We start from the raw sequence: 60994 nt of genomic DNA on the forward strand, positions 1-60994 counted from the left end.
CATAACTTATTATTACCGTTCTCCTACGATAAGCTTATTGTAAACCAAAGGAAAAATTGCCGACTCTATAATAAGTCTTTTGTTCGACTCAGCTGGGAATCGAACCTAACACCTCCCGTTCGGTCGGGACATTTACCAATGAGCCACTACTCTCTAAGAGACAGTGTGAAAAATGTTAATTGTTCAAATCCACTTTGAGCTTGAATTTTCCATTGAGATGTACATCACACTTTAGTATCGGCCCGTATTTCTGTCATCGTATTATTTCTCGCCTTTACTCATCATCTTAACTTATTGTATTTTCTTACGCCTAAACGCATGTGAAAGACTCCCCAATTTTTTATTGTTTGATAATGTTAAGTTAGGGGATCCACACTCAATATACAAGCAATGCTTTTAGTGGATCCCAATATTTTGTCAAAGTTATTTTGCAAATATTTGGAATTTGTAGTTGATTTGTAATCATGGTAACCATATTTCATTTTTATTTGTTTATATATATATTATGATGTATGCCTGATTTGTATTTATTTGTAATGTTATTGGTGGAAATGAAAATAAAAACCTGAACTTCAACACACTCGTCGCAAAAAGTAATTCCCTAATAACTTATTTGAATTGCACGAAATAAGCCGTATATGGTCAGATGATCGATACAGGCATGGGTGAGTAATGTCTATACCATAATGACCAGCTAGTATCAATACTTACAAAAAGCATAAATTTAGAATTTTAAGTAGATTTCATAAACAATTGCATGCAATAAATTAATAAAAATTCATTCTTTTTATCAATGGCATTGATTCATCAAATAAGTATACATCGTACAAGTTTAGGTCTGTAAATTATTAATTTGTGATGCATACGGATCTGAGGATAAAATTAATCTTGACCATATTGCCTAAAACAAAGCAAGGTGGTTTTGAATTCAGAAGTGGTGTTTTTTTTAATAAATAATAACTCATTATCAAGTACTAGGTCGAGGAAATAAGGTTCACCCGTTTGTAGGGCAATGTCGATGAGAAACGTGTTTAGAAGCCTCTCAATAATCATTATCCATGGTAGAATGATTCCACCATCATGATAAAAACACGATGAAATAACTTCGACTATGATGAGTGTTTCTTCACTGATAGAAAAATGCAAGGCATTTGTTTCGCATCTGATTAAATTTTAATGCTTTACAAAAAAGTAAAGAAAACACCACCTTTTGACAAAAGAAAATGCAATCAGGAACTTATGAAAGCCTATAACCGGTAATTAAAAAAAAACATGCAGGAACAAAAATAAATATTTCAGTATAGTAACGTAAAATAACAAACTGTCTTCTTCATTAGAAAAAAGTACACCCCCTCTCTCCCTTCCTCTCTCTCCTTCTCATAGGGCCTACCGACCGCCATCTTTTAAAAAAAATGTACAAACACTATGGTATATTCAATTTTACTTTCATCTCTATTATAATTTGGTAATCATAAGCAAGATCCAATCGTCTATTTCACTGTTCACCTGTAAATGCAGATAAGGAAATGATGATTTGACCCCGTCCCAACTAACTGAGACATGTACCCACGTGAAAAAAGTCTTTCAAGCTCGTCGGGGGGGGGGGGGGGCAGGGGGCAGTCTGCCCCCCCCCCTGACGAGCTTGTAAGACCTTTTTTGCCCCCCTGACGAGCTTGAATATCTTTATTGCCCCCCTGACGAGCTTGAAGACCCTTTTTTTTTGCTTGTCACTTTTTTTTCTGGTACAATATCCTTTATTTGTGATTGAAGACCCCCCTTTTTTTTGGCTTGTCAAATTTTTGGGCGGACGGTTTTGATCCCCTGCGGAAAATCCTAGGCACGCCACTGCCCACGTAATATTAACCCAAAAAAAATTTGGTTTACCGCCTTTTTCAGTCGTCTGCTGTGTTTTGCTATCTACTGTAGATAGTGGTTATTGCGCAATACCGTTGGCCATTGCATGATTAATATCAAATGCTACATTAACCATTCATTCGTCACTATGGTATTTTAGGATGTTCTTGTAATCATCGGCGGACAAAGTACAGGTGTCCTGACCACAACTCAAAAACCAAAAAAAATATATATATGCAAAGATAAATCGAGAACAAATACGTTTTAAAAATATCAAGATTAAACAATAAAAAAATTGAATCAAACATTATGGGTTGTTTTCTTTTACAAAACCTGTTTCATGAGATTGATCCTTTAGAATTTAATACTACTTATGATATTAGTAATAATGATAATAATCATAATAACAAAAAAGTAATAAATAATAATAATGATTATAATAACGACAATAATTATGATAGGTATATAATAACACGTACAATACATTATGCGTATCTAAGCGCTCACATATTTAACTTCGCAAAATCATATTTTGTGAATTAATTTCGCAATTGGGATTAGGAATGGAGTTGTTCACGTTATTGAATAAAAGAGATTATGCATTCTTTAGAATCAACTAAATGATTTTCTTTAAATCATGCTTAGTGCACTAATTGTGGTCTTCAATTTATAGCCTACAGTGCCGGGAATAAATCACTTTCCGCCCTTTCCATAAATTAGCCACTTTTCATCGTTTGTAATCATCTAAAAGCCAACTGTATTTGCAATTGTTTATATTTTCACAATTGGTATAATCTCACCCGTATTTTGTGATTATCTTACCAATGAAGTAGTAATCCTATATGAGATACTTCTACAAAGAGCTCCAGTGGCCTTGGACAACAGTATAAATGATTAACAGGGATAGAACGACGGTCAAGCAGTTTTTTTATTGTTAAATCAGCAGAGGGGCTCATAAAAACGTGGATACGGGAAATCTATTTTTTTTAAATGATTAAGTAGCCCACTTTTATTCTCCCGGCCCCTCCAAAAATATTTCGACCGAAATAAGTATAAATGTTCTGACAAGTTTAACAAAGGAATAGAGAAAAAAATAAGATCATTCAATATGGAAGAACTTACTCCCCATACCATCCCGAGCGGGGGGGAGGGGCATTTCTAAAATTGTCAAACAGAGTATCTGTTTGACAATAACAGGGACCCTATGCTGTGGTCTCTCCCAGCTGCACATAAATCAGCCATCGATTAAACTTCAATTCAACAGCCGGGAAAAAGAAATATGAGATTTGAAACAATAGCAGTTGAGTATAGGCGTGTTCGAAATGATGGTGGATATTATAAGGGTGTTATAATCCCATTATGTAAATCAACAGTACGATATCGTTGAAGAGAATCATTCGCTATTACTATTGACCCAACTTTTAGCTGGCTACTGGGCGAAATGGCTTTAAGACGAAATGGCTATAAGTTGAGATAGCTATTGACGAAATGGCAGACGTGGCTGTTGGTCCAACTGCATGGTTATTGGTCCAACTGGCTATCGGGCGAAATGACATTACACATACTGAACACAAACCTTATTTTCGAATTCAAAGTCACTTTCACTGAAACTTATTTCAATCAATAAAAAAGGAAAATAAATATACGGATTTAGATAAAATATGGTATTAGGGATCCCAAGAATTTTTAAGAAAAAAGGGGTAGAGCAACAAATAAACAACATTAAAGCAAATATTTAACTCGGCAAGATTTTCGTATCGATTTTATCCATCAACAGTTTATTGAAATTTTACTTATAGCGTGATTCCCTATAAGCGTAATATTGCGCAATATAAAGCAGACCACACGAGACGTGTGGTGTTGTGGTTACAACATTGAACCCATAATTGTAAGGTTGTGAGTTCGAATCTCCGCTCTGACACTGTCTCCACTTTGATAAAAAAAAACACCCCATATTAATTTCTGTCGTATATAACGTCAGCCACTATGACTTATTAACCTATAGAGTGCGTATCAAAAAAAGTTTACACTTTGAAAAAAATCCTGTAAAATTACATATTTCTAATATCCTGGGGATTTTTCCTCATTTTAACATTGGTACAGTTCAATTTAAGCAAATAACGATATAACTGCCGAGAAATATTTCCGGTTGAGTGAGCACCACTTACTTTTGAAAAGTTAGTGAAAAATTATTTGCGCAGAACTTTGAAATATTTATGCGAATAGAAGTAAACCTTAATCAAGAAGAATACGTGGGATTGAGCAATTAAAATTGATTTGAAGATATCTTCTACCTTTTTTTTACTTGTTTCCTTGCCCAAAACACTTCGAAGAGTGCATTTTGCCCCACCCCACTCCCCCACACACCGAGGCCATCGTGACGATATTTGCTTTACACTGAGCTGTCATTTACATGGAATGGCTTAAGCTTGATTTTCATTTTGTTAATCATTGCCAAGCTAGGGAAAGTGTGGAGAAACAAGACAGTATTAAATGAAAAATGAAATGTAAACACACTTTCAATGATAAAAACCAAGTGAAAAAATGCTGGAGATGTCTGATATAAACTTTTGTTTAAATTCAGTTATGTCCTCAGATCCAGCTGGCACAAGAAGGGTAAAGGTTGTGCTTACTAAGTGTTGAAATTTCAAATTTGGGTGGCAATATTGTTACGAAATGCTTTAATGTTTTCGTTTTATTTCAATTAGCTAAAAGTGCAAGGGAAATGTATGAGAAATGTTTCGCTGGGTAAGTTTGATTTCGCCCTTTCCCCTTGACACAGCATGAAAACAAGCATTTCTGCGCAAACAGATATCTGCGAGCTTTACACAAATGGACAGTGCTCACTCAAGTGTAACATTCTGACAAAACTTTTACTTTCATTTGATAGATGAGACCCAAACCCAAGATTATATGTGAAAAAATTACCCACATGTTGTATATTTTTTAATTCCCAGGGATTTTTCAAAGTGTAAACTTTTTTTTGATACGCACTGTACAGAAGTAAAATGTTTCCTAGGTATATTGATTATATACCAACTTGGCGAAAAAATGTTGTCCTGTTGAGTTCCTACGGGAGTTATCACAACAGAAGCAGATATTTAAGCTATTTTAAAGTTGATTCATATTTTTTTCCTAAATTGAGTTGAATGCAGAATCGGAATGTTGTCAAGAGAGTAGTTGACATGAGGTGTTTTTTTTTCTTTAGAAATCCAAGTCTTTCAGCCTAATTATTGTTGCCTTATTATCATTATTTTAATTTTGCTCTTCTATGTCTCTGTTTATTTGTGTGCTATTGAACATTAAAGGGGGTACCCCAGGCTAAAAACAAATACATCTAAATAAAGAGAGTAAAATTTACCGAGCAATGTGATGAAAATATCATCAAAACCTGATAACAAATAAAAAAGTTATTCAATATTAAATGTTATTATCATTTTGTTAAAAAAAATATTTTCACGTCGTAATGAATATTCATCAGGTGGGCTGATGATGATGTAACATATCACCCCTTTCCCTTTTCCATATTACTTGAAATTATAATTATGTCACATCTCCATGCAATATGCATAGGATATGTCTCCCTTATGATAAAAAAGTAAGTTTTATAAAGTATGTTTTATTTTTTTAATACACTAAACAGTTGTCCTCATTTCAGTCCGTTGTTTGAGGACAAAATTGGAATAAACATAATTTTTGTAAAAGAATACAAAAGAACAAGTGGAGATATTTTGACATCATCAGATTTCTCACTGAATATTCACGAATAAATGAATTGCAACTGTTTCTCTGAAATGATGACGTCGACATTCCTTGTCCGATTTCGATGAAACTTTGCATTATTTCATGTATAACCGACTGATTCCTCGTGAACCTACTAGGTCTTCTCTTTCTCTTGTCAACTCCCATGCCTCTCGCTGATACACAATTTCTCATCTTTCAAAATCACTTGATTCGTTTTTTCTCAAAAATTATCCAATGCTTTCAATGTTTAATCATATCATGTGTTTTACTAATGTGTATTATGTACATACACTCTAAAAAAGGATTGGTCAAAATTACCAATCCGACCGATAAAATTGGTCAAAAGCAACCAAATCATTGGTTCAAATCGACCAAAATTTTGTTTGATATTGACCAATTTTATCAGTCGGACACATATTAACCAACAGATTGGTCATTTTGACCAATCCTTTTTTAGAGTGTGTGTGTGTATATATATATATATATATATATATATATATATTATTTAAACAAACAGTATATGAATAACTTGCAAAAGGGACTAAATCCATGTTTTATCGTTTGGGATTTTTTTTTTGGGGGGGGGGGCTCCCGAGACATACTTCTTTGTACTTGTCTAAATAGTATCAATTCAATTTAAAAACAATTTACTTCAAATTTTCAGTATTTTTTTTTGTCTGAATTTTCTCTGTCATTTTCAGCCTGGCGTTCTTTTTCTTTAATTCAAAGTGTCACATGTTACCATTTTAACCGAATATTCGCTGTTGATATTGTATGCATGAACTCCTGATCTGGAGCAATGGTAAGCTAATGACATCCAAATCTTGTCTCATGGGATGAGGTACTTGAGGTCCTCCGCCGGGGTATATCTGTAATAGGGTGAGTATACTAATCTCGATCTGTAGTATATAGTAGAAGCTATAAAAATACCGCACTTATCGCGGCGCCATTTATAGTCTCCTTCCAGCGCTCGTCTGCTCATTCATGATTGTAAGTTGGACTCTGAGACGGTCGGTGAAGGCTTTGTAACAGGAGCATATATGTTCGGTGTCGTGCCGATTTCAATTTCAATTCTATTCATTTCATTTCCATCAAACAAAAACAAATTGTATACCATATATAAACATAAGTATTTGTATCCGTTGCAAAGAAACAAAAATAATAATACATACGTTGTGAAAAAAATCACACAATTTGGGCAACACATTGGAGGTTTTAAATAAGTATAATATTTTTCAATAGAAATTAAATTAAGATGGAAATGGAGGACCCACTTAAAAGCAATGCTTGTACAATGTGGGCCCCTCAAAAATAGATAACACAACCAATAACAAAGTACAAATACAGATTATGTAATCAAATGAGAAAAAAAGTAAATGAGAAATAATACTCACAAAATAAATACAAAGTTATCAAAAAATGTAGTTTGTATAGGACAAAACAACCCGTCCTAAAATGAATTTACCCGCCCATGAATTTACCTATATGAATGAAATCATTACACTAAAAAAATATTCAGGGTACCGGGTCTATTGGTGCCACATCGCGAGTGTACAGATGGAGAGAGGGGAGGGGTGGGACCATGGCACCCAAAGTTCTACGACCAAGAAAAAAAAGGGAGAAAAGGAAAGAAAGTGAAAGTGTAAGATAAGGGTTGAATTATCAATGTGAATCTATCACAGAATTAGTTTTTGTCCTTAAAAGGTCAAATTTTCTGCTCGCTCAGCTCTTTTAAGAAATCATTTCCACACACGCCACGTTGTGCCATCGAGCGCGGCGGTCGAACAATTTGGTCTAGTTTGGGGATGCGGACCAATTTAGGATAATATTTATCGTTTAAACCTTGAATTAGGGATACAAAGCAAATTATGCAAGCCATTTATTTCGGAAGTATTGTTGGGAATTATTCGTTAGAGGTTGGACTGCCAATTATGATTTCTTTCGAGGATGTACTGATTTAAAATGTAATTTTTATTACTTTAGAGTGAGGAAAAAATGAAACGTAAAAAAGTATAGTGTGCGTGACCATACACCGAGTTGTCAAACACTACACCTAAATCTAACAATTAAATTTATTAGTCAATGAATGGCTTATTGCATACAACCAAGAGCGGGGTATTAAAGAAATCTTCCTCTTCCTTCTGCTTTATTTCAGTAGTGGGTGTCGCTGGACGATCTATTACAACTAATTATAGCTCTGATTATACTTCATCATTGACGTCACAGCATTCATAAGCAAAGAAAGAGAGGTTTTCATTTTGATGAAAGGAGAGACTGAAATGAAGCGATTTCAATTACTTATTTATAACACTGGAGTAATTCAAATTAAGAGGAACGAAAGTCGGCTAAAAAAACATGCACCATACATTATTTCAGGTATTTTAAATGTACTAAATCTCTTTTTAAGGTCTCAAACAACCCTATATGCTTCAATGAAAAATATTTCCCAGTAAATCACTGGAAGAGGATTAAACCGCAGTGTTAAAATCTTCTTAAAAAGGACATTAATCTTTTTTTTTCTTTTCAAATATCATGAAGAAAGTGTAGACTGCACTCAAAAGACGTTTGATTAAATAGTATTTGGCAGTGAATTCGACCTGAAAAGAAAGGATAAACTGAGAAAGAAGGAAAGATAGAAACAAATTAAAAAGAGAAAAAAGAAAGAAGCAAAGAATGTAAAAGAAATATAGAAATAAGGAAAGACGGATGGGAAAATAGAAGAAATATGAATAAAAGTAGAAAAAATAAAGAAAGAAAGAAATAAAGGAGGAAGGATGCATAAATTAATATAGAATAAATAAAAATATAGGAAGAAAGAAGTAAAAAAAATGAAAGAATATAAATCGGTAAAATAAAACAGGCAAAAAAAAGCATCTCATATGGGCTCCACTCATCTTCTTCTTCAAGATGAAACTGAGTTATATAGATCATTGCTCATTCTCATCCTCCAATGCCCCAATCACTGCTCATCGGATATGACGTAGATCACAATCACTTCCCAGAAGCCCCAAGGAGGATCTGATCACGTGGCACGCTAAGTGGACAACAATGCCTGGTGGTGGCGTCACATTATATCTTGATTGACCCCTCCATGGGATGACCGGTGTCGAATTCCATTTGTGTTAACCTATTAACATTATAAATGGAATAGTGCATTGTATATTCGGACAGCAGACCTTGTTTACTGTGTTTCGGATTTTTTTCCGAAGAGTAATATTTAAATAAACTTTCTAGATTTAGCTTGATTTGTATTTATGATACCTGAAGGAGAAATGTTTTTAATTAATAATTTTTTCAAATGTTTTTACTGTCTTGTTATCATAACTAGTATAAAAATGATTCATGCTGTGAAATAGAGTGACAACATTCCTAGGATATTTCTGTTTTGTTTTGTGATAATATTTATTAATCATTCAGTTCAAAATCAAAGTGTGTACGATACATTGTAAAATATATAACAATTCAATATTAACAAAACACTGTTCACAAAAGTTAAATAATTATCAATTTTTATAAAACAAATAATCGTACAAAATGTCATGTTTAAAATATTCACATTCATAAAAAAAATAACCATTTATAACCAATATAAATTCACAAAAATCATACAATAATTATGCAAAAAAATTATTGCTCAACATTGATTAAACTGAATGAAATTAACAATAAAAAAAGCGGGAATGGTTCGATAATGGCGTAATATTATACCAATTAATTGAAATTGATTGTGTAAAGTTGAGGTAGATCAAGTAGCAAAGAGTCCACTTTTTGAAAGAAAAGCAAGGGTATAGGTAGTAGAAGTAGTAGTATAAGAGTGGCAGTATTAGTAGTAGTATATAGAAGAAGAAGTAGTAGTAGAAGTAGTAGCATTGGAGGTGGTGGTGGTAGTAGAATTAGTAATAGTAGTGGTAGTGGTGGTGGCATTGGTGGTAGTGGTGGTGGTAGTAGTAGTAGTAGTAGTAGTAGTAGTAGTAGTAGTAGTATAGTAGTTGTTTTGGCAGCAGCAGTAGTCTTAGTTATTCATAACTGTACAATTGCCCTGAATGAAATGTCTATTTAAAGCTATTGTCTTTTATCATTGGCATCTTCTTCTCTGTGTAAAAGCCTCCTTGTACGGTATAGCCTATACGATTTCCCCTGAATACTAGCACTAGGTATACTTCGTATGAAGTTTTGCGATCATTCAATGTTGAATTACTTATATACTGGAAGTAAATACGTGTATCTTAAGTTTATTATTTTTGATCAATTATATACTTTACATGAATAATACGCTCTATATTATATCGAAGTTATGATTGTGGAATCATGGGGTGATCAAAAACGACAATAACAGTTCCCGGAATCTCCCTCAAGAGACATTCTGAGAAATGGATGTGAAAAACTGACAGTCAGTCGGGTGGATTTCTCAGAACTGTGTGTACACATTTCGCATTGCCAGCGGGGAGATTTTCTTGGAAAGCGCCATACCACGGCGTTATTTATACAGGATACGAATGTACATGTGCATAACAATGGCAAACTGCTGGAGTCCCAGCCGGTAAAAAGCACGAACGATGCTATCAGTGTTGGCGTGTGCATTAATTTGTAAAGACGCTTATAGGCCATTAGGTCGTAGTAGTATATTATATATATATATATATATATATATATATATATATATATATATATATCCACGATTTCTCTCTGAAAGGAAGGGATGGTGCGAGTATTTGAAGAGGGGGCCCCGGAGGGGGCATGATGGGTAAAAAAGGGTATTGTGATGCAATAGATAATTCGAAAAAAGAATGATCTCCCATGGTCTTATTTTGGTCTTTTTTTCCCTCTAATCAAGCTAATTATTTTCTTGTTTTCCTCCCCATCTCATTGCGATCCTTCGAAGTGCTTTATAAATATTACAAATCATAACTGAAATAATTTGAAAATTCTTAAACGTTTAAATCATATTTTTTAAATAACCATTTACTTTTTCAAAGTTTAATTATGAATAATTTTATCAATCAATCATATGCATTTTCCTGCTATTTAGTCATCTTTATCAATAATTTACTGTACAAATGTATGTGAATACTTTTGATTGTCTCTGTATTTTTCTTACATACCCTGCAAAGCATTTCACTATAGGTTTAGATTTCATTTGTAGATTTCATTTGTAGGGCTGTTACGTTTTCAAGCTTTGCTTTTGTGACGACCCTTGCAACCATCCTATTCATTGTGTAATAGAGAATACCACTTATATTTTTTTTTTCATTTATGTAAGATATATTTGATGATTTATATGCAAAACTATTGTTAATTTATATTGATGTCAAATTTCAGATAATATATTTTCTTGTCCAGAATTTTGTTGTGAAAAATGTAGTTGCGAAAACCAATAAATGAAATGAAACTATACAGGTTTATAAATGATCGCGTATCGAAACATGTTGATCATTCAAAGTTACACGTAATTCAAGAATAGCTGCAAAGTTGATTAAAATTGTTTTTGACGGGAACACTATGGTGAGAGCTAAAAGGTCGGCCGGTGTATGTGCATACGGTCCCATCACAGTCCTTGGCCAAACATTAGATTGTTTGTAAAGAACAAACTCTCAGAGACCTATACAAATACGACGTCACACAAGGACTACCAACAAACACCTCATACGTGATTAGTCTCGCATTTCGTGTCCTTCATTGGGAACGAGAGTTCAGAGATAATTATATCGGTTCCTTTTAAAACATTAATTATTCATGTAATTTTTTTCAGGGGTTTCTGCACTAAAATTAATAATAAATTAAAAAGCTCACATACTGACAATGATATAAAATAATGAATACATTTTAAATGAGACAATTGAAGAGATAAATAATAGGCCTATACTGACAAAGACTGAGTACAGGGGCCAGCTCTTTCGAAATAATAATAAAATAATTAAAAAAATATACCTATACATCGACATATAACCAAAGTAGCTGATTTATATTACCAACATCAGGAATTTATGATTTTACTCCATGTCTTATTATTTGTAATTATTTGTCGATTTTTTGCAGTAGATTTAACTTGTCTTTTAATTTACTTGATTTATTTGGTTCAATGTACATTGACGAAAATTCACGTATTTCTATAGCTTGCTTCAATTAGGCAAAGATAATTATCACTCATGAAATCATGTTGAATGTATTAATATTTTAAAATTAACGCCTTATTTAAATGATACCTGAATACTCATTAAGAGCAAGTAAATGTTAAGATTTTTAATAACTGTCAAATCTATTTGTGTCAAGTTGAAATTGTTTTGGATGAGGGTGTGCAAAATATTTTTTCTTTTGTTGAATCACAGAAAGAGCAAAATTAGATAGTCACTCATTAGAAAATTCTAAATTTCTTATCATAGGTTTTAGGAAAATGTTAATATTATTCTCACTGTTTTATTTCTAGGATGAACCGGTCGCGTTTAAATGATATAAATGTCAGCACCTATCATGTACAGGTAAGTGACAATGCATATCGTCTAATATTTGAATAAAAGATGTCTAAGATAAAAATGATGCCACTGAAAGTGGGACGATGGGGGGGGGGGGGTGGAGTTTCGTGATTCGAAAAATCACGAAAGTCCACTCCCCATTGTTTTTTTTTTTATATCCGTGATATCATCGTTTTACTTAATTGAATTAAGTTGTTGTACCTTAATTCACTTGAATAAAATGGATGCAAAGGAAATAAGTGAATTTTAATAAAAACTGCCAAACTTATAAATACTTGAAAAAGAAACTAAGGCAACCCTTTTGCCTCAATTTTATTGAGTAATTTAATTTTTTTTCAGAAGTGTAGATGTCTGAGCTTGAGCGTCCGATCTAATATTCTTCGGCAAATTCCTCAAATTTATCATGAAAATAATTCGTCAGCAATCGACAATATTCAATGGAATTGACTGGTGAGTTTTCTTGAAAATGTTCCAAAGTCTGAAGAGATATTTGGCAGTAATACAAAGCAATCATTGATTTTTTTTCCGTCATACTTAATGTTGACACACGTCGCACACGTTCTTGCCTGGATCTAATGATAAACCAACATTGACTACGTGACGTTAAACAGGCCGTCGTGCCGGTGACGGAATTTTTTATTTTTGCCTCGCCGGCCGGCTTTTCGATGGAAAAGAGGTTTACCAGCAAAAATAAATCTGTTTTCCAGACCGATTTTAGTCAAATAAGGAGATCAGTCAGATCATGGACCATGGTCAGATCAACACAAGAAAATTAATCATATTCCGTGATAGTGACATTTCGTGAATAACCCAATTCTCCACCCCCCCCCTGCTACTCCCCCTCATTAACCCACTATACCCTTTCCTTCCCGTTAAGTTTTAAGTTACTCAACAACAAAAGTGGTCATTGATTTTTATCAACAAAATATTTATTCAGCTGTGTTATCGAAATCATCTAGGCTTATAGAAATCAAATAGTTGGACGATGTGACTTTTGTTTGAGAGATAAAGATTCATGAATCAAATCACGCACGTACACGGGAAATGATAGAAACCAAGCCGTTTCCTCCGGCATGAATCATGTTTCGCAAAATTATTATTTACAATGTAGGCCTAGTACGTGGAAATAAGGTTTATACCTATATAATTTGCTATTCACGATTGACTCGTCACATAGTTGTATATCACACACAATAACCTCCACTGACTTTCCACAAAAGCTGTAACTCCTTAACTGGTCAGGAAATTATTACGATGGTTATAACTCAATACATAGTAATATTATTGTTAAGACGTGCCCACTCAACGAAATAATGGTAAAAGTGCCCCCCCCCCGTAAATCGTCAATTATCCTAGTGCCATCTCGTCCAGTCATCACATGGTCTACCTTCTCTCCATCCATTAACATTTCGTATAACAACTATTTGGTCCAATAAGCACTTCGGCCAGTGGGGTATATATAGGATTTTCCAGGGGGGGGGGGGGAATTCGTCCGCCCAAAAATTTGACAGGCAAAAAAAGGTCCTTAACCGCATATAAAGGACATTTCGCACCAGAAAAAAATGTCCCCCTGCCCCCCATAGGTACGCTAGTGACTTCGGCTAATCACCAGCTCATCTATGACCATTTTGTCTCATAACCAGTTGGTCTAATACTCACCCCCCCCCCATTCATTTTGCCCAGTTAACAATCAAACCAAAATGGACTACTATTTGACCAACTGGTTATTAGACGCGATCTTGACTGGACGAAACGGCAATTAGACCCTGTGGAGAGTGAATCAACTGGCATTATAGACCAATTGTAGCAGCCCCCCAACATCGTTTGAGCAAATGCACCCCTACCAATAACATTATGAAACCAGGATGAAACCAGGATAAATCCCATCCTACCAGCATGCATCTGACAAAAATGAAGGGGAGTTTGTTTGTTTTATTTCCGTCATTAAAAAAAAAAACAATATAATGTAAAGAGACACAAAGAGTAATATATATATACATACATAATGAAATAAGTTCTAAACACTGATTAGAAAAAAATATTGCTTTAAACATGCTAGGAAGTTAAAGGACAAGCCCACTCCAACAATAAGTTTATTTGAATACAAGAGAAAAATCCAACAATCATAACACTGAAAATTTCATCAAAATCGGATGTATAAGAAAGTTATGACAATTTAAAGTTTTGCTTAAGTTTACAAAACGGTTATACTCACATCCTGGTCGGTATGCAAACGAGGAGATTGATGACGTCATCCACTCACTATTTATTTTGGACTTTATTATATGAAATGTGAAATATTCTAACTTTCTTCTCATTGCCAAGTGTATCAGCAATTATATTTCTCCCTGAATATGTGAAATTAGCATTGGAATGATATTTTTTGTTTCAATTCAATTCAATTCAAATAAAACATTTATTTTCTTCCATGTCATTACATTTTTCGTAAACATCAATTCATACATAAATCAATCAGTCAAGTCGGTCCTTATTATCCAATTTGTAATGAAAATGTTTAATTCTAGCAATAAAAAAAAAGAAATAGTGAGGGACATCATCGACTATCTCATTTGCATATCACTCAGTTGTGCATAATTATCACTGTTTTGTGAAAAATAATCGAAACTTAAAAATGTCATAACTTTCTTATTTTACATCCGTGTTGGGGTGGGCTTGACCTTTAAAAGATAAATGACAAAAGACGGTTGAATAACCCATATTCAGCTCCACCGATATTGTAGCTGATCTTCCATGGGAACCAAATAAAGGAGAGAGAGAGCGTGAGTCACAAGGAGAGGAACGTGAGAACAGAAAAGAAAAGACACAAAAAGGAAAGAAAGAAAGAAAGAAAGAAAGAAAGAAAGAAAAGAAAAGGTGTAAGAGAAAGAAAGAAGATCAAGAACAAGGAAAAAAATGCAAAAAATCAGTTTGCTTATATACTCCCAACCAACTACCCCCTCCCCTAGAAAAAAAATCAAGGTCTCAAATATGAAAACGCTGATTTAAGGTCATACAATTACGAATATTATCTGGGATACTGTTAAACAACTTAGTCCCCCTATAGAAAAATGTGCGTTTGCAATAATTAGTTCTGGGTTTGGGGAGGCACAAATTATTATTTCGAAAATGGTAAGGTCTTGAGGTGTAATAATATGTATTTTGTTTGATAACGGTAAAGGGGAATGAGGGGTGGTGGAGATACAGTTGATATCGCTCTTCCAACTTTGGATACTGGTATATAGGCCTATATACATGATATACTTCGGTTGTTCATTAGCGTGATAATCGAGAGTAAAGGAACTTTGAAGTATTTTTTTTTTTACAATTTTCCCTTATGTTTACCTTTTCCCCACGATTTTCTAGTTTTGCTATTGCGCCCCTGATCACATATTTTCTAACTTCAATAACTTTTTTTTATTTGAATCTTCCCAAATAGCTGTAAACATTATCATATTACACTGCAAAAACTCCGGTGTTGATTTAACACCAGCCCGGAATCTATTATTATGTCCACGCCAGAGAAGTATTGAAACAACACCAGTTTGGAATCAAACCAATGCTGTTTAAAAACTAATTGGTGTTGTATAAACACCTATCTGGTGTTAGACAAATACCAAACCGGTGTTGTTTAACACTTCTCTGGTGTGGACATAATAGATTCCGGGCTGGTGTTAAATCAATACCGGAGTTTTTGCAGTGTATATGCCTGTGTACATGCCTGTTAATATGTATGCTTCCCGACCGGTGAGTTTTAAGTGCATGACGGTTGATGGAGAAGATGCCTGAATGAAGCGGAAAAGACCTAGTTCTAGAAATACGGAAATAACACTTCAAAATTATCAAAATAATCTTGAGAGGGTCTCATATGTATTGTTTAAAGGTCACTTGCGCACATTCCACAAATTCATGTGATAAAAAGTGTGGATTATTTAGGCCGCGATGGGATTCGAACTTACGACCCTCTGATGACAAGCCGAGAATCATGAGAACCGCTACTCACGACGCTTCCACTATAAATTTCGGCTGCCCCGTATCCACCTCAGATTTCGAATGTTGAAGCGAGCCGCAAAATATCACCTTTTTTGTAATGAAAATCTAATTTTGTGATTAATTTTGATATTGTATTTAGAAAATAGCATAATATTCATCGTACCCTCTTTCACTTCATTTTTTTTCTCTTTCTTCTTTTTCCCTTGGTCTCGCCCCCTCCCCTACGATTGGACCCCCAAAATTACGAAATAACCGCCAATGCTATACACTCCTATCATTTCTTGTAGTTCCACTCCGATATATCAGGTAACAGTTACCTGGATAAATGTTGGAATCACGGTATAAAACCAATCAATAGCAGAAGGGTATTGGCTGGTTGAGGGCCCTAGTAACGATTTTTTTATATAGGGGGTGTTCAGGGGGTTGTCGTAAAAAAACTGTGCCAGGCAATAAAAAAAATACAGGCAAACAAAAAGGTTATGGCTCAGAAATCTCAGTCCATCTCCATTTGGAAGCAACAACTTTTTATTTGTCTTGTCATCCCCATATACCCTCCGCTTCCCAGGCCCATGCTGGCCACGTTGTAAAGCTTTTTTGTACTGATTGGATCAATAAATATATTTTTTTTCAATTCATTTATTTATTCAACCAACCATCAAAAGGATAAAAACAATACAATATACAGTATTAACAAAGTATCAGAAAAAAATAGATGATTCGGAGACCCCGGAGAAGCGATGCTTATAAAAGGGGTCACCACGATACATTAATACATTACAAATAACAAAATTAAAAAGAGTAAAAATCTTGAATCAAAATTAAGTGAAACACTCCTGCAGCGAAAAGAAAGGATGGGGTGGGGGGGGGGGGGAAAGCAGATGTGAGATTATATGCATACGATCAATAAACGGAAAATAACCTTTTCCTGCATAAAAATCTAAATCTTGATAAGATAGAACTATTTTTTTTATATCATTTGGAATTTCATTCCATAGTTAACAACGGGATGAGCCTTTTTGGTCGAAACCTCGAAATCACCTTTAAGTGATTGGTTAACATTGGTTTGACTTTGCGCTGAGCAAGAAGGTCATACTTGTCACCTGTATCTGTGATATGTTACAAAAATGAAGCCCAGAAAAAATTGCGTTCAAAAATGATTATTTAGTGCTTCAAAAATTGAAATATAAAGTGACCGGAAACACCATCTTAATTTCATCCTATACACTATGTGTACTATTTAGGCGTCTGTAAGACGCCTATTTTAGTTTTAGCTTTTCATTCTCAATAATGGTTGTTTTCAGGGTTTATTAGTTCTAATACATGCACTTGTACACATGTTTCATCTTGGTTTGAGAATTTTTTTAATCGGCTGGTCACAAAGTTAAACAATACCTTTAATCATTCGAACTTGAAAGTAGTTTACCAAATTATTCTCGATCACATTTCGTTCCAGATAACACGCACTGAGGCTTCACCTCCTAAAGGCCCATAATACTTCTCGTTATCTATCCCGGATAAAACACCATTCTCTGTTTTTATGTAGATCTGCTTTAAACAGGCTTTAAACCAACTTCCAAGTCTATAAATAAAGGCTATGTACATTGGAAAAGGCTGTATATAATGCTACATTAATCTTACATGGTACCCGGTATAATGGCACTTCTACGAGGTACCATATTACACGGTTAAAAAGGAGGAAGGCGGTTTAATTATCTCTGCATCCTTTAAAGACCTAGTGCCTGCACTCTGCAACCAGGTACGCCACTTCAACAGCTGCCACACAATGGGACTACCCTGGGCAGTACTCATCCAGGGACCCGGCCGGCTTGACAAAGATAAAAACCGGCAAATTAAATATGATTGCGGCGGAAATTTCAGTGGAGGCAATGTAATGACAACTTTCTATTGCTCCGAATGTTCGAGCCAGTTCGAGCAAACAGAAAGGAACGCGGTACCTGTAGAAAAAAGTCAATATGTGCGTGCATGTTTGATTGATTTGCAATGAATAGGATATAGTTCAAGGATCATGGGTGATAATATCGCTTGAGTGTATCGTGGAGAATATTCATGTATTAATTAAAGTAAATAACTAATGTGAAATGTGGTACAGAGAAAAAAGAAAACAAACCTTCTCAGTTCTTCAGACAGATCTCCATACCCCAGCAGAAATTGTGCACTGTAAAAACTGACACCAATTGGTGTTAATAGAGGACCACACACTGAGGTGCTAAAATTACACCCTAGAGATTGAACATAAAGGTGTTGTAATAACACCTATAGGTGTAAAGTTAATACCACCAATTTAACACCGGTGTAAAATAACTGGCGTGGTCCTCTATGTACACCGGTTAACACCACAGTTTTTTTTCTGTGTGCAAATACATGTATAATAGGCATATTTTATGTCATATCCAATGAACACTGACGTATACCCCCTCAAATAAAATAAACACTGTATCCACCTTTAATTCAAACCCAATGGTATATAACCTCTGATATTAAAATATGTAGGCCTGCTGCCATTGAGTTATATTCCACAATATTACCTGACAACTTATAACACCATCCAATCAAACCGTGAAAGAAGCATGCACATATTATAGCTATGACCATTCAATGGATTTCAAGATTTATAGCTTACGGGGAGGATCACGGTTTCTTCAAGTTTATTGCGACATGGTTACAACGTTGCAATTTTGAGATTTGCTTATACAGAGAGGTAGTTTTTATGAATGAAATTCATTTATTTCCAACGACAATAGCATCAATATATTTCAAGAACTTGAATAAACAATAATGGAGAAGCAACTAAGAAAGCACAACCTGTGATGAGTGCACCGTGACATAAACAATAATACATGTATATGAGAAAAAAAACTTATCTAAACAGAGTATGTACAAAACAAGGGTAAAACAAAAGGGGAAATGGGGGAGGGCAAAAACAGGGCAAATTTATATAAAATACTAGTATATTATTTGAAACAGAAAATAAATCGTCAAACCAATCATTTCACAACTCAAAACTATAAAACAAAATCAAGGGACCAGACGTAAGTTTTTCCTTAAGTTTTGTCTTAAAGTTATTCTAAGTTATTATGTTCATAATACCAGCCAACTCTATCTCACTTCACCCATAAGTGTGTTACTGTTATTTCCCCAATAGCATAGGGTACATTACCCACCCCTATTATGAATATAACCTGCTAATTATACACCCTTTTCAAAGGGCTTTATACAGCATGAAAACCAACTGCTGAAAAGAGAGATTCCATCAAAACATCTATTGATAGTGATGTCGGGCAAATGGAACAATTCAGTAGCAAACAATAGCTTATATGAGGAATAACGGGACCAAATTCATTTCATATTCGAGTAAGTTTGCTTGAATAGTCAATCGTTATTATCACACCCCCACAAGTCTACGTGACATTTTACATGAAGCTTATAGCTCTAAATACAGATTTAAAGATAAATACTATTAGTGGTAATCCGATGAAGTTACACCAAAGTGTTTGTAATTATGTATAAATTAAAAAAATATATATGTGCCAGCACATAGCTCTGGAAGAAAATGCATAATTGCTGAGAAATTAGCAAAATAAGCATAGAATTCCATCAAAATGTCGGGTATTTTTCGAAACAATATAAGTACACTGTCCCACTCCCGCATTATGATTTCTGTGTTAATAATCATCAGAATTATTGAAAGACTTCAAGATTTTACAAAGAAAAGTTTACAGTACCAGATCTAGATGTATGATAAATATATTTTGCCAATAAACCATGATCTAAAAGACTTTCTCATGAAATAATAATTTTTGCTGCAGCTACTGTCTTACCTTTAAGGCGAATCCGCTTCAATTACTTTAAAGGGGTATAAGTCCGATTTCAGATAGGTAATATTTGATGTTTCATAATTATACTAATACATATGGTATTAAAACATAATGATGAAACTTTAACTTAACAGATAATTAATTTTATTTAGCGAGTTATATCGAGATAAACAAAATAAAGAAGGCTTAGATCTCTATAATGTTTTTATCAAGATATTCATGAAATTTTAGGACGTTTCTAGACAATTAGGTTCATTTCTTAAGGTTAATAATTTTCGATTCGTCATTCATTACAATTTTAGATCAATATTTCGTTTGTAAAACCAATTATCTGTTTTATTTTTCTAAAGTAATTTCACTTTAACTTTACCATGTTTACCATTCTTCTATTTTTTTATTGAGAAACGAAAACCCAATATTAATGTGACTGGGGAACGAAATAGAAAAGTTAATGATAAAGACAAAAATTATTTGAAGAAAATAGGAACGTAAGCTATTTATTTATTTAAATTCATAACGCAAATCATTTCATAAGGCCTCTAGTTTATACGTAGATCTCAACAAAATAATCGCTAACAGCTGTCGGCCATGACGCCGCCAGCGCCTCGCTCCATGTCTATACCGATCGTATAGATGGGGCGGCTAGGGGGCTTGCACCTTCAAAATGCCCTTAAAAATAGGTATGGGTTTGAGGTTTCAGCTGCAAACCCCTTCCGAACCAAATCTTATGATCCCGGAGGGGGGGAGCCTTGTGTCTTCTCACACACATTAAAAGGAAAGCTGAAGAAAATGTATCTTTGAACTTTATCGTTGGGCAGAAGAGGGGGAAAAATAGAATGTGCAAAAAAAGCAAAACAAAAACAAAAACGAAACAGTAGAGATGCTTTGATCGCGTTAATGAAATAACACCAGTTTTGCCTAACTTTATTTCGCAGATTAAAAAAAATTATACTTTGATTCGAATTTTTTACTAAAAATATCACACTTTGGATGGCATCCTCCAAGCCGTTCCATTATAATCATCTGCGGGTAAATTCAAACCTTTAAAATTGTCTAAAACAAATTTGGGATTAAAGTTATGTTATCATTCATTTAAGTAAATTATTCATAATGTAAAACACGGTTGAAGAAATGACACAAGTGGTGTGGCTTAGAAATTCCCTACATAAGATAATTAATTTTTTTAATGATTCAATAAAAATATAGGTTTAATTTTTTTTTTCATTATTGATGTAAATCCATCACTAATGATGACGTCATCATTCATTGTCCCAATCATTCATTGAGGATTTTCTAAATAACTATCTTCTACCTTGTCTGGGAAAGGGGCATCCTCGATATTACGTCATTTTCTATTTTGGAATGGAATGACTCACACGTACTCGTAGGGCGTTGTGATGCGCCCGGCTGACTCACTTGTTGAAATACGGTCATGGAATTGAAGGTCTTAAATTTGGGTTCATTAACATTGAATAGTTGTCCGTGGTCATATCCAGGCTTAATGAAACTCAGACATGTAAATTGAGAAATTAAACCATCGAGAGCATTTTTATCTGTTTCTTCATAAGTTTTACTCTGCACAATGAGGATGAATCTGTCGAGAAAAGTCAAGATTTCTTTTCCTTATCCTATCCTGCTTTGTCTCGAATATAACCCACCCCTACCCCATCTCTTATGATTGAGTCCATGCCCCATCCACTCTCTCCAAAAAATCTGAACATATCAAAGTGTCATTTCCTTAAAATGATTAATAAAACATGCCGTCTACAAAGTTTATTTTGAGTAAAAAAAGGTCGATTATTATACACATTTTTAGTCATGCTAGTAGGCTTTAACGGACGAATTCGATTGATGGTCGAGATTGAGTGAAAATTCAGAGTAAAATAAAAATTTCAATCTTGCACTAAATTCTCCGTTGAATTTATGTAGTGTAGTATGTTAATCCCCAACCCTTCCTAAATTTCATATATTTCTCTATATAGACAATCATAATTCTAGTCTTCTTGAATCGATATTCCAGACTTTTCTAGTGAGGGGAGGAATTATGATTTTAGACAAAGAAGGCCGGAACCGGGTATAACTGTCCGCTTTCCAAGGTGATGGTCAACGTCAGTCTGTCATATAGGGTTTGCATCAGGGTATTTGATGGAAAGGGGTGCAAGAATATACTATAATACAGGGGCGGATACAATATTTTCCGAAGGGGGGGCACATTTTCATACAAAAAATTGACGAGCCCCCCCCAAAAAAAAAGGGGGGGAGATCGTCACTAAAAAGAGGTTGTCTTTAAAAATTTGAGGTAGTTTTGTCCCGCTGACAAGCAAAATAAAAAAATGAATGAATGAAGGAATGAATGAATAAATAAACAAATAAAGGGAACGGTTGTCATTAAAAAATGAAGGTCGTTTTGTTCCACGTAAAATTGAAAAAAAAATGTTGTCATTAAAGGTCATTTTATCCCATATAAAATTTGACAAGCAAAAAAAAGGTCCTCACTTGTGTATGCACGACATTAATTTCCATTAAGAATATTTGTTGTGACTCTCAAACGGGAGGGCACACTTGTGTATGAACGACACATTTGAATTTAAAATACTGAAAATGACTCTCAAGGGGGGGGGGTGGTGGCAGACTGGAAATGGCCCCCCTTCCCCTTGACCCGCCACTGATCATAATTATCCTCATTCTACTTTCCCCTCCCCCTTTCTCCTCCTCAATTTTTTGGCTAATTACGCCACTGGCATAAACGATAATATATACAGCCATAGGCGGTGGAAGCGGGGGGGGGGGGGGGGCGGGGAGAATTTGAATTAAAAATACTGACTATGTCTCTCAAGGGGGGTGGTGGCAGACTAGAAATGCCCCACTTCCCCTGGACCCGCCACTGATCATAATTATCCTCATTCTACTTTCCCCTCCCCCTTTCTCCTCCTCAATTTTTTTGGCTAATTACGCCACTAGCATAAACGATAACATAATTATACAGCCATAGGCGGCGGAAGCGGGGGGGGGGGGGGAGACGTGTCCCCCCTAAATTTTAGGTGGGGGACGATCCCCCATAAGTTTTTGTTTGAACCCTTTTTTTTTGCTTGTCAATTTTTTTCATGCGTCCCCTATTTTGTGGTCGATAACCTTTTTTTTCTTGTCAAAAATTTTGTGGTGGTCCCCCCCTCAAAAGTAGTCATCCATTTTGTTTATAATTCTTTTTGTTTGTTTTGTTTGGTTCAACCTCCATCTTACCCATTCATGAATAATCCACATTGTGATAGGCCTATATTGCTCACTCACTGTGACGTGAGTGTTTACAAATTTATAGTGGTTAGAAACATGTAGTAACATGTTCCATTGAAATAATGGAATGGCCCATCCCTTTGAATGTGATTTTCTATTTTAAAGACACTGTCCTGACTAAATTGTAATTTAAAGAAGATAAAAAGGGATATTTAAAGGAGAAGAATGTACACCCAGTTGTTTTTCTTTGTTCAATAAAACGAGAACACAGCGAATTAACCCCCCCATAAAAAAGTATATTAGGGCGGGAATATACTAAAAGGTTTTTATTGTGTCATCATCATGATATTCAACAAGCCTAGATTTATTTAATATCCTTATTTGATATCTGACACCCCTTGTGTAATTATTTTTTGTTATTCATTATCATAGTCGATTACGAAGCACCAAAATTTTGGTATTTGTGAGATTAATACGTAACTAATTTACTTTCAGTGTGAAATTTCTCTTATTCTGACCTCTACACACGAATAATAATTGACCAACTGCTTTCAATACATGCACGAATACTTTTCAGTCTCCCTTTGAATTCGCATTTGTTTTTACAATAATATAGCAAATTCTTGACACGAATATTTAAAATGAGCCTACTTTATCAATAGGCATGTTTACCAAGTGATTTAATTCATGAATAGTTGTTTTTATTTCTATGGGTACAGCGCTGGCGTACAGGGGGGGGGGGGGGGGGCTTGGGCGCCCCCCACTTTTACATGACCAAGAAATAAAGAGAAAAGGAAAGGTGTAAGGATGGAATATGAAACCGTTTTATGAATACTATGTCAAAATCTGTCACAAACTTGGATTTATTTGATAAAATGTCGAAACTGCGAGCTAGCGAATTTCATCAATTTTTTAATGTGATACGTCATATCGGCACCTCAAAAATTTGCTCACTACGCCACTGGGGTGCATGCAGTAACGTGATATTCCATGTTTCAATTTGATTTCTCCGTATGTAAAGTGATTACCAATCATATGACTCTTATCATTATTATTTTGTCCGATGTATTTTCCTTCAAAGTCCTATCAACAATGGCCCTGAGAAGCGGAGGCTAAAAACCCAAGCAGTGGCGTACCTGGGATTCTCACAGGGGGGGGGGGAGGGCAAAACCGCCCGCCCAAAAATTTGACAAGCAAAAAAAAAGGGCTTCAATCACAAATAAAGGATATTGTAACAGAAAAAAAGATCTTCAAGCTCGACAGGGGGGGGGCAATAAAGGTATTCAAGCTCGTCAGGGGGGAGAGTGTTTCATGTTCGTCGGGGGGGGGGGGGGGGCAGGGATACGTCCTTTGCATGGGTTGTGACTCGTATATACACGCTAGTGACCCCAAGATATTTCAGGAGGTACGGCGTATGTTATCTATACCATAGGTAAAAAGGGTTTATTGCTCCGAAATGACGGAGATTTGAGAGCAATAACCCCCTCCTTCCTTTTTGGTTGTCATTTTTTGTGTTACTTACGCCAACCACCTGTACAAAAACCCAATGCAGGGCCCTGCTATCGACTTGTCTGATTTTTATTTTTCCTCTAAAAACAACAGCTTTTATTTGGGTAGGAATCCCCTTTAATAATATGCCCTTCACCATAATTTGACCAAATTCTTGACACGAATACTGTAAGTGTTGTGTTCCCTTATGGAATTTGTATTTTTAAGAGACTGAGCAATTTCTTGGTAAGAATACTTTGAATGTATAGTGGAATTTTATAATTGCATCTATATAGGCCCTGTAGTTTTTTTTTAAAGTTACAGGAATTAGCATCTTTTCAATTTAAACCGAATAGGCCTATATGGGACAATCATCTTTATGGCAAGGTATCGGTGAATAAATGGATCATTGAATACGGACAAGATACAGGCATTCATTCAGACTGCAACATTAACCTATTTATTGGCATGTATATAAAAGCTTATTACAAGATTAAGGGTTTTAATAACCAGAAAGTAGGCTAACTGCAAATGAAACTGGTTGTGTAATTTGGAACATTCAAGAAAAGTTGGGGATTCATTGCATATAACTACAGTTCACAACAGGGTTTTAGTTTTAACATTTCTCTTGTCCAACAAAAGGAGTAGGACTTACATCATTATCATTATCCGTACCAGTATCACGACGAGAATGCACGCATTATAAAATATCAGATCACATACATACTTCATTATTATAAAAAAGCACGGGAATAATAATATGATCAATTTCAGTTTGGTTGTAATTGTTGTTAGTCTGAGCATACATACTCAAATCCACCACCAAAGGCGAACAAGCATGCATGCACTACCGATTAACTAAAAAAAGAAAGAAAAATCAATCAACAACGGAGTTTGGTAAACTCATATACAACTATATAAAATCATTATATTTGACAATGTCATTGTCATCTCTTATTTTCTCACCCCCCCTCTCTCTCTCGTTTTTCTTAAATTGAAAGTTGCATACCGATATATTGCACAACTCATGCAGTTTGCTTTTGCGATTGCGACATAATGCCTTTTGCTTTCCTTCAAAATCCCCGATTCATGAACTTAATAATACATTGTCTGCATGACTTATGTGTATCAGGATCATGAATATCAACAAAGGAAATTCAACGTTGAAATCGATTGGATTCGTAAAAAAAGGGGGAAAGAAGAGAAAAGGAAACAAAGGAGTGGAAGTTGAGCGAAACTTGATAAAAACAAACAAACAAACAAACAAACAAACAAGAAGATGTTGTGAATTATGAAACAATCCCATGTTCCCACTGCAAAGTTGCTTTTTTCCCGTTATTTTTTGGGAAATAGTCATTTTGTAGGACCCCTGCATGCCGTGCACAACAACAAATGTGCTACAATGTCTTTAAAAACGGTGTTATAATATTACCAGTTCAATTTTGTTGTTTTTAAATAGAAATTTAAAACCAGAAGACTAATGTTTCCCTACTATGTTTCGCTGTATCCGGTGAAGGGCTATACTGCATGGGATGGAAGGGGGTGGGGGAGGAGTCCGCGGAGGGAAGCCAATGCCAATGGGAGACCGGCCCGTATATGAACTTCCAAAAGATTAAAAAAAAAAAGATGGGGGAGAAGGAAACGGAACAAATAAAGAAATAGAGCATGTGAAATACGATGAGTTTGTTGTATAACTAAAATTACCTTTTATGTCTTTGATAATTCATAATAAATAAATCAAGTCATTTTTACATCCCTCCTTTAAATAACCGGACTCCACATAGAAACATTTTATGAATGCAAAAGAAAAATTAAACAAACAACCCCAAATTTCACGTTATTTCATTCAGACCTAAATTATTTAGGAAAAAAAAAACATCATGTGGAAGTTTCCATCATGAAAAACTAATTGCTTATTGAGCTAAACATTCCACTTCGCCTTTGGCATTTCCGTTTTAACAATAAAACGCAAAACAATGAGTATGTAACAGTGAAATACGGGGATGCTTGCAATATTGAATTATTGATTTTAAAATGATAATTGTTCTTGAAGAGGCCGGCCGGCCGAGTACACACACTATTTTTCCTTAAGCGAAAATAAAAAATAAACAGATTTCATTTCGTCTGCTATTTTTTTTTCCAGTTAGAATTCATGGGATGTTAAATAACATAAACTTTCCATTCATGCATCAGTCAGCAATGACGTTTGGGGATTCCCCTCGATAATAGTGGGCGTGGCTGGCATGATATGAGAAAACTGCACAACATGAAAGGTAAACACTGCTCCACCACTTGTATTATGACGTCATATTAAACGCGAGTGTTTAAGATTTGAAGATTGATAGAGCTCTGCCTTTATATATACCAAGCCCCGTATAAAATCTTACGAATATCAGATTATCCGGAACATGCTGTTTGATTTGTGATCAAATTTGTGATAAAAAGGAATTTATGATACAGAAAAAAATCCAGCACGGAATGTTATAGGATATTTCAAAGTAAAGCTCATAGCTCATAGAATCGAGGTCCTCAGTATAGGCCTACTCCTATTTCTTGTTATTTGGTTAGAATTATCATTTTCGACTTTTTGTCACTTGCCGCATCTTATATCTTATTATGTCGCTTTCATTAAGGTAATTATCATTATTATATATCAAGTTTGAAAATGGCCAAAATATGCACGCGCCGTGTTTTCTTCTTTGTTCAGTGTATGCATGCGGTGTTCATTTTTTTTTAAATATCTTTTTAGGAATTAAATCCAAGTTTTTTACAGCCTTTACATGAGTTTCAAAACACCATTTATGATCTCCCACTTGAAGTATACATTTGGTAAATCAATTAAGGATCAAACATGATTATAATTCTGTTAATCATTATCGAATTTGCAAAATGTGTTTGTAATAGAGAACCGTGTTGGTGGTGCTTGGGCCGCTATATAATAAGGTAATTGTTGTAGATTTTTTCATTTTTTTTTGGGTGGGGGGGGGGGCAAGAATGCCAATACCATGCACTACGTAGCTTAAGCAAGTGAGCGAAGCAACTGAGCTGACGTGGAGATTTCATATATTTTCGGGGGGGGGGGGGGGGTAGCTGAAATTGAAAGTGGAGGATTCGGACTACACACACTACAGCTAGGGCCTACTTTGTGACAATAATTATGTAATTAATGTCAACAAAAGTGATTACATATAATTGTGAAGAGTTCTTCTCAAACACTGTGTGAGATCATGGAGGTAGAGTGATATTCCATGGAACAGACTGCAAGTAGTATCTTTTTTCCATCCAATAAATTTGCTATTGACAAGACAGATATAACCGTCTCTAAATACGGCTTGTAAATCCATTCGATCGCTTTGTATAAAATCAGTTCAGAGAAAAGATTATGTAATATTTTTTTATATACCTCGTTCGTTCTGCGGGGCCCCTCAGTTGATTTACGGCCATCATAACACATCGTTTGGTTGCAGAGCTCACTAAAAATAGTCTTTCATAATCATACATTCTTTTATAAATGAAAATAATTTGTATCTTTGCAGTTGCCGTATAACGGAGCCAATCTCTATCTTGATAAAAAAAAATTGAAAGTGATTTTTTCAGTTAGTTCTAAAAGTCCATTCGATGCTTTATTAAAGTTTTTATTGGTATTTTGTAATTACAGCTCAATGTGCGCCTGATGTTTAGACTACGGAAAGACATCGGTCATTTGCTTTTTGGCTCGACCCCAAGTTTCGACATAAACAAACCGCACTCACTACAGAGGGGTTTTTCTTCTTTCTGTTTGAGGAGTTACTATTACCGTGTATACTCCCTCTGATTTTAGCATTCGCGTCGCCCAGCATTCGTCTCTTTATTTTTTGAGGGCGCTTTACATTGACCCGGCGTTTCCACCGGCTACCAGAGGGAGCACGTTCAATACTTGCACCTCAACGCAAGAGAGAGGGACCTCGATTTTGCGTACGTGTGGCAGGTCATATTTTTATTCGCAAAATCAGGAACGTGTGGTCACAGTGGAAAAAATAACCAATAACCCATGTCCAGAATACAATTTATGAATTCTCTATTAATGTATTTACAAGAAGAAAACGACACATATAGGCCCTATAAAGCCTCTACTCAAATGTCCATCAGAAGAAATGTTCCATGTCCTTATGTTGTCATGGTCGTGAAGAAAAGAAACAAAAGTACAGTTTTTTAAACAATTTTAATGGTAAGGGGGGGGGGGTCGTCTTGGTGAAACTAAGTTTATTTTGATGGTGTGTATGTGCATGTGCTGAGGTGTTGGGGGTCCTTCGAGCATGCTTTGAGTAGTAATTTTCTGAAGGCATATTGAAATCTATTTCTTTTCATAAAGCAACGGAGCTGAGTTTCTGGCTGAGTTTCCACTGATGATATTGCCAACTACTACTAAAAGGATGGACTAAAAAGCTTATCAAAGTATTGACAAACAAATCATGTTCAATAATTCATTGGCATGTCAAACGCTGCAGCAACCCCTATCCCAGCCCAATATCGACTGTACAAAATTTCAGGACCACGTGCTTTCCAATATGGCTACCACCACACAGGTATTTTCCATCGAGGATTGGCATTTGTAACGATAAAAGATGCTGAAGAGAGGGCGAATAAGCCGGGCTCCGATTGTAAACAAAATACCCTGGCTTCACATGAGCTAATACACACACGTCACTCCAGCCACTCGCCAATCACATGAGGGGTGCGTCATCTTTAGCCAATCAGCGCGCGTTAGTGGAGCGGCTGCCGATTCACTAAACCGGTTAGAGTCACGCCCATCTCTTTCACCGCTCGAGATCAAAACAATCTCCGCATGTTCGCTTCCAAAACAATTCATTTATGTTGTGTACGTGCATGCCGTGCGTTAGACTTTTGCAGATAGTTATTACATTTCTCGGATGAGTTAGAACTGGAAGATTAATTTGTGAGATTTATTCCTTCAGAAGGAGTTTGCTGGTGTAATCATGCTCTCAAATCCTAAGCGAACACCGAAGCGATCCATTATCGGTACACTTGCCAGCGCCATGTATTCGGATGGAATCTTTTACCCCGTGTTGATACGAGGCATCAAGGCCCGAACACCGACCGGCGAATTCGTGTACGAGGTCGTTCGGGAAGACGGTGTCGCGATGGACTGCCAAGCGGACACGATGGTTGGCCCGGGATTCTTACCAGTTTCTCATACTCATCTCAAATTCAACCAGCCCGTGTACACAAACCTTGATGGCCGTGAAGTAAAAGCCATTGTCCAGAAGCATCGGAAGCAGACGAACGAGGTTTTGCTCAAAAGTGCCGATGCCTCCGAGACGAATTTCAAGAGGAAACTCGACGACGTCCGACTTTTGGAAAGTCGCAAGATTGTTAAACTCACCGACCATCACCATAATCATCACCTCACAGACTCTAACAGGCATGACAGGCTCGGTGAAATATGCCCAGAACCAAAGAAGCGACCCGTATCAACCACCATTGAAGTTCCAAGTCCAAGGTAAGATTTATTCTGTTCTTCCATCACTTCAGTCTTCATCATGATCATCCTTTTTTTTCGAACGCTTTCCAATAGGGCTTCCCAACGTCCAATCCCATCCAGATCAACATGGCTGCGCTATAAAGGGTCCAACTCTCACAAATTAATTACGTAAATGGGCCTATATGGTATACATCTAAATTTGTAGTGTGTTTAGTCCGGCAATTGGGATGAACAACATTCATTACTGATGCGCTCTCGCAAAGTCGCATGAATGTCTGCCCCCACCCCCCCCCCCCCCCCCACCATCCCATCGAATCATAATTATAAAAACAATCCAATGCATCATTTTCACATTCACATCAACTCATTAAGTTTTATCGATGACATTCTTCGTGCCGCTGCCATTTTCAGTCCCTGGATTGCCGAATGATATCATTATTGTTAATTGCCCGGTGGACACTTTAATCAGTGAAACGATAGAGTAAATGATGGAGAGCTACCAGTATCAACTTTGCACACGTCACTTTCAAACATCAAGGGTGCCGGGGATTTAAACTTCTAGTCTGGAACATCACACTTTATTTTTAGTAAATCAAAATATAACGTTGACGTGTAAAAGTGGGGGGATGTTGGCACTGCCTGGTATGTCTGTTCGTAGGTGCAGTAACAATGTCATAAATATTTATGTAAGCTCAGTTTTCCAACTACTTCCATGTTCGTACTCGATCAATGCTAGTTTATACCACGTACTATAAGTACCTTCCCCACCCCAGGTTATTTCGAGCCTATTTCACCAATGTAAAAAAAAAGTTTGAATTTCAAATTCGTTAGCGTATGGTGTAATTATTTTTTTTCAATCGGCAGTTGTATTTCATTACCTTCATTTAATCATGTTTGCATTTGTTAACTTACAGTCAGAGGATTAATTTTGCAGACTAATAAAGCCGGTACGCGTGGCGTTCTTACTTGGATAAATCCTTTTTCAAACAGGCTTCAAGGCCAATACAGAATTGAAAATCGGTTTTATTTGACCTCGTAAGTTGGAAAGGTAAATTAAATGGCATTGTTATCACAAGATGGGGGATAGTTAGTGCATAGAGCTAGTGTAGATGGTTTTCTTTAATATATTTCTGTCATTTCTGTTCTATATTTTCATGAAATATTGGTTGAAGTTCATGGACTTAAACCACTCACTCAGTGTCTGTATCTCGAGTTTGACCATGTTATGATCATGAACTGACTTTTCCAAAAACCATAAATATTTTGAAGCGTTGGTGATCTAGATATTCGTAACCTTGTCCATCTCTCAACAAAACCTGAACAGATCATTGTTTGCTCTTGTTATCCATCTCAGCCTCCTCAATGATCTGACGTCAGCGTCAAATGTAAATAATAAGTAACTTTGAAGGTAAAGAGTAAAGACCAGCTCTTTGGCAGCTAAAGATCGTATTTTGCGTAGGCGGCCATTTTCTTTGAACATTGGTAGGTTGAACCATGGAGCTATATAGCTCTATGGTTGAACCGTCGGATCGCTCTGAACGTGGAGTGAAGCGGTGTACAAAACTTGAAAACCTAAATGTTTGGAAGGGAGCGGGTGGGGTTTAGATACAGTAGTGAAGTGGTGCCCCCCTTTAGTTTACACTTTGAAGAAAACTGAAGTGAATGTCTTTTTGGCTTTTGGCTTTTTTCTTTTGTTGTAAGTGGTTCCTCCTATCCAACGGGTTGAATTGATGGCAAGGCCGTGGCCTTGTATATCCTACTCAGGCTTAGGCTATGCCTCTTCCTCCAACCCCTCCCCCATTTCACAAAAGTGCACCCTTTTAAAAAGGCGGCCTTGCCCACGAAAACATCAAAATGACCTGTTCAGATCTCAATATGTGAACAAGGTCGTATTCATAATCCGCCGAGTTCTTATCGTGTTTACCGGCGTGTATTGTTGATAAACATCGGAGGAGAGATTGGTAACTCCCAAAGAAAGGAAGCGAAATACGTCATAATTATGTGCGAGCTATTGTGCCTTTTTTCCTTCTGAAAACCCGACACCCTGTATCGGAACGGAAGAGAGAAATACCTGTATATACAAGATTTTTATTTTGCAGCAAAATTTATTGGAATCATGCCAAGTTGGTAAACTCCTTATTGCACACTTTTATTGGTGGTCATGATTGTTTGACAGGAACTTGGTAAATATGGGTTGATATCATAATTTAGTATTTGGTGAAGTAGAAGTTCCAGTGAATAGAACATTCTAGAGCTGGCAGTGATTGCGAGCACTTGTTGTTCCCACTAAATTCAGTTGTGCCTAGTATGTAGGTTATTTGTGAGAATGTTGCTATTTTGATTGTTGATGAAATGTTAATCACTGAATTTCCAAAGTTGTTTCGATATGAATTGTATGAGTATTATATTATGTTATATATATATTTCATTATCTTCTTGCCTTATTTATCATAGCATTCACTACATGGATAAATGAAGTGTCTTTTGTTTTGGTAAATTTGTAAACATTCTGAAATGCATTTAGGCCTACATCTATCTCCATGTCAACCTCAGTCTCTCAAGTCATGTTTAATTTTTTTTTTAAATTCACATGCCACAAAAGAGTTGAGGTGCTATCTTTGAAATGATTTTTTTTTAATGTCTTCATATGAATAAAGTAATTGTCAAATTGTGAGAAATGATTGTGTCGTATAGCCCCAAGAAATATATTTATAAGCCTACCCCTGCTATTTTGATGGGCAGCCATGATACAGCTTAATCACACCGGATTGTCACCCAGCCTCAACGAGGTCGCTGAACTGCTGATTGTGAGCAGAAGTGACATTGGGATGTTATTAACAATACCAACCTACACGCTGGTTGAACTTGGATGGTGGAAAGTTCTGCTATATCAATCATTGCAGATATAAAGACCTGGCCATGGCATCATTAAAAGAGACCTATCCCTTCTCTGTTCATCTTTCTCATGGTTTTTTCCCCTTTTGGTATTTTTCCTGTCCAGGGGGCCGTTTCATAAAGCTGTTCGTAAGATAAGAGCGACTTTAAGAACGACTCGAGATCCTTTCTTATGTGCTTAACCATCGCCAAGGAATATACCATTTACCACAAGAAAGGATCACCAGTCGTTCTTAAAGTCGCTCTTAACTTACGAACAGCTTTATGAAACACCCACCTGGTTCCCATCCCACCCCCTCGATCTGTTGATTTTTCCCTTCCCTCATCCCCATCCTAACTCCTTCCATTCCTACCCTTCCCACTACCCCTCCCCTCCCTTCTCTCTACCTATCCCTTTCTCCCAAAGTTTTCCTAAGTCACCCCTCACCCTTCCTTGCTCTAATAGCTCTATGCTTTAATAGCTCTATGCTCTTATCATTTCTTTCTCTTTATCCATCTTACCCTTTTACTCTTTTCATTCGAACCCTCCCCTTCCCACCAATTCTCCATCCCTCTCTCTACCCTCTCTCCTCCCCTCATCTCTATTTCTCTCCCATTGTATCTCACATTCCGGATGTGTCTGTCAAGAGTTCCCCCCACCACCCCAGTGACATACAAGATGAATGATGTGAAGGGGGACCAACAAGTTCATCCATGGGCTAGATATTTCAAACCAATTTGCTTGTTGATGACATTTCTTGGTATCTTTGGAATCTCTGAAACCCAAGTTCAAATGATCAGTGATGAAGGCATTTTAAGAATCACCAGACACATTTGATCTATCAGCGATCTTGGAAGAATGGAAGGGGGCAGGCATGTGTAAACCTAAGAATTGGATGATTCAATTAGAATAAAGGATTATGTGCAACATGATTACAAAACTCATTTGCTTTTGATAAAAGCAGCACAGAAAAGATTTTGTTGAGATGAGTTCATGAGTTCTTCATTTTCCTCTGTCTTTGGACTCTAATACCCTTTTCATACACCCATCCTCCTAAAAAAAAAAATTGCGTTTTCAAACTCTGAAAATAATCCGCACTATTTTTACGAGCGCAGATAATCGTCATGACAACTGCACACGGCCCCTCCGATGTGGTTGTGTTGGAAAAGGATGACCTTGTGACCGCACCATGGCAATTATCTGCATTATTTGGAAATGCGTTCATAAAGTCAAAATCTGGTCCTGATGCTGCTATAATAGCAGCATCAAAATAAATGTGGATAACTCTGGTCCTCCTCTGATTTTACGACCAAATTATGCTGCTATTAGCCGCATAATTGGGTTTATGAAAGGGGTATAAGATTTTAGAATTTGCTCCTGTTACATTCTGTTTGATCGTTGAGTGTTATTGAGTCTAATTTATCCCTATTTTGGTTTTTAACATTTGGTTTGTTTTGTTGTTCTCCACAACCGGTGGCAGCAGTGGGATGATGAACGAACAAATAAAGTCTTTACATGCTATTGCACATATGCACCAAATAATACAGGAATCCCATAAAACATGGAATTTTTCTGGCATGCTAAGAAAAGGAAACTAATGTTCGCAATGATACAATACATGTTTATGGGGTAAGGCAGATAGCCCCCCCCATATATAAAATATTTAAAAAATCGCTAAACAAAAAGAAAAAAATAGTTACCATTCCCTTGGCCTTTTGGTGAAGTTCGTTGATTGTGACTCCACATGCATGTATGCCTAGCCCAGAACTTTGTATAACTTTAAGAAAAAAGCCTTGATGACACAGATTTCTATTCTCATTTTTGATTAACCCGTGTAGTGCCAAAACGCAGAAGACCCATGAGGCTGAGCCACCGATGGATGACGTGATGGCAGCCATGGTGTTAACTAGTCTCTTTGGTAGTCCTAAAGTTGACAGAGAGAGGAATCCTTCAGGTGAGCATCTCTTAGTCTTCTCTTGATACTTGACAAACATTGGAATAACATCTGGGGAGCATTTCATGAAAGTTGACATTCTGAGAAGTTAGCTTTCTCCGACATTTACCATAGTCACAGTCAGAGGCAAGTGCCTCACAGCCAATCGAAACGAAGGATTTCAGTGAAATAGTCAGCACCGACAATTTAGTCAGTGCTGACAACTTTCATGAAACACCCCCAGATTATTGATCAGGGCAACAAGCCCTTAAATAAACATAAATTATATAAGAAATAATATCAAGTAATTATATTCCACTTATATGATTTCATGTTTGTACATAAAGTGTCATTTTTATTGTGAATTGTATACATGTTCTTATTCAGCCATTGGCTGTGAGGCATATTAAAAGACCATTTTTGCTTGATTTGAATGGAAAAACATACATAATTATATGGATAAATTAACGTGTTTGTATGTATGGAGATCACTAGTGTACCTACGGGGGGCAGACTGCCCCCCTGACGAGTCACAACCTATGCAAAGCACGTATCCCTGCCCCCCCCCCCCCCCGACGAGCTTGAAAACCTCTTTTTTTTTTTTGGCTTGTTGATTTTTATTCTTGTACGAAATCCTTTATTCATGATTGAAGACCTTTTTTTTGTGGCTTGTCCTATTTTTTCGCCGGACGGTTTTGCCTTCCCCCCGTGGAAAATCCTAGGTATGCCTCTGATGGAGATGATATTGTGTCTTAGTTCAGGGACGATAGTAGACTAAAGAAATCATTGGAAATTATTAATGTAAGATATTCATTTATCACAGCAAACATGAATTTCTGGTGTAACACTTAAATAAAACCTAAGCTAAATGGTGCAGGGATTTATCTCAAGCACAACCTTCTCAGCATTCATGTTGACCTTGCTCTTGATGCCCAGTCTTTATTTTCAGACTACTTGTAATGAAAAGATGTAAAGTTGTGAACATAATATAATGTTTACGAATTGCAATGTGCAATGATGACAGTAATCATGCTATTATAATCTGATGTATTGTGGAAAGGAAGTGCTGTGGCGAGAATGCAGCCGGTGATGAGGTTCATGTGTGAATTATGGATCATTTGCGGACAATTGTGGTGGCGAGGTCTGAATGCAAGTATGTCAAGCTCAAGGCAATTTATGTGTTCAGCAGTGGATGACCTCTGGTGGAATTGGGCCAGCTGCACAAATGCTGAGCAAAATGATGAAGAGACCTGGGTGAAAAACATCACATGACTTGGTATGAGTGGTGGGATATAGACTCGCACTACAGACCCGTTTGGGTTTCATGTGGATCGTTGTGGCCCAGTGGATTAGTCTTCTGACTTTGAAAGAGAAGTTTGTAGGTTCGAATCCCAGCCATGGCGTAATTTCCTTCAGCAAGAAATTTATCCACATTGTGCTGCACTCAACCCGGGTGAGGTGGTAATACTGGCAGGATTAATTCCTTGAATGCATGAGCACTGAAAGGCAGCTCGAGCTAAAGTGAGGGTAATAATAACAACGTGCCTCAGAATAGAATATTTCTAGATAGATGGCGCTATATAAATGCTTCTTACTTTTTAATGTGACAGGGAGGGGGGGGGGGCTAGTAGTACAACAGCAAGGGTTTTGTTGTAACATTATTAAGCCAAACAATACTATAATTAATATTATTAATGGAGTAGATCCTTAAAAAGAGATAGGACAACATGTCCCCCTTCCTTGGGACCACATCATATTCAAAACCTGTTGGTAAAAATAGTACCAAGTACATATGGAAACTTGGAACAAAACAAATGATGAAATAAAATAGAAGAAATATGGAATAAATACAGGTACCATGAAATTTAATTGATGATTCAATATGATAATATTGTAGTTTCTGTTTTGTTATAATGGATGGGCCTATGTTTATGTGCATGAAAGTAAGAGGATTGCCAAAATCACATGCAGTTACGGAAAGCAAGACCGACCCAGTGATGATTCTATTGCCTAAACATTAAACATATAGGCCTATAGGCTGGTCATCAGTAGTTCCTTGTAAGGGCTTTCCTATATAATAATAATAATTTGGGTCTATTTTGCAAAGACTATTAATGTTTGTCCTCCAAGCTTTCAGGAACAGATTGCAGCTATGATTATTGCCATATAAATGACCATCAAATGACCATTGACCTTGCAATTATTGACCACACACTCATTAAAGAGACACCCATTATGCTATCAGGAAGAAAATATTTTCTGGCATTGAAACACAATACAAATCAGGGACAGAATGTTTTGCAAGCCACATTTGGGTAAACATTAATATATAGACAAGTTTGTTATAACCAGGCATGGCAATTTTTCATATTTTTGGTGCATGGGGGGGGGGGCGAGACCACCCTCTGCAATTTGCGGCTTTGCACCCCCCCATCACCACCAATACACTATAGTAAGGAAATTTCAATGACGAGAAACTTGGTTATCTATTTAAAATGAGAAATATTATACTGTTTGGGGAATTGTGTCCCCCTCTCGTTAATCTTCTGCAAATGGTACAAATTCAGAAACATTTTCACCCCTCCCTTACCAAATCATTGACCTGTTGCAGTATGGTCTGTATGGTCCCCTTACCCCACCCCACCACCACCCTTTTATATATACCATAGGCGGTTTCAAACCGCCTCGATCACAAGAATCCCCGTTAAATTACGAGAACTTTTTAAGGCTAAAAAATACCCGTTAATTATTCCTGCATTCACACCGCCCCGAAACACATCCTTCGGGATAAGTTCCCGTAGTTACGAGCATGCGCAGTGTGGTCTGATAAGCAGGCAAGGCGGGAGATTCAAAATCACTAGCCCAGCAGCCACCCACGCCGCCGCGCCCAACGACACGCTGGGATAAAAGTTCCTGTAATTTGCTTTCACATCGCCAAAATACCTGCGACCTTGGAAAAATCCCCACGAAAGTTCTCGTAATTTCGCCAAGTACCTACTATTTAGCGGGTATTTTCTTTCGGGGAAATTACACGTAGTTTGCTTTCACATTACCAAAATACCTGGTATTTTCTGATCGAGGTAAATTTCCCGATCAGAGAATACCTGGAACTGGCGAACTTCGAGGCGGTCTGAAACCACCTAATGTTTACTTCAAGGTCTAAACTGACCTCATCTTTGCTTGTCCAGTTCCCCAGCTAGTTGACCTCATCGAATCTCTTTGTTTGATGGCCATGCCATGGTCATTGCTGCTTGACCAATGATGGTCGACCACGAAGCAAGCAATTGGCACTTCTACTAGATGCTTGAAGGCTGACCTTGTAATGGGTGCTTGATGATCCAAAACTGAAAGTTGTGTTGCTACGCAATGAAAGCTTATCAATATTGTCAAGTATTCTTCTCTACAAATAATTATGGTTTGCATGCTGCCACAGGGCTAGCTAAATATGCAATAAGCATTGTTGTATGTGTTTTTCCCCACCGATCAATTTCCACTCTTTCACATGGTAAAAATTGTAATTTGAATGATGATTCCAGTGAAAAATAAGGCTAGTGACAAATTTTTAGCATGTGTGAAACCAAACTAGAGTCACGAATGCTAATCACAATCACGAATTCTAACTCTACTTCAGAGGTGAGTTCCATTTACTCAAACTATGTTTTCTGTGAGAAAGGTCCGATGTTACTAAAGATGGATTGCAATCATCATTATAATGACGATTTCAGATACACATGTGAAAAGGCCCTTTATTGCATGTGAACTGAGGTAAATCACATGTATGTATGTCAATCTTTCAACAACAAAGGAATGATAATACATTAATTATTATAGGGGCTGATTCCTACATGACCTAAAATGTAAAATGCCCTGATAATGGAAAGACATTATTATGGTATCTTGCATTTCTTCATAAATTCTACCATGAAGCTTTTTGTTTGTACCATGGTAACCTTATGCTGAATAAGCCTAGATTTATTACATGTACATACATATATATGTATATATGTCTGATAATAAATGATACATTGTAGAAATAAATGGATTATTTACAGAATTGTATATTTGAAAGTGTTTCACTTTACATGAGCCTACTTCATTCCTTTTATTCCTTATAATGAATCGTTTTTCTCAAATTGTAGTTTTTTTTAATTTCCATTTTACATTCAAATTATAGTTATATGCCTATAATTATGTGCTTTAGGTAAATCAGGTTTCTAGGACTTTTATTTAGGCTTAGTACAAGTATGAATTCCAATGAATGTCCTGTACGTCAGTCAATTCACTTCATGCTAATTTTGAGGTTGTGCTCTTACTGCCTATTTTAAAACCAAGTCTATGCACTTCTTACTTAAAATAAAAAAAAGGGGCAACCCTTCTTTTTAAATGACTCTGTTATATTATCAATATTATTTAGGTTTTACAATATTTTAGGAGGTTATATATTCTTTTCACCATATTTCTTTAAGAAGTAGAAGTGGCAGTTTTGGAATGCAGGTTGGGGGTAACTGGATATTTCTGTGGAAGACTCCAGCTGTGTGGATTTAAATCGGTGCCCTGCACCATATCCAGAGGCTCCATCAACTTGGACGGAGCTAGTGTGGTTTACCTTGGGGTAGGGGAGGGGGCAGCGGAGTGGAGTTTGCAAGGTGACACACTCATCTAGCATTACAGTTGTATTTTGTTCATTGCCAAAACACAGAGAATGGTCGAAAGGTAGGGGAGACCAGGGTTAGTTGGAACATGGGGTAAGTTGAAACATTGTAATTTTCTTTAATGCCTGTAAAATAAATTTATGCAATACTGCCCTCAATTCATTGCTATTAATAATACAATAGTGTTGAATTTTTATTGCAATAAATTGAGGGCAGTATTGCATAAATCTATTTTACAGGCGTTTTAAAGAAACTTACAATGTTTCAACTTACCCCATGTTCCAACTAACCCCATGTTCCAACTAACCCCGGTCTCCCCTATGTTCCCTTGTCCTCAAAAAGGACATACATTAGAAGGCAGGTCTTATTCATTACTACTACTTTCTAGTATCTGAGGTCAGTTATACCATGGACCTACTAACACATGGTTATACTGATGTTTTCACTTATGATTGTTTCGTTTGGAAGTATTCTGTTAAATGGTCTGTGATAATCAGTGACCGAAATGTTGATGGCAGGAGTCGGGTGTATTAAAGCCTGCTACAAGACATCCACCAGATTATATGCTGCTTGCTTTGCATGCATACATGTATTATAGGCCTACTCGACTATTGCCAAGTTTTTAGTTGTTGAAAGCCGGCCGGTTGGTTGGTATTCCTACCGCTTCCCTGTGTTGTTTTCGTGTTTTCAAAGGCAGGAAACCAATCCCTTTTGAGCCAAATCTAGGCTATGTATTCAGACCCTTTTGGAATCTGGAAGATATTGTTTATGTCCGAGTATAAGGACATGGTGTTTGAAGGAGTGCTTTCCCATGATTTTAACTCTTCATGCAAGTATTGTATGCCCTTACCTTTTTTTTTTGGGGGGGGGCTCTAAACGTACAATGTCCATAACAGAGTGAATACATTCCATGACACAATATCCAATTGTTAAAGACCTCAAAGAACTGTTGATGAAAGATGTTTATAAGTGCATCATTATGGTTTTGGGCCCAGTGGTTCTGATTCGCCTGTTGGAGTTCAAAATCGTGAAAGCAAGACATCAATCTATGCTTGCCCCTCCCCACCCAGGGGTTGGTTGAATATGACCCGGTAGATGCAAATGGAATTGTTCGTGGTCTGCCAAGCAATGTACCTCTGGTGTAAAGTGTGGCTATGAACAGAAGCACAGCTTACCTACTGGTTCAACGGATTAATCATTACAAGAAAAAGTACTCGCATTGGGTGAAGGGGGGGGGGGTGAAGTGGCTGTTTGTGATCAGGGTCTATTTATTAAAACTAGCAGAATAGCGATGGGGGTCATGCATCAATTTGACCCCAGCAAGTTTCCATCTTGAAATGGGCTAAATATTCCTTCCAGGGACAGAAATAAGAGATGAAAAACTTTTTTTTCTTTCTCCCCAGGTGTATTTTTGGAATGATGTGAAGGGGTGGTAAGGTAGTTGTGACTTTCCAAAGATAGGGGGTGGGATCAATAAAATGGTGTCTGAATGATTATATAGGGGGGGGGGTAGAAACAGGTTAAAGGCTACATTTTTTATCAATCCACCCATAATGTAACATGAATGATGTTGTATGTACTGTATGTTCAGAAAAAAAAGTTGGGGGATTAAATGAACAAATTTAGGAAGTGTGGGGGATGGGGATTATTTCAATTGTGATACTCAGATGTTGATGAATTTTGTGTAGGCTATATTTTTACCAATTTTTTTCCAGCGGAGGAGAAATAAAAAGCATGCAGTCTGATGTCCAATCATCAATTTGCTTCAGGACTGCATGTAGAATCTTTTATTTCACCATATAACCCTATACTGCACATGTCAGATCTACCTTAAAATCTGTGTTCTGAGGCTGTGCCAGAAACCTCTTCGGTTACATATACCTAGATCTACGCAGGAGGTTTAGGGAGTGGTACCAAGTGGAGATCATGATATGATAATACACCTAAACACTATAAAAAGTGTTTTCACTTATTTCAAACTGCAACTCTGCAGAAAAAGTAGGCACCTTTGATTTTGTTTACAAAGATATTTTTTTCCAGTTTATTTTAAATTCTCGAATTGTAATGATTATTTGTTTGCAACGGTTGGGTATATACCCCTTTTTCTACTGAATTGCTGGTGTGGCCAGTGCGCCGTAACTTGCACAATTTTGGATTTTCAGAATGATTTTGATCAAAATAGTTGGGACGCTTGCCTTAGGATCACAAGGTGTTTGTTCTGTTGTGAATTAATAAAAGCAAATTTTACTGCCTTGTGGATCGATGGGTACTAAAAATGGAGGGTACCAAAAAAGGAAAGATTACTGATATATTAGGTGTATTCTGAATGCCTCTATCACCAGAATACCAGTTAAATCATGAGAACTTGTTCAGGCCTCATAATACCCGATTATGATTTTTATTTCATATTTACATCGACCCGAAGCAGACCCTTTCAGGGTGTATGTTTTTTAAGTTAAGAGCATTCGCCTAGTGTTAAGGCCAGAGGTATTTAATGACAATCATTTTATGACATCTTTACTATCCCCCATTTGCCTCAATACCATAATACCCACGAAGACAAACAAATAATTTGTCAAATTGAAAAATGAAGGTAGCAATTTTGTGAAAGGCAAGGGATATCAAATTTTGAAATCCATTATTTACCTACATGTAGACTTATTTTCCCCCATCATATCCATGATCTCTATAGTGTTGGAGATATTTCAGCTTGTAATGATAGCAGTGTGCCATGAATATATAGGCCTTACTCTTTGTATATCAATAACTGAAATTGAAAGTTACAGCTATTTGGCCTGAAGGATCATGCCATGGAATGATGAGATTCTAGTCACCTCAGATTATTTTTGAAGAGCGATAAATCAGAATGAACTTGTCAAAGTGATTATTTTTATTTCTTTACCACTGCATCCAGTCAAGGGAAATTTAGGGCATGTATATACCAGTATGTGACAGGTTAGAGAGAGGCGCTGAAATGCTGATACGGTTTCTGAAAACGGTAGATGATCATCTCTTTTCTCTTCCCTTAGGGGAAGAGAAAGAGTAGAAGATATGTACATAGAGGCCTGTGGGTCATTTATCGGATTCACATTTAATATGAAATGGGGGGGGGGGGGGGTAGGAGACAATCATGTTTTATCAAGCAGTCTATTGCTGATCGTTCACATCTGTCTCTGGGTTCCGGAAAAGACTCCAATCCTGAGAAATATATCCAAAAAGCATGCCAAAATGCCTAAGAATGGAATATATTTAGGCCTTTCAAATGCTATCAATGACAATCACATGATCAGACCTTTTGCAGTTATTGTTTTGTCAGTTTTCCTGTTCTGACCGGATCAGGTGATGATATTGCGGTGCTTCCCGATCAAGCTATCCCTTTTCTTTTGTCCCTCTATTGATGGTGTCTCGTGCTGACGTAATGGGGCTACGGATGAATACACCTCTTCACCATTCAACTTTCTCAGAACTTGAAAGCAAATAAACAAATACTTGCCACAGCATGAACAAAAACACACATCATATTTGCTTTATATGTGCCTATCGTTGTTGAGGAACCAAAAACATGTCCGGTCTCCAGACCCAAATATTAAAAAAAAGAAAATGTTGTTAGAATATTGAACAGAAAAGTTAGAAGATGAAATCCCCGGTTAAAAGATGAGTCATGATTAGATCAACAGTATAATATCAACAAAGGGCTATATATGTAATTTCAACTTTCTAGAGAGGATCATCTCCTTTCCAACTTGTCATTCAATGTAACTGATGGAGCAAAGTCATGGAAGTGGTATACTCTGCCTTGACAGGCTATATGAAAACCGCACACATCTATTTATTGCCCATGCAAGAATAACCGGACGAGCCCGATGAGGTCACGAACAAAAGCATCCTGAGAAATTGATTTCAAGCTACGTATTGATCCAATTCTCACTATAGGTTTCAGGCGTATTATCTGATTGTTCCTTGAAGCGATCAATATCCCACTCAGTCCCTTTTAACCTCATTTGCTTTAATTGCTTTCATTGTGACCATTCTTTTGGACAGTGATTATTGAAAGGAAAGTTCTTCTGAATCAATCAATGCTGCGAAATCAATCAATGGCAGTTTATATTAGTCCTTTTTTAATCTTTTTTTCCATCCCGTCCCTCTACCTCTGCTTTATGTCCAAACTACTTCATGATGATGATTATTTAATTTTTTGTTCGAAACTATTTCTCAATCTGAATCTAAATTATACAGGACTTACATGTAACTGGGGAGTGTTGCATTAGAAGACTTGTTGGATGTTTTATCTGACAGCATAATATTGATGATTTTACCCAGGAAAAATCAATGAAAGTTGTCTTATCTGACTACTTGTTAGACAAGAAATGTTTATGAAATACCCCTCTGGCGTAAGAGGGTGTTATGATGAATATCAGCAATTTTTTTTCAAATAAAAAACACATTTTAAGGATATTTCTGCAGCTAAGATTTTTTTAAAGATATTATTGAAAAAAAATGCTGTTTATAATTTGTATCACATCAAGAGATAAAATGAAAGTGTGAAAAATGTTCTTGTGAATATGCTGTCTTGAAGAAGTAAAGGCCTGGTCACACCGCCCGAGCGTTGTTGGAGCGGTCGTGGAGCGGTAGGGAGAGAGGGTCGAATTTTGCTCACAAAATTGGGGAATAAATTGAAAACATGAATCGAAAACAAAATAAAAACAATCGAAATCGAAAATGGTTAACGGTAGCGAGCAGTGATGATTTTTTTCTATCCGCTCCACAACCGCTCCAACAACGCTCGGGCGGTGTGACCAGGCCTTAAAGTGGAATATTTTGTTTGCAAATGTACTGATTCGAGACTGCGAGTATATATTCATTATATGGTTTCTACTGTGGAAATCATAACCCATCTATCACAGCATCCTCACAAATGGAGGGATTTTGTTCATGCAGTAACACTAGAGAACAAGATTTGCTGTGATATATTATATATACATATATTCTCCAGTTCTTTTTCGAATGATACTAAAATTACACTTTCACCATAATGTGATTACAACTACAAGCTGCAGTGATCAAAATATCAATTACTTTTCAGTGATTCATGTCTTGATGATTGCCGTTTGTTGAGTGGAGGAAATACATTTTAAATGTGTGTTTCAGGAAAGGTATTCAGAGAGCTTCTTCTTTACCATAATTACATATTGAATGATAATTGAAGTGTTTTTAATGACGGTTGTAATGACATTTCCTTGTCTTTCAAAACTTTTAATATCTTCAGTTTAATAAACTATGATTCATTATCATACACTTGATTGTGTTCTTCCTGCCGTTAAAATGACGTTTGCCAATTTTTTTTATTCAATTCGAATCTAAGGTTGGAAGTGGTTAACATCTGAATGTCTTTTTTATTTGTTAGTGTACTAGAATTTGGAAAACTAGTTTCATCAAGATGGATCAATGAAATTACAATGAATTTTATTTGGTTATTTTTTAAAGCATAGAATTATGCTGAATATCTCGGATTTATTAGCATTCCAGATGCAATACGGTATTACATAATTTAGAATAGGTACATAAAATTTTTCTTGTTTGTTTAATTTAATTTAATTAATTTAATTTTTTTTTTGGGGGGGGTTGAATCAAATGCGATTGGATTATTCTTTCATCAGCTTTACAAATTTGTATAGTTTTATACAATTGAGAATATGTGCATATAAAATGATATCTAATTTTTTTTCTTCAAATCTTTGTTTCTTTCTGAAATTAGGTGACAGTGTATTGAGTGGAGGAGGTCCAATGTCCCCAGCTAGTTCCTTCAGCTCCGGTATATCACCGAGTCCATCCCCGTCAATCAATGCTCACTTCACGTGGGACCTATCGAGAAGTACGCCAAGCCCTTCATCCTCAAATAATAGTAAGTAGTAATTATTTTATGATTTTCAAGATTGATCCCCCAACTTTGAGCTACCACTTAATTTGTCCCTGATGTCTTTTTATTTCTTACACATTGTCTTGAATTTAGTCTGAAACAATATTCATTCTTGATTATATTTATTTCATTTATCTGTTTTTTCTTGTGATAATTCAGAAGGGTAAAAAAAAGCATCAGGAAATTGAAATGATTTTTTCTTTAGATTCATATAATTTTAGTACAAATATGAATTTGTATTTATAACTTAATTTATCCATGATTTGTAAAACAATTCTTAAATATAATTTTGAATAACCATGAATGTCTATGGCTTGACTAAGTACTTACTTATACCCTACATGCTTAAATATTAGTAGATTTTCGTCATATATGACAAAAAATACTTCAAGGGTATGAAATATAGTGAAGTAACAGTAAAAAGCTGAATGTTGTTATTAAAAAAATGATTGATTAAACGTTTTGATGTAATCTTTTAGGTGATATGGAAAGCATGCCGTGCCCTCCTTTCAATACCGCCCAGGGTTCTATCCCATCATCCTCGGCTCTGTTCAGCTCGTCGGTTGACGAAGGAATTGACATCAGTGGCGGGGGATTGCCCTTCTCAATGGAAGACAATCTCCACAGTGACAGTCCTACCAAAAAATTCAAGGTAAGTTAGGATCGAAGCATTATTCTATTACATCAAGGGGCCGTTTTGGTAATGCATGGCTTAATCCATGACTGGTGACCATTTGTGTGCTATATCTATATGACCCAATCAAATTTTGACGAATAACAAAGTTTGCATTTAAATGCTCGCTGTGAACAAAACATTTGAATCTACAGAGATCAGATTTCAACCGTAGCTGATTGGTAAACTAAATGCTTGAGAATTTGATTTAGCACAAATAGAGATCACAAATCTTGCACTAACTTATTGTGGAAAATGGCAGCTCGCGGCAAATTTGCCCCCCAAATGTTCCTAAAAGCCCTGAAAAATTTAGAAAAGAGCCCCAGGAATTCCCATAGGGTCGTCCAATGTAAATTGTAGTAGAGACTATACATTTCGAGCACTTTCCCTTAGTTTAAATGAAGCAAGAATCTATGTCAAATTGTCAATATGTTAGCTAATGATACTTTGGAGCTTACTTATAAAATTACTATCTGAATTTTCCCAGATTGATTATTTGCATGTTTGCATTATCAATGTCTTGATTCCCTGTAAAGTGTTTTATTTCAATGACATCCCCCCCATAATTGTTGCACCTCATCATAAATTTTCCATAACTTGTCCCATGAGTACGAGATCATTTAACAAAAAAACGGATTGCTCCATTTTTCATCTTTAGGGGTGCCAGGTTTTATTCTTCACAGGTTCAACAAACTCTGCATTCATGCTTTCAGCCAAAGAACTGGTTTTATCGTTGGCTGCAATGTACCCATTTGCCCTTGCCCTTCTCGAGTTTATAAAATCCCATTGGATTAGGGGAATGTATTTCATGTAATCCCATATTACTGGTGACTGGTCCTAAGTTTTATTTTTCTTTCAGCATATATCTGTTCAGAAAAGCAGGAATAGGGAGTTAGGATTTAAAGCAGGAATGGGGGAGACATGCATGTAACTATGAAATTGAATAAGTTCTAGTCTGCTAAATACCGGAACGGTATGGCTGTTAATTTTTTTTTACCATTTTAGAGCAAAACAGCACCATTCTGGTTTATTGGCCTTGTCTTAATTTTTTTTAAATTGTATGCCCCCCCTAAACTGATGAATTTCAAGCCTTCCCCTCATCAAACAGTATTATAGGCCTACATGTGTAGATGAAATTCCAGGGGATGAACAATTAATCATAGGTTTGTAAAAATTTGATTTTGAAACAGAATGTGCATTTTTTTTATCGAAAAGCAGTCGAAGCATGCTCCCACAAATGTAGTGGGGTCTTTTTTCATAATAAACATTCAGATTTGATTATGAGAGAGTACTATAGCTTAAATGGAAAGTAAAGAAGAGATACAACCCAGAAAGGCAGACACCGGGGTCTGTAGCAAAGGGGGGGGGGGTGCCACAACATTTACACTATGGTAGTCTGAAATAGTAGACTAAGGTTGATTACAATGACCCAGTAGAATGACCTTTGAACAGCACAGCCAATCAACATTCAGGAAACATAGGTTTAGCTGCCACACCCCTGCATTGCCCACAAGAGGCAGGTGTAGTAGTCTATTTCATCAGATGCATATAGATCAACAAATTGAATAGTGTTATAATTACCAATTTGTCATTTTTTTCTCAAAAATAAAGTGTTCAGGAAATGAAGGGAAACCCTTATATCTGTATCAAATTCATCTTGATATCTGTTGATTTAGTATTTCTGTCAAGAACAGAATAGATATATGTCTGATATCTGCAACTACTATTTCCCAGGCACTTGTTCAGTTGATCTTCTATTGAGTGTGTGTTGGTTGTGTGTGTGTTGCTGTGTACACTGCCAGCCTAAAAGAACAGTATTGTATGAAATCCCTGCCTACATATAGGTAATAGGACCATCTGGGCTTCGTCATATTTGAGAGGAGATCAAAGAAAGGGATTGGGAAAACAGATCCAGGTTTTCATTCTTCTTGAATTTGATGAGCCCAAATATAGACTTCTTTTTCTTTTCTTTTCTTCTTGGGACAATGAAGAAGTGACGATGGGTCATTATTTTTTGTTTTGTTGAGATGGTGGAGGTGACAATGATGAAGGTCGGGGGGGGGGGGGTTAACTCTCTTAGGCCCTATAATATGTAATACTACATGTATTTCATTTTGTGGAGTCTCTCCCATTAACTGATGTAGCCAAAATAGTCCCTTAATGCACATTTATTATGACACAAGCACTTTGTAAATCCTATTTCTTATATGCGATTAACCATGTGAGATTCAAGTACTAGGCCCATGATTACCAAGTAATGAATTTTTTCTGGTCTTAAGATGTAATAGAGAAGAAGGCATCATTAAAGTGCATAAATGTATTGTGATCAATGAAAGTTGAGTAGTTTTCTTTTTAATCAAATGTAAGGGGTTACTTTGTGCACTTAAGAAAAAAAACACTTTTCATTTGGGGCATAATCCATATCGGTGAAATGATATTGGACAGAATACAAAAAAAACCCCTCTCAACCCAATTTGTTCAGGATGCCGAATTCACAAACCAGTAGTTCATTTATTATGTTAAATAATGAAAACCTGAAGTTAAGGATCAGAGAAAATGAGAAGAAGAAGAATGACGATAAATTGATGGCAATGATTCAAGCTCATAACTCCAGGTGCGTTCTGGTCTACTGATGAGCAAATTAAAATGCATAGAGAAGAGTTTAGCGACTGGTAAACCAGGGTGCGATTATTTTCAAACATGGCGCTGAATACAAACAGACTTCCAAATCATAACTAGGTCCCCTTCTATTGCTTATCCAGGGTCTTATTTTCATTCTACAAAAATTTCTTCAGCATATGAAGCTAAATTTCTGTGACAAAATCAACGAAGCAGCTAGTCAAATGCAGAGATATAAAAAAATTCTGTATTTCAAGTTTCATTGTTCGTAAATATATTTCTTTCTCACATTGAATCATGGCATCTGCTATGTGATAGGGTAATAATATTTTCACTTCCCTAAATGCTTGATTCACAGTCAATGAAACATGGAGAAGACTTTCAATGACTGCTATAATATTGTAATAATCACATATGGAAATAAAAACGTGTCCTTCTCCATTATTCACAGTAAAAAATGCTTGATTACATACTTGCAGATTGAGCTGTTTTCTTCAATGTAAATTCAAGCAGATTGATTTTCTGTTTTCATTCAATTTACTTTATTTTTTAATTAAATATCCTTAAAGAGTGTTGAGAGAGGTTGTAACTTGTAAATGTAAAGGTAAAATCTGACAATACAGTTATGTTGTTATTTTACATGCACGTGTAAAATCCATTATAATGTTCCTCATTTTGTCTGTTTTTATTAAAACTGATATAATGTCAGGAACTCGGGATGGACTTCATCTTTAATTCAAACAACTGCATATTTTTTCACCTTCAATTTGAATAACTGTTTATTTCCTCCCTTTTTTCTCTCGCTCTCATCCTCTCGCACTCTTTCGATCCATGTCCTATTGGCAATCGAAAGTTCAGCAATCCGACCTACTTCTCTCTGAAACAATGAACTGTGCTTGGTTATCATGTATTAGTGCTCATCATGTCGCAGTTGTGTAGAAATCAATCACTATGTTTTGTTTAAATAGATGTTGTTTCAAATTGTGTCATAAGAAAAGAAATTTAATTTCTTCACCTTCACTTTCAATTCGAAATAAATGTAATCTTCCGTGGTTATTTTATCTCTTTCTCTCTCTCTCTGTGTGTATTGATCCATGTTCTATTGCCAAATGTTAGTTCATCAACTGACCTTCTTCCCTACGAAACAACTATTGTTCTCTGAATAAGGAATTAGTAAGGCTCTGCGTGTCACAGTCAAGTGTAATTTGATCACTATGTCTCTGTTCATTTGAACAGATGTGTTTTATTTTTTAATTGTCATTATAAAAGATCTCATATGTAGTATAGTATCCATAGTTGAATTATTCAATTCAATGCAGTATGTTAGGTAGGCCTATCGTAATGATGCGCTTTAGTAACCCAATGTTGAAAACTCAAACGACGTGCAAGATCAATGATGTAATACTTTCAATAGTGAGATAAGTAAATGCCTGGTTGAATTAAAACAAAAATAATAATCCCGAGATGAATTTTTCTTTCCTTTTGAACAGACAGATTTGTATCAAAGGCCTGTTAAAGAAAGGGAGTTTTAAAAACGTAACTTGAAAAATCAAGTGCAAATCCTGAATGCAGGCTTTTGATTGGTTGAATATGCAGTTGCAATTGATTCTTAGAGGTGCATTTAATTTCAACTCTTTGTGTGACGAATCCTTATTCCTCTGATTTCAAACAAAGTGATAAAATCTATAATTAGATGTTATAGGCAAATCGTTCTTGGTGATAAATTGTATGGATACCAGCAAATGATTTAAGTATTCATTATAGTCATGATCTGGGGCATGTTTCTTGGAGAATTACAATTATTTCAACTCTGTAGCATTATGCCAACTTCCATGGAAATTTGATCAACAGCCAATCACAATCAAGGTTTTCGTTGGATTTTACAGAATGGCAAGGTTACAGTAATTGTAAGTCTTTGTGAAACGGGCTCCAGTTCCTGAGCTGTGCAGAATACCAACATTGTATTTCCAAAGGGGTAAGAAGGATCGTTGGAATAGCCCGGTAAGGAGATACATTAGGGCACGCAGTGGGATGACATGGGGTCTTGACACATAAGTAGAACGTGGTTGCCAAAAATAGGAAGAAAACCTCAGCAAGTGGGGAAAATGGAAAGATGATCTCTCTCCCCAAGAACTGCGTTGTTTTTACAAGAAGATGTGGCAAGTTGCTTGTCCATATTTGTGTGATGATAGTAAAGTAAAATTTGATAGAATCCAGAAAGAGAAGGGGTACGTTTGGAAAAAGAGAAGATGGGAGGGGGGTTCTTGTTTTTTCACATATAATAAATACGGAAAAATTATCTTTACAAATTTCCCCTTCAAACTTTGAACCAGCACTTGACACCATCGAAACTTAAAAAGATATTGAATTAAGAATGTTTCTTAGCACAAACTTTGACTTAATTCTTCATTGAAAAAAGGGGAATTGCCTTATTTCAGCTAATATTTTCAAAGCTGGACTTTATTCAGTCTTGGTTTCCAATAGATATTGTTTTTGGGATCACAATGATAGATTTGTTATGATAACTGTGTTTGCGAGAATAGAAACCTAGAGATCACATGAATTAAAGCAATATTTCTTGAGTGGAATGTGAAAGAGACTGGTACCCAAACGCTATTGGCAAGTGGCCAGTGCGTGTATGGTGTATTAATTACAAGATCTTATACCACTCTCTCACCAAACCTGTCCTGCATTATATGAGATAAGTAGAAATGTCATGGGATGAATATTTATGTGATTGGCATGATGCCATTGAAGTGCATGCTTTGAGTTAGACACAGAAAGAGATATTTGTTGCGGATTCTGTTTTGTTTGAAAAAATTAAGAAGGTTTTGAGATGATACCTGGATCATTGGCATAATGCATATGATAGTGAATGGTTAATTTTTTAAGTAGCAGTCCACTACGTTTTCGCATTGAAATAGTGAATAATGATTTTATGTAACACTCTGTTTCGTTTTTTTGTTTTTCTGCAGCCATCTGTGAAGACGTCCTACAAATGTACCTGGCAGGGATGCGGAAAAACACTCTCTACTGTCCAAGGCATTGAGAGACACATCAGGACTATTCACCTCAGGTAATGACCTTTGACCTCGGAGATGGTAATGTGTGCACCATCTCTGCATCTTGGTTCTTTTTACACGGCTATCCTCATTCTACTGCCATTTTTACATGTAGGTAGCATGAGGAATAAATTCATGTTGTTTAGGATTGTCACCAAGGAACAAAAAAAAAACCCACTATAACCCCGCCCCCATTACATTTTGTATGCCAGATAAATGAGACATGAATAGAATTTAGAAATATGATTCAAAATACCTTTAGAAATGGTATGAACAGATATCTATTTTTGTCAGCATTTTAATTTTATGATATGCATGTTGATGTTTTGGACGATATACACACCATGCCAACTGCATATCAGAAAGCTATTTTTAGACTGACTTCTATTATTGCTCACTCCACTTTTATGCCAGATGAACATGGCATGAAAAGAAAATATTACACAAAAGAATTAGGATAAAGAGAAGGATCGGTTTCTTTTTATTGGAATTATAAAAGGACTCCAAATGTAAACACCGTGTCATGCTCCTTGAAAGAGCAGCACTCTGAATCAGTGCCAAGGAAAGCCGGTTGCCGGTGATTCAATTATCCCTCGGCCCGCAAACTTTTTCCCCACATGTGATTTAATTTGGAGTAGTCATAGCAATGATTTACATCATAACATCTCTTATACAGAAACATCTTACTAATTGCCGGTTGAGCGCTTAGGGCAATAATACTCTCTTCATTTTATGGGAGTTCCTGTGTGGTGGCTGTTAGCATTGTGCGCAAATTAAGAGGGAATTATGTTTGCCGAGTTCGCAATACTTTTCATGCGTAGTTACATTGTGCCCGCGATCAAGGAAATTGCTTTGCCCAACGTACCCACTCTTTGTTGTGGCCTCTGGTTTCAGATGAGGGCTTATCAGCCTAATTACTTATGAATGCAGATATTTCATGCACGTACAAGATCGCTGTGCACTTGCTAGAGGTATTAGATTAATTTATGGAAATGGGTGGTTGTGGCATACTGATTTTTCCGGGGATCGGGAGAGTATTAGCTCATCTTTCTTTGTTTTCTCCCTTTTTGCTTCATCCTTGGCCTTGATATTTTCAAAGCTTTTTTCCTGTTCATCCCAATCTCTCTATTTATTTAGCCCTCTTGATTATTTCTCTGTTACTCCATTAGATTTTCTCTCTTCACCTCTCTACAGAATTTCTTACCTTGTTTGTCTCTCTATTCTCTTACTTTATATTAGACCCTTTGTTGACATAAAAATGCATTACTTCTCTTTTTTTTCTTTTTCTTGAACAATTTCTTTAATTTGCCCTTCCCTATCATCTGAGATATTCCGGGGGGGGGGGGGGGGGGCAAAGCTGTTTGCTTCTAAGTCATTCCCTCATTCTCCATTATATGTTTTTTTTTCATTTCTTGGGTTTTTTTCTTTCGATTTTTGTGTATCTTTCTCCCTCCCCACCCCTCTTTCTTTCTCACTAAGCTTTGTTTCTCACTCTTATGTAATTTTTCATTACTCATTTCATTCTTTTCTCTCAATCATGCCCACTTTCTATTTTCCTTTTTAAAACCTGTCCATTTCCACCATTCTTTCCTCATCTTTGCACCACCATCCAGTGTCATTGAACTTCCCTCTAGTCTGTAATAACAGACCCTTGAAACTCCTGTAAAAAAATAGTAATGATGATGCTCCCAACCAAATCGATTCACTGTTGGCACAAGTACATAATACCTAAAATACTTGTCATCTTATTTGAAAAGGTAGTCCTATTTATATTTCTAAAGCCCTAATGGAAGCGAAAAATGAAATGCATGCACAGGAACAGAGAAAAGGGTTGGTTAAATCAACCTAGGTATCATGGTATCGGATCAATTTTCCCAGGGTCCTTTGCTGCATATATACAAGCACACACACTTGGTATAGGTTTCGGAAGAAGAAAAATGCTGATCAGTTTAGACTTTACCACAATGAATCAAGTCGGGGGATTCCTCAATATTATACGTGACCAAAAGTCTGACTATATACATATTATTTTGTCTACTTCCCTTCATTTTGATTCATATGATATAGACAAACATGCCCAGCAATATAACTTCTGGTGCTCTGTGTAGAAATATCTTTTGTTGAGGTTTTGTTGTACTCGAAACAAAACCGATTGGGTAATTGACCAATGCAGGTCTTGATGATTAGACTAAATTCAAAATTATGATGTCCATCCTGCATCAAGGTTTCTATCTATCATGTCGGACAGTGAACCTTTGCTAGCGCTCCAAATCCAGCAATCGGGTTTCGTTTGCAGCACCTGGGAGTACGTTAGGAAACATACCATATGGTATGGTTTTATACCACTACCTCAATACCTTCCATTCTTCTGATCAGGTGATTTAGATATGATTTTGTGTCACAGTTAATCATGTGCAGTTTGGTTTTCTCATGAAATCTGGAAAATACACTTATCCCCCGCCCCTCCGGCAGATAAAAATTATGTGAAAATTTTGCTGTCTCTCCATCTTATATTGTAACTACCATGATCTTTCTTGCTCTCTCTTCTGTTGGTCTCTTATCCTATCTCTTTATTCATCACTAGTTTTCTCTCTCTCTTCCTTTGGTTTATCATAAGTTTGCTTCAACTCTTTTTTTTCAATGCCTTCATTGTGTTCTTGTCCTCTATCACCCATTCTTAGTTCTACCCCCTTCTATCTCTCTCTCTCTCTCTCTCTCTGTTCTTTATCAAGGATTGCCTCCAACAGATATTCTGTCAATATTTTTTTCTTCCAATTATCAAACCTCTCAAAGAGCATGCACCCTTTGTTACCCAACCTTGCCTATCCAAATTGACTATCCACATTGAAAAATCTTGATCAATAGTTCATCGGTAAAAGCTGACAGAGATTCAAATCAGTTTATCCTTGGCAGTGTATGAATAATTTATCTGCCTATTTTCTGCTACTTGGTTTATATTTTGCGCAGTGTATGGTATCTTCCCCCGTTCGATAGGGCAAGGAGAAATGTTTCATATAATATAGCACCAACATACATTCTACAGATAAGGGGGGGGCAAGGTGAAATTTTTGGTTCACTTGCCTAGCTTTCTCGCAGCTTTTTAGAAAATTTGCCCAGTACACCATGTGTGACCCCCTCAATTTTTGTTTACTCATGCCACTGTTTCAAATTTTTTTTTGTAGTATATCTTATTTGTCAGATTTGCTTATACATCTGTCCCTGTATCGTTAACTACTCCATTGGAAAAGGGTGGAAATGTGGTTATCACAGAATTAATACAGTTTTCAGCCCTTTATGCTGTTCAAAATATTTGTATCTCCACAGGGATGAGATATATTCCACTCTATGGTTATAACAATCAACATGGTTGCTATGAAAGCAGATTAATGTTAGCATACATACTCCATCAAGGGGTCGTGGAAGGGATGAAGGGGGAAGTTCACATTGCTATTGATTTTAAATGATATATATATATTGGCCTAATGCAAGCAGAGCGGTATGCATAAAATGCTCTCTGCACCCGAGTCCCCATGTTGAGCTTGCATGCCAGACAAAGAAATTATTTTAAAATATATAGTTTTAAAGAAATGCAAGCAATGATGGGTGAAACTGAGTTATTTCGTTCATTCATATGGTGTAAATCTGTATTCAGAGTAGTACAATTTTTAAAATGATTTGCTGTATTAAATTGCCTAGTTGCATATTTTAATTTTGCCATCTTGATGAGTGCACTGTAGATAATGGAACACCCAGCTGTTTCCATGCATTTCTACCTGAAAAGTGATGGTAGTATAATAATTATTATTTGGATATCTTCCAAATGAATAAAACCTGTCTATTACTTTTGGATCTCTGATCTTTGTTTTTCTTTTAATTCCCTTTATGTGTATTCATTTAATTATTACTATCATTGCATTTACTGCAAAAAAAATAGTGCAAAACTATTGCTCAAAATATATTTGCAGTTAGAGCATGGCCTTTTATTATTTCATATATTCTCTCCTTCGTGTGATCATCAATGTTTTGGCCATTCCATGAAATGATAACTTTTTTACCCCCCCCCCCACTCTTATTTCTATATCCTCACCACACTTCATAAAATCAAGGAGAAATCATGAAAAGGTGTAATCAAGATTACACCTTTCATGTCAACTAGCTAGTAGAGACATATAATTTCAGGACTGCCCATATTTTTTGGTGTGTGGGGGTGGGGTGGGGGGGTTGTGACATAATTACATGAAATTGTAACAGGTATTTATCTTGTTTATGTTTCTGAAAAATTCAGAAAGATTTGTGTCCTTATTTTTTTTTATAGCGTAATTTTTAAGGTTCTCAAATATTTCATTAAACCATTTTCTCACATTTTTTTGCTGAATTCCTTCCATCTGCCTGTTATAGTGAAATAACTTCCAAGATGGCTCATCAAACTCGCCCCCAAAATTGGATTTGAAGAGATATTTTTAGTTTTATGTCATACCATAATAATTCATAGTTCTATCCCCTTAAGCTCTTACAAATAATTTTGTAAACGTTATGATATCTCACTTGATGCGATTCACAAATAACAACTTGTTACGTAATCCTTACATAATCAAATTGCTCCAGTCCACCTATGTAGATTGAGACTCTAATGTCCTTGGAAGATGGATTGAGAAGAAGCAATTATCATCCCTGTTTTTTGCAGGTTTTTTTCTGGTAAATGTACCTCAAGTGGCAGTTCCAGGATTTTGCAATAAGAGGGGTTGTTAATGACATCTTTCTGAGATTTGGCTCGATAAATGTCCATGTCCAATATGGGAATTTTCTAAACATAGATGGGGCATGTGCACCTTGTGCCCCCCCCTAGATCTACCACTGGTATCTTGTTACGTTGATTTGTATGACATCATTTTAGCTGCTGCATCCCTTGAAATATGTTTATTCCATTTATACAAAAGAGAAGAAGGTAATCATAAAAAGATAAAGATCATATGTTTGGGTTGTCTATCTTGTTGCTTTCACATAATCTGAAATTTGATCAAAATGTTATAATGTTATGAATGATGTTATGAATGATAATGTTTATGACATGGAGTTAATGTAACTTGATATCTGCTGAAATCTGAGTAGATGACAGTTGATATTCTTTTCCTTCCTTTGTTTCTCTCATTGTCTTCTGAAATTCAATTGGACATGGAGCTTTTACTTTGTGTATTTTCAGTTCTAGTACATACTGCTAAACAAAATTAAAGGCAACTAAGATAATAGATATCTTAACCTTATTTTTTTTATTTCTTTGCAGGAAAAAGGAAGGGGAGGAATACAGTGATCACGAAGAGGAATTTTACTACACCGAGATTGATACTACAGTTGAATCTGTTTCCGATACCCTTGCGAACATGTTCACGTCATCACCACCTCCATCCGCCGGTTTCGTCCTTGATCAGAGCCGCCTACCACACCCTCATTCTCAGAACGCCCACCCAAGTGTCCCTCAAGACATCTCTCAAAAACCAATGGAGGTGTCCTCTCCCTCTCCCATCGTCTCCAAGAGAGGGCGACATCTCTCAACGTCCAGTGACATCGTTTCTTCTAGCGTCATCGGTGACTCGACCAACCCACCTCTGGTTGGCTCGCTGCCCAACCAAGCAATCGCCATGGTAACTATATTTTTGTCATGTTGATATCTCAGCTCCCATCCTTCAGCCTATTGGCTAATCGCCTCATCGGCCTTGAATTTACAACACTGGAAACATATCCCGATTTGAAATCTCGATAAACCTTTTGTTTTCAGTTTCAATTGAATCGATTTGATTCTTTGAATTGCCTGACCTAAACAGATTGATTGATAAAATATTTGGTTTGTAAATACGTCCTCTCACGCCCCTGTATACACCCACACATTTTCATCTGTGTTATTAAGCTGGACACTGTTGACCTAGATATTGGAACCAATCTTCTAATAGATTGCTCTTTCTTTCTTAAAGAATGATTGAAAAGAGGATTGTCAAACAGTTAAGGTTACAAGTGAATCCTTAACTCTTTAAATCAAAATATTGTGTATTTTTAGTAAAGTTTGACGAAATGAGCATGCCATTTTCAAAGCTGACTGAAAAATAAGGACAGGAGATGGGGGGAAAAGTGTTGCAGAAATTTCTGCTTTAATGGGATCTAGGGGAATCGATGTAAAGGGTACCTTGGAAGCGACGTAGGAAGTTAGGTAGAGTTTGCCAAGCAGATTTCATCGTGTTTCCTGTTTCAAATGTCGTTCAGGAAGGAGAGGAAAACCCGCCTGTTCTTTTTAACCTTTGGGTCTGTTTTGGTTTAGAAAGCAGCTTGGCACTCAAAACTTCTACATCTATACAGTGTATTGTGTAGCTGCATCTTTTGAGTTTTAAAAGTGAACTGTGAATAGGCATGCAGTCTGTCAATAAAATACCCCAATATTGTTTTGGATGATTGAAGTCTGGATGTGGGCTGTACCTACCCACTTGAAAGATGTTGCTGATGTAATAGAAAAGAAAGTTCTGCATTAGAGTTTAAAATTACGTATTTCTAAAATAATCATTGTTGATGAAATGGAATCACAGGTTTTCAAAATTTCTCTGTAATGAGCAGGTCTTATGAGTAAAAACTGGAACATGTTTTCTTTTCTTTCTCTGCAACTCAAATTTGATTTGTATTATCTATTGCATTGGGCTAGAGTTCTCATTTGATGTTGTTTTGTCTGTCTCGGTGGACTTTTAACAGACATTACATCAATATTTATCTTCTCATGTCAATAGTAATTGTTTAAAGGTGTTATTTGTTTAATGTTGCTTTTATAAGCAGTCATGAAACGATAAACCTTGAGATTGCCTTACACTGCTTGCTGTTCTATGATTCTCTCTCTCTCAGCTGATTTGGTTAAAGAGATAAGGTAACAAAATACACATTATTTATTTTTGTATTCTGTTTCTATTTTTACCATTCCTTTCTATCATCCAACCCTCTATTTATCTTTCTTTCCCTTCTCTTGTCTCTCTTTCCCTTTTTCTCTCTCTCCATCTTTCTGTCTCCCACTCTGTCTTCCAGATTGCATCTCCAGTGAGTATTCCCAGCACCCAAGCTCCTTCGTTCTCTTGGTGCCCAGTCACGTCATCTCCGACATCATTTAGCTTTCCCTCCTCATGCTCCCCACCCTCCCAGGTAAGTCATCTATAATGTATGATGGGGGGGGGGGGTTAAGGGGGATAGTTGCCCCCCCAAGAAATATGTAAATAATTTAAGTAGATGAATAAAATGAATGGATGGAAGGATCATGGACCTAATAGTAGGTCCATGGATGGATAGATGAACATGAAATAAGAAATAAATTAGTAAATTAAAAATAAGTAATGAAAATAACAATTAAGAAGAATTTCAAAAAAAAATAAAAATGAATGAAACATAAATAAATAAATAAAAAATAATGAAGATGAACATGAAATAAATAAAAAAAAAATGAAATAAGAAATAAATTAGTAAATTAAAAATAAATAATGAAAATTACAATTAAGAAGAATTTCAAAAAATAAAAATGAATGAAACATGAATAAATCAATAAAAATGATAATGAAGTAAAGCAAATACCAAAAAAAATAGAATGATGATTAAGTTTAATGTGAAATATGAATAGAATGAATGTAATTTGGGTGAATAAATTTGTTCAATCATTGTATTGTATTTTCAACATGATTTTCATAAAGTTTCCTTCACAACCTTCAAACCAGACTTGTTAAACCAATAGGCCAACTTAATCACCATCCCTTTTTTTTCCTTCACAAACAGCCATCCACGGGGAACAGAGTCCGCCACAAGTCAGCCCCTCACAGCTCAGCTGGACAACCCAAGATCAGATCGGAGGGGAAGAAATGCCGCAAGGTTTACGGTATGGAGAACCGAGACATGTGGTGTACCCAGTGCAGGTGGAAGAAAGCGTGCGTCAGGTTCACCTAGATACAGTGTCCTCAAGACCCTTTCGAGTTCAAGTAGATACCATGTAATGGGATGTCCGGTTTTTCAAAGCATAGTATCTACTTCAGATACGCCATACTTACCTATTCCCTTAAAAGCCATTCGATCGCCACGCTCGAATACACCCGGCAAAAAATTTCTCCTATAAAAGGAGAAAAAGTCTGCAACGCAGACTAGAGCCCCGCACGACAAGGAGGGAAACCCCGCCCTATATACTATAAGTACCTTGCGTGCGTGGCTCACTTCCTCTTTCTTTTGCCGGCGCCCGAACCTAACGGTTGTGTGGCGCTTACGCTCAGTTAGAGTTTCTATACACCCAAACAGTAAAAGACTTTTCCCAAAGTAGACAGAGGTCTCAGAACCCACGTCTCAGGGCAAAAAGTAGACAGAGGTCTCAGAACCCACGTCTCATTACAAAAGTAGACAGAGGTCTCAGAACCCACGTCTCATTACAAAAGTAGACAGAGGTCTCAGAACCCACGTCTCATTCAAAAAGTAGACAGAGGTCTCAGAACCCACGTCTCATTACAAAAGTAGACAGAGGTCTCAGAACCCACGTCTCATCACAGAAGTAGGCAGAGGTCTCGGTACCCACGCCTCATCCGATCCCACAGCCATACCAGACGGAGGTACGTTTCAGGCCCCACGTCTATATTATCCACCATAATGAGCCAAACAACTGGATCGAAAGACTCCCCGTCAGGGCCCCAATCAAGCCAGTAATAACACTTCCCAGAACAATACGAAAGAGGATGGAGCTATGAAAGATGATGGAGGAAAGAAAACCCCCAATATAGCCAGGTCTAAACGAGGTACAGGGTTCAAAATCCCCCTCAAAGGAAAAGTCAAGACCCCTCCCAGGCCAAACCCAAGGGGAAGACGGCTAAAACCCCTACTCCGGACGAATTAACCCTCGGGACGTCCGTCACCTTACTGGGAAAGATACCGAAGGGGGCCGAGTTTTCTTTGGACGACTCGGATAAATTCGAGACGATTCCCGTCACCAAGAAAGCGAAGATGGGGGAATCAGGGAAGGACGTAAAAACGGGTTTTCATCCCCCTGACGACACGGACATTGCCTCGGCGGCATGGTTCATGAAGATGTTCCAGGCGGCGCAAAAATGTATGAACTTGTCGAATCAGCCGATTGCAGGCGACACCAGCGCCCCTACCAGATCAGCGGCGCAGACCAAA

General features: G+C 36.5%; 1 protein-coding gene across 1 annotated transcript; it reads left to right on the forward strand.

The window, feature by feature from the left end:
* The first annotated feature begins 29389 nt into the window (after positions 1–29389).
* On the forward strand, positions 29390–59854 carry LOC121419631 (zinc finger protein 704-like). Its single transcript, XM_041614091.1, has 8 exons — positions 29390–30113; positions 34809–34924; positions 45311–45457; positions 45952–46124; positions 51740–51840; positions 57108–57465; positions 58880–58993; positions 59615–59854. The coding sequence occupies exons 1-8, from the start codon at positions 29590–29592 to the stop codon at positions 59780–59782; spliced, it is 1701 nt and encodes a 566-aa protein (XP_041470025.1). The 5' UTR covers positions 29390–29589; the 3' UTR covers positions 59783–59854.
* The last annotated feature ends 1140 nt before the right edge of the window (positions 59855–60994 follow it).

The sequence above is a fragment of the Lytechinus variegatus genome, chromosome 1, assembly GCF_018143015.1.
Source record: "Lytechinus variegatus isolate NC3 chromosome 1, Lvar_3.0, whole genome shotgun sequence".
Classification (NCBI taxonomy): Eukaryota; Metazoa; Echinodermata; class Echinoidea; order Temnopleuroida; family Toxopneustidae; genus Lytechinus; species Lytechinus variegatus.

Bases quoted from the DNA above. Each gene is read 5' to 3' on its own strand.
- LOC121419631 (XM_041614091.1), top strand. From the start codon at position 29,590: ATGCTCTCAAATCCTAAGCGAACACCGAAGCGATCCATTATCGGTACA. The intron at 30,114-34,808 runs GTAAGATTTATT...TAACCCGTGTAG, and splicing joins ATTGAAGTTCCAAGTCCAAG to TGCCAAAACGCAGAAGACCC. The intron at 57,466-58,879 runs GTAACTATATTT...TCTGTCTTCCAG, and splicing joins CCAACCAAGCAATCGCCATG to ATTGCATCTCCAGTGAGTAT.